Raw genomic sequence first — 72,089 nt, forward strand, 5'->3', positions numbered from 1 at the left:
CGCAGTTGCTGTAATCAAGTGATTCTCTCATTGTGAACAACCAGGAAAGAGTAAATAAAAATAGTAACCAGTAAAAGAGTAAAGAGAGAGGCAAGCCCTAGAAGGCCAAGAAGGTCTTGCCTCTGGGTCCTGCCAGCTCCATTTCCTGGTCGTTTCGAAACGGTTACTGCTGAGTCGTTAGGCATTACCACGAAGCGACATTGTGACAACGCTTGTCGAATGGTTCTCCCCGTAAGGCTTTCCTTTCGGGGGCTAGTCATTTGTTCAAGGTCTTTTTCCTAGTACTTTTCACGTTTCTCTGCCAATCAGATGCACTTTCTCCGCTACATCGACTAAAGCTCATGACGTGCATGAACTATTGTTTCATTAATTTAGCTATTTACTGAAGTAACGATTAGTTCCAATTTCCTGCTGACCTCCTGCCAATGCTACGTATTATCCATGTTCCCCGAGGACTTATAGATAATGCGATTGTTCCCTCTGTTGCCACATCCACGCGGTAGTGTTCATGCTAGGCACCCCCATGGCTTCGTGGATTAGTACAAATAGTTTTTCTTACTCTGATGATACGCTGCCTCTGATATAAAACAAGTTACATAACACCCAGTGAGCTTAAGTCGATGTACCTGAGAGATTGCTTCTTTTCTGTATTTCATTGGCAGATAAATGCCAAAAGGAATGGGAAGAAATTGATAGTGGTTTAACGTAGCTAAGACCCAGTACACGTGCGAAAGCAGGTGTTCATTCTTCAATTAGAGCGGGGCACTATAGCTCCGCCTTCAGGGCACGACGCGATATCTTTAATGGGTTAATGCCCATATATGCAGAATTAGTCATTTTCTACTTAACATTCCACAAGATACTTAACCACAAGATATTCAGCACGCAACCATGCACTTGAGTATACTGGGTGTAAAGGTACAAATAAACTAGATAATTACTGGGTGTTTTTATTATTACACGGAGTTCTCTACCATGGTGGAAACGTCCCACGCTACATCCGAACAGATTTATAATTTGTTTCGATTTTGTTGCCTCTTCGAGCTAGTTCGAAGCATTTTGTTTTTGGAGCACAAAAACGGGTAACAGCTGGCAATTAAAAGCTAAACTAAGTAAACGAATTCCTTCTTTAATAGCAGCAGAACGGCGCGAAAAAAAAAAACGGGACATGAAGACAGGAAGTGACAGGCACAGTCCCGAACTTAAACTGAGTGCATTTCATGCGATGTCGCAATAAATACCGAAGGCATACAACACAAAGAAAAAGGCAAGAACAAATCTTTTGCTTGTTGCTTTTGTTTTTTGCTGTTTTGCGTATGTTGTATGCCTTCGGTATTTATTGCGATATCGCATGAAATAAACTCAGTTGTACGTTCGTTGCTTTCTCTGTCACTTCTTGCCTTCCTGTCGCAATCTTTCGCCTCGTTCTATTGCAGTGATCCTGAACCACTGGCCCACCAATCTTCCCTTTTGCAGTTAATTTATTCTTTCAGTATTTAGATATTTAGAACTATGCTTCAAATGTTTGTGCCAGGGAGAATACAGTTTCTCTGGGAATTAATTTCTTTCTTTTTGGTGCGTTGCTTAGGGCGTCACCTCACCCAGAAAGGTAGTTGTATTTATTCTAGATGTACATTTGTTACTAACAATGCAAGCAGCCAGATTTGGAGGAGAAATAAACACATTCAGTGTGGCCTTCCTTGCTTAGAATTCTGCGACGCTTTAACCTCGTGAGTCAAAAGTAAATCTGGTGATTTGAAGGACCGCATAATACATGCATGGTACATTTCATAGAATTATCAATGAACGCAATTTTTTAACTACTCTTTGTTACAATTATGTGCTGATTAGCTCATGCACTGCTATTTCCTATACGCAATTTTGAACTACCCAAATGCGGTCATGGCGTAGAACACTTCTTTAGTCGGAATCTAAACGTTGAATTTTCCTCAGGCTCGTTCAGTGTAGAAAATGAGTCCGTAATAGAGAACCTTCAAGAATTCCATAAACAAAAACCAAGAACTTCGGATACATTTTAGAAATATTGAATATTCGCTTTCAAGGCAGATGCTTCCCCACGAAATTGTAAGCATGAGAGCATGCATCAGCTACGTATCTCCAGTTCTGCCAGTTCTCACTCAGCATTTCAGATTGTTTTCTTTTTTTATATATAGTCTGTGCCACTTCAGGAGCCTAAAGACAGCGACGCAAGCACGTCCGACACAGATGCATGGCTTCCTCGCCTTTTCCGAGGGATCCACGGGCGCTATGTCAGGGTGCTTATTCCAAAGGAACGCAATTACACGCACGATTCCACCCGACTCCGGCTGCTGCCGTAAATAAACTGAGAGCGTCAGTGAAGGGCGACTGTTGTCCTTTTCACGTTCTCTCGCGTTGGCACTTGTACGGACATGGTGACCGGACTGATAACAAGAGGCGTTCTCGAAAATAGCTCCCAGCCATCCTGTGTGTTTGCTGCTTGAGTGATTCGCACGATATTCTTGCATACTGCGTGCACTATCACGCCACTTCAGGGTAAAAGAAAAAAGGCCGAAGAGGTCAGGAAATTCATGGGGCGTGGTCCATTGGTGAAGATGAGATTTCAGCATACAGAACTTTTATTATTTTTATATATATCATTATCGGTGTGTGTGTGTGTGTGCGTGTGCGTGTGTGTGTGTGTGTGTGCGTGTGTGCGTGCGTGCGTGCGTGCGTGTGTGTGTGTGTGTGTGTGTGTGTGTGTGTGTGTGTGTGTGTGTGTGTGTGTGTGTGTGTGTGTGTGTGTGTGTGTGTGTGTGTGTGTGTGTGTGTGTGTGTGTGTGTGTGTGTGTGTGTGTGTGTGTGTGTGTGTGTGTGTGTGTGTGTGTGTGTGTGTGTGTGTGTGTGTGTGTGTGTGTGTGTGTGTGTGTGTGTGTGTGTGTGTGTGTGTGTGTGTGTGTGTGTGTGTGTGTGTGTGTGTGTGTGTGTGTGTGTGTGTGTGTGTGTGTGTGTGTGTGTGTGTGTGTGTGTGTGTGTGTGTGTGTGTGTGTGTGTGTGTGTGTGTGTGTGTGTGTGAGGAAAGTTTATATTTTCTTTAAATTGTAGTGCCAATCAATGGGGAAATAATACTTCGATTAATCTGTCACTTAAAGAAAATTACTTATCAAGCAGCAGAAAAAACAACCATGCCGGCGGTGGGATCCGAACCTACGTCCTCCGAATATCGCGTCCGGTGCTCTACCACCGGGTAGACCGTTCCCATTTCGCTCGCAGTTCTGCTTGGGTAAGGCAACTGCATGCAGCCAACTTTCGCAGCACAATGCTTTGTATGCGACGAGTGTGTTACTTATGACCTAATACCCTGGCACTCAGTGATTTTTCTTTTTTTAGATTTGGTTTGGTTTAGAGGGGTTTAACGTCCCAAAACTACTCAGGCTATGAGGGACGCTCTAGTGGAGGGCTCCGGAAATTTTGATGACCTGGGGTTCTTTAACGTGCACTGACATCGCACAGTGCACGGGCCTCTATAATTTTGCCTCCATTGAAACTCGACCGCCGCGGCCGGGATCGAACCCGCGTCTTTCGGGTCAGCAGCCGAGGGCCATAAACACTGAGCCACTGCGGCGGCAATACGAATTTAGGCTTTTGCTCAAAGCAGAAATGCATGCCTAGCTGAAATTATGCCACCTTTAAAATTCTCCACTAGTGAGCAAAGCATATCTCATGGACAGATGGGGGGAACGATTGGCAAAAATGTTTTTCGTGTGCTCTGTTTAGTTTCTGACTCCCCAAAGTACTGTGCTGCTTGTACCTTCGCTCAAAGATTTGTTTTGCTTGCAAAGTTTACGACACGCACTCGCAAGAAGATGGTTCCTGAGATTGTGTCCTCTTCTATCGTGCCGTAAGCTAGTTTTCCCTTTTGAATACCAGAATAAGATGAACCCTTCGCGAATATCGTTACTGATACCGTTGGGCAAAAGAATGCCGCCACCCTTATCAGGAAACGTGCGCGCCTCTTCAGTTTGTAGCAGTTAACATGTCGGTCTAAATCGTCAGGAGAGAGTAAAGGTTCTATGAACTCAGTATGTTTTAAGAAGATGATCTTACTTGAGCGCCCAAGACAGTACAAAATTCGTCCGTTGATTTACGGTCCATGACCACGGAGCAACAAGGAGCATAGCAAAAACAAACACAGCATACGATTTTTCTGAGATACCGGTGCACACATGCCTTTCTGCCTTTCTTTCTGAAAACAAAAAACATTAAGAAAAGGCAACTCAATCTTTGGTTGCTAGTTGGCTTTGTTTTTTGTTGTTAGCTATGAAGGCAGTCTCCCAGCTTTGAAAGAGCGAAGCCTCGCTCGCTCCATCGATGTCCTTGACCATAAGGCGTCGGCTTCCACCACTAGTCAATAATGTTCCTTCTCTTGTGGTAGGTCCAAAGTAGGTCCAAAATAACTTTTTCGGTCGGTTTAAATCTAAAGGTTTAGAAAGTAAGAGAGTGAAGCTACTGCTGGAACAAAGCATAGCGCGCTTTTAAGCACCTGGGCTGCGAAGGCCTCTCCGCTCGCTTGTTGCTCTGTTTTTCCCCCCGCTAAACTGTCTTTTTCGTTCCCTGACACGTGTCTTCCCGAGGATAATCTTCGAGAGAGGCACTGCTATTCTTCGGAAAAGGAAAAACAGAGCAGTCTGCGCGCGACTTTTAAAGAGCTCACGGTGACAATGCAAGGAAAATGAAAACGAAGCCAAAGAAAACCGCAGCAGGTTAGTTCACACGTGCGTAAGGCGGGGGTTGGAAAAACGAAAATAAAAGAGCGTTGTAGAAGAGTATGGCTTCATAAGCGTAAGGCCTTTTCTACGCGTCTAGGCGTAAGTAGCGTGAGCAGCGGACAATAGCTTGGACTCTGAGGAGTGTTTTGCCCGTGTGCTTCAGAGAATCCGCTAACTACTAAGCACCGGTGGTGTGTTATTTCGAGAAAGCTAACTAGTATGCTCACTTATATTATGGGAAATATGCCAAAGAGACGCTGCCACGGAAGCTGCCGTTGCCAAGAAAAGCACATTGCAGGTTTGCGACGTGTGCACAGAAGTGCTTTTTTTCTGAATGGGCTGCTTGTTCAGACGCGACGCCTTTGTTGTGACAGCATTAAACAAGTATACCTAATGCTGAGTAAGTTGGATTTGCTCCCTCTGAATAGCGAAGTGCTTCAGTGCTCGGAACTTGACAGTTTCAGGGCGAAATCGTGGTTTCTTCTGCCTTTGGAAAACGGATGTGAGGAGTGGAATGCGGTGGGAATCACGAACACGTTGATGTAAGCAGTTATACATAGGTTAGAGGTTTGGCATTGGCAGGGAAACGTGCATACACATATCTATCAGTATGATGACTGCTCGTGTCGCAGTGCAATCCGCGAAACCTCGTTGAATCTTTGAAAACTGACCAAATATCGATCTTGTTACAAACAGGTAAAGGCTTCTCCAAAAAAAATGGAACAAAAACAGTCTCTCCCAAAGTCTCAAGTGAAATTTAAAAGGCGCTGTATATATAATAGTATATGAACTATTGTCTCCATTCATTCCACGTGTCACATTTACTGTTCGTCTTGTTAGCTTCAAACGCGAGCATTCTTTACGTCTTTGGATACGATCGGCGATTCACGCCAGGATTCTTGAGGACGATCCGTCCGTCCGTCCATCCGTCCATCTGTCTGTCTGTCTGTCCGTCCGTCCGTCCGTGTCCGTCCATCCGTCCGTCCATCCATCCATCCATCCATCCATCCATCCATCCATCCATCCATCCATCCATCCATCCATCCATCCATCCATCTCCATCCATCCGTCCGTCCGTCCGTCCGTCCGTCCGTCCGTCCGTCCGTCCGTCCGTCCCGTCCGTCCGTCCGTCCGTCCGTCCGTCCATCCATCCATCCATCCATCCATCCATCCATCCATCCATCCATCCATCCATCCATCCATCCATCCATCCATCCATCCATCCATCCATACATCCATCCATCCATCCATGTGGCGAACAGTTCTTGTTCGAGACTACGAGGACTGCGATGTTCTCAGACAGCTTCGCTGACGCCGTCTGCTAACATCCCATGCGATAAGGAAGCGTTACGCCCACTGCTGTCACATACAGCGGAGCCCAAGGCTTAGTTCGAGATTCCGAGTTCCTGGTGATGATCTGCATCGACCTAAGAGCGTCATGACACAATGTATTTTCCGTGTACACAGGATGCGGTCAAAGATCCATTTTCCAAGCACTTCGCCCCCAGAGGAGCCGAGCATTGGTTTACATGAAAGCTGGTTATTTATTCAACATTTTATCAACAATGCAGTGTGTAAGTACACATGAATGTCGTACATGTGAATGAATGAATTTTAAAACAGAGCTGTAAATGTTAATTGCTACTTATTGTTGGCGGTATTTTAAGCATGTTTTGATAAGTTTTAGAAAATTACCACAGAAGCCATAATGTTCTTGCTTTTCGAGCAAAATATTGTGATCTAGGCAATCAAACTTTTTAGAAAAGTTAATAAAGATACCAATCGTAAAGCCTCTGTTTTCAAATCATTCTAAAATGATTTCTTTTTGAGTTAAAAGGGCTATTTCTGTTTATTTGTTTTTTATCAAACAAAATTGGGAACTTGTTATTATGTTGGGTTTCTTAACAAAATCTATCATGCGCGCATGGATTAATTTTTCCACGCACTTGGAAAAGATGGGAACAATTGATATTGGTCGGTAATTTGATAAGGTATTCTTATCTCCGCCTTTAAATATTACAGATACTTGTAATCTGCTTTTAAAATTACCAGAAGTAAATATAAGGTTGATTATATGTTCTAGAGGGGAAGCGATTATATTTGAGACGTATTTTATTGGCCGGAGTTCAAGCCCGTCCGCATGAAAGCTTTTACTACCTCTTAGTGCTTGGACGGTCTCATGAATTTATTGAGATGTAGTTGATAGTAGAAATGCACTGCCGGGCTCCTTAGCGTATATGTTGCTTAATATACGTGCCATAGAATCGGGGGAATAATTTCCAGCTACAGTGACGAACAAGTCATTTAATGAATTTTCTAACACTTATCCGGATAGTCGTACACCATCTAACTCGGTTTCTTCAATTGTGTTCTTGTTAATACAGTTAAGTAAACATTTAATACGTTTCCAGACTAGATCTGAATTATTAAATACTTGTTCGTTGAACAAATATTTGCATAGGGCCTTTTTGCTTTACAGAGAATGCTGCTTGTCTTATTTCTGCGTTCATCAAAATTTCTTACGTCTTCTTCGCTTTTAGTGTCGATGAAGCGCTTGCATAATGCATTGTTAGTGCGTATTGCCTCGAGGTACTCTTCTGTCATCCATCGTTATCGTGCTTTGCGAGGCTGCGTTTTGGTTATGAACGGAAAACACTCATCGTATATATCGACAAAAGTCTCGATAAATTTGCTGTAAACCTCCTCCGCACCAACAGCATTTTTTTTTTTACGGCATACCAGTTAGCGACATCTAGCTTATTAGAAAATGTGTCTAATGTTTCCTGAGAAATGTTTCGAACTCTTACAGCGACAGGTTTGTAGTTAGTTTCGATAAATAGGTTAACGAAGAGCAGTGAACAACTATATAAATAGGCAGGTGGTTACTGATTTCTGCTGCAATGACGCCCGATTACACTGGTTCATCTGTATGTAACATTAGTGATAAATATGTCAAGCAGTGACGGTGCGCTACACTGATAATGTGTTTTCCTATGTATGATATTTGTAAAACCATTTGCATCTATTGTCTAACACAGCTGAGTCGACGCAGGTGTGGCCAGTAGAAGGCTCATATTTAAATCGCATCCTAGTGTTAAGGTGTACCTTCAGTCATTAGCCCAGCTAAGGCACCTCTCAAGAAACTCTAGAAAATTTGCGACCTTTCCGTTTAGTGATCGAAACACCGTAAAAAGTATTGGCAAATTGGACTTCACTACAAATACTTCGTAAACTTCTGTTACCTTTGAAAAGCGTTCAACGATTTCGCATATGAGCTTGCTCTGAGCAAGCAAAAGAACACCTCCCCGCTTTTTTGTCTCGGTAATATATTCTTCTTTCTACTGAGTTTCTGTTATCATAACAATGTAGAAAGTGAAACTGAAGTTTGCGATAAGTGCACAAATTATTATCAGTTTCATTACGAGCAGATTTTGCGTTCAGATGCAAAAAAAAAACAAAAAACAAATGACTCTCTTTCGGGTTTATCTGGTCGTTAAGTGTGCGGTGTTATAAAATCTTGGTTATTCCTGACTATTTTGTTTAGATGGTTTCATGCTTGACCACTAGATTATCATATTTTCGCCAGGTCAGCAGTGCGTGTAACCCGAAGCACACGTGACGTCTCGGTCTTGTGCGCGTAGATCTTGATATGCTTTATCCATTCAAAACGCCATCACTTCTCTTTGTTGGAAACCCACTGAAAACCGGTGGGTACCCGACTCGGGGCAGTAGGGATCGAACTCTGAATCTCTGGTTACTGAATAATTCTTACAGTTAGCCCATATTCGTCGTCACTTGCGCTTGCCAATAAGGCCGAGCTTGGCATCAAAGAGGTAGAAAGAGGAGGAGTTGAGGGGAGGAGTGCATCTCGCAGTGAGGTGTAGCAGGCCTTGGGGGTAGTGAAATCATTCCAAGATTAAGCCCCAGAGGAACTTGTGCAGCGTGCTTAAAATGAGGTGCACTATATCATTCTAAGGACGTGGCACGAATGGTGTACGGAAATTCCCTGCATTAGCACCACTTAATCGCGTTGTGAGCGTCGTACACACGCGCGGTAGGAAGGTCGGTCACAGCGTGCTGCCACTGTAAACACGAGCATTCGCGCCGGTTGCTCTTGCACCAGAAACTATACATCACGCCGTCTTGCGCTCCGTCCCGAGTCATAAAAAGTGCGTGTCCCTGCGTCGTCAAAGGTCGTCAGAGCGAGTGCCCCGCACCTAAATGACCAGCCTGACACGGGTAGAGCGTAATTGAGAGTGTAACGCAGCGCCTCCTGTGTGCGGCGTCCTCATTTGCGAGGGCGGGGCGGGCGCCCGGAAAGCAGCGCTCTCCGAAGCTTTGGCGGCTGAGCGAGAAAGAAGAATTGCGGAGGCGGCAGTGGTTGTGAAGGAACGGGCGCTGAGAAACACGTAAACAGATGGAGGAAGCAGCAGTTGCTGTCTCGCTCACGCGTGCCGCATAGGATACACGCCCTGCGACCTGTCTTTTCAACCGAAGTCCTTCCGAGAATCCTTGCGTGCATACGACACGCGAAGCGCAGGAACGCCCCGTAGTGTGTGGCTAAATGGCGTAAATTGTTAACTCATCGTATGTACTCGCTTGGCTGGACGGAAAGTTTTCGGGGCCGAGCACTACATACAGTACGGAGCCGTAGCAGGCATGGTCATACGATTTTGCTCGAGGACGCGCTGTGCGATTCCTTGCGCGCGAAATATATGCACGGTTTGCTTACACACGCTTTGCTTGCACAGTCTGGCTTGTGCCAAACGCGCGGGGTAAGGTGTTGCCTTTGGTGAGTGAGTAAAAAAAAATGGCCGAGGCAAAAATATGTATGGCTGGACATGGGGGTAAAAACACGGGTGTGCAGACATTGAGCGCAAGCTGAAGCTGCAGGAGGGAAAAGGAGGAAAATTACGAGTCGTTAGGGGTTTTTGTTTCCTTGCTTTCATGTCTCTTGTAGTGACGTTGTCGTTGTGACTAATAATAATAATAATTGGTTTTTGGTAGAATGGAAATGGCGCAGTATCTGTCTCATATATCGTTGGACACCTGAACCGCGCCGTAAGGGAAGGGGTAAAGGAGGGAGTGAAAGAAGATAGGAACGAATAGGTCCGTAGTGGAGGGCTCCGGAATAATTTCGACCACCTGGGGATCTTTAACGTGCACTGACATCGCACAGCACACGGGCGCCTTAGCGTTTTTCCTCCATAAAAACGCAGCCGCCGCGGTCAAGTTCGAACCCGGGAACTCCGGATCAGTAGTCGAGCGCCCTAACCACTGAGCCACCGCGGCGGGGTCGTTGTGACTGCAGAATTCTATTATGCGCGGTCACAAGAAGCTCGTTATCTTTTGTGGGACTTTTTTTAGTTCCAAAAGTATTCACTCAGCCCAGCGATAGAATGGAACCGATGCGAAGTATCGTGTGTTCCAATAGGATACAGGGATAGGTTGCGGTAGGAGACAGGGATGGGGCGGGACAGGGTGGTGACCTAGAGCAGACAATATGGCGCCCGTATTTCTGATATTACATCTTTAGTTCTCTCTCGTGCCATGGCAAGGCGCATTTTTCGAATATCTATGGGCATGTCAATTTGCTGGTAATATGTTGCGATCATGACAATTACGTTTATGCGTGCAAATATTCTCGTACAGCAACATTGGTCGGTTTACTTGAGTGCGCGCATTACTAGTTGTGCGCCCAACGGCGCTCCAATGCATGAACGCCCAAAGAATTTGAGGATCTTTGGAACAGCTGTTCAGAACGTTAGTGAACGTTGGCTGTAATATTTATAATCTGCCAACTTCGTTACCTGACCAGTCATGCGATATGTAGGTAGTTTACCAGACAGACCTCTCCCGTTCCATTTAAGTCCCTCCTCCTCCTCCTCCTACTCTGCACACAGCTGAGGCTAGGCCGCCAAAATAGAGGGTGGAAAGCGCTTTCATCACGAGCATTTCCTGTTTTTTCAGCGAAGTCTGTTTGTCATTCATGCCGCAAAACCTTCCGCTGCATCGCAGCCCTCCCTCTAGCGAACGATTTCGTAGCAGCCGTTGTCAGCCGCTTAAAAAAAAATTGAAAATTAGGCATGCGACTCAGACAACCTGCAGGGTTGCAATTTGCTTCACTCATGAGCACAATGCAGCAGTTTTTATGTCCCGCACAAGGTTCCTTTATAGACAACGCCTGACAAATGCTTGCACAGAGACTCCTAAAGAAATGGACACTGACGCTAATGCCAGAAGCAAAACTGAAAGGGAACAATTTGAGCACCAGCCAGATGGAAGAAGCAGCCGTCGCGATAAAGCAAGGCATGCTACTCGCAGCAGTATTACCATTACCGATGATTCGGTATTCCCGTCGGAAAACTGATATAAACTTGATGGATATTATTTCGCGTCTAGCGAGTTTTCTTCTTTATTGCTCTATTCGTCCACACTTTAGTGGCACCAATAGGCGGTTGGTGTCCCATTTTACTTTCCCTTTCTAGTTACAGCTCACTTTCTCAGTATACGTCGAGGGGGGGATTTTGCACTGTAAAAGTTTATGTGTGCGGTTTTAACGTCCCGAAGCGACACGTGGGCTGTGGGGTGACGCCGTATAGGAGGACTCCAGATTAATTTAAACCACCCGGAGTTCGTTAACGTGTGCTAACACCGCACAGCACAGGGGCGTCTTTTGAAAATTGAAAATTAGTTTTCGAGGAAAGGAAATGGCGCAGTAATTGTATTACATCTACGCGGACACCCGAAGCGTGCCGTAAGGGAAGGGAGGAAGGTGGGAGTGAAAGAAGAAAGGAAGAAAGAGGTGCCGTAGGAGAAGGCTCCGGAATAATTTTGACCACCCGTGGATCTTTAACGTGCACTGACATCGCATAGCACACGGGTGCCTTTACGCTTCGTGTACATCGAAACGTGGCCGCCGTGGCCGCGTTCGAACCCGTGAACTCCGTCTCAGTAGCCGAGCGCCCTAAGCGCTGAGCCACCGCGGCGTTTTTGCATTTCGCCTCCATCGAAACGCAGCCGCCGCAGCTGGGATACCATTTCGCAAACTTGAGGTCATCAGCAGAACGCCAAAGCAACTGAGCAACAGTGGCGGGTACACAGTGTAAAAAACTGGAGTCTAAAACAAAAAAAAAGAGACACCGAGAAAGACAGTACATTTCGGAAGGGGTCACCAGCGCGACTAAAGTTCCTTGGACAATTTTCCGGCTGGGTTGCGTTCCAGGACAGTGACTTCCGGAAGGCGTCGCCAGACTCGTTGAATTGTTTAGCGCACAATGCGTGCGAAGAACGGCGGTGACCTGTGTGCGCGGATATCGAGGTACGCGGTAATTTCGCAAACAGCACGGCACTGCGCGTGCACACGTATGCAAATGCTGTAGGGCGTGCACGTGACAAAACTAGGACCTGCGCTGCTGCAGAGATCCACTCTATAACGAGTCTTTTACTTGTGTAGCTTTTGTAAACACTGACCATTGATCTTTGGAGATTAGCGAGTAGAACCAAATACCCTTGCCGACCGGTGTTTGCGACATAATACCGTTATGTGGCAGCAGTATTTGTCGCTCTGCGTAAAAAAATTCTCAGCACTGAAACGAAATTGCTAAAGTAACAAAACATTAGAACTTACCATTACTGTGCGAAAATAATTTATTAAAGGTGGGAAAATTCTTGTCATGTGATTAACATGACCTGGATGCCCATCAAGGGCCTAATGTAAAAACGACGGCTGCGGAGCCGAAATCATGGTTTATCATTTCGCAAAGATGTCAGGAGGCGGTATACGTACAGGCAGTGCATCGCACTAACACTTTTTTTTTTGGGTGCGGAAAAACTGCTTATCATGCCAAACTATCTTTAAACTTTCTTTAGCCGAGGGCCGCCATATTCATATTTAAAATAAGGAGCAATAAAATTTATGACTGTTCAAGTGTGGGCAGGGAGTGATAGAAAAGAATCTCCAGTGGGAAAATCAAAGCCATATTTTGTAGTAACTCTTTTCCCATCCTTTCCATTGCACCGTTATGATTGCCAGCCACCGCTTGTGACGTCAGAGGTTATAACCAAACATATTGGGACCAGCGAACAGACGGGATCTCCTGAAGAAGGAGCACATGGAACAGCGCTGGTAACACGTAACAGCCCTGGTAGTTCTGAGTATGCCTTTTGTTCACTGGTCCCAATATGTTCGATTCAGACCAACTCACCCGCATGTTTACCCCGTTAAAGCTTATAACGAGGTATCAATCTCATTCCCCGGCTCCGGTGCCAAAGGCGGGGCTCTGGCAAATGATAAAAAGGAAACAGAATGCAATGGGAAGAGAGCCAATATAACATACGACCCAAGATGTGTGTCACCCAATGTACAGTGTATCGCCATATACGAGTTTCCCGCTTTCTTTCTAGAATTTCAATATTTTTTTTGCTGTTCCGCCCCTGTCTTGCGCTCTGGGGTGGGTGTTTTACAAGGCAAACGAACTTTTTTAGCAGGCTGGGGAAAATGACGTCTTCCAAAATATTCTCAGTTCCCTTGGTACGGGGAAGACCCGCAGCGTGAACGCCGCTAGGTTATCGCGACCCACCAAGAGATGGCGCTAGCTGCATTCTAGCGTCCTACCAGGCGACCACAGCAGCGGCGAGAGGGCGAAGGAAGAGGAGCCAGCGGGGGACATCCGTCAAGGTGCGCGTTCTGTTGCCGTGGTGCACAGCAGGAAGACGCGCGGCTTCGGTGGTGGCAGCGGCCAGGGTACGAGGGTCCTTGGACGTCCGGACAACGCGCATAAACAAAGCGGACAAGGTCAGGCGAACCTCGAGAAACGGGCCAGCGGTACGGCACACCGCCGTGCCCTTGGGCCTGCTCCCCTCCCACCACCTCCTCACCAGCGGCGACGGAAGATACGCCACCGGGCGCGGCGAACACTTTCCCTCGCGAGAAGGGATAAAGGCGCTTGACACGGCTTAATTAGGCCGATAAGACGAGGGAACGGCTGAGCCACTCGTCAAATCTACTGACAACTGCACTCACTCGGAGCACCAACATTTCGAAACGAAAATGAGGGGGACAACGAAGGATTCACTTTATTTTCGGCATAAATTAAGTATCTCTGCCGATGGCCATATTCCTGTCGATAATGGCCTCGTCATCTGCGCGATCAGGATAGCCAGGCGATTACGGCCTGATGATGATAATCGTTTAGGCCACGAGCAATGCTTAACGTCAAGGGGTTCTGGGGTGTCCTCAGACCCTCCACAAGTATTGGTTGGCAAGGGATCTGAGACGCCTTCGTGCTAGAATGTAGAGACTGCATGGATCCGAAGCAGGCAATCATTTTAGAGAGCAGCTCTTATGCCCCAGTTCCTGCGTTCCGCGTCATAATGGGCGTTGTCAGAGTTGTCGGAAGATGGCTAGCACGGCACCTGCCAGGTGGCGTGTGACACACACACACACACACACACACACACACACACACACACACACACACACACACACACACACACACACACACACACACACACACACACACACACACACACACACACACACACACACACACACACACACACACACACACACACACACACACACACACACACACACACACACACACACACACACACACACACACACACACACACACACACACACACACACACACACACACACACACACACACACACACACACACACACACACACACACACACACACACACACACACACACACCGAATGTGGAGAGCTGCGCTCAAACTTCGCATTGCCGACTATCGTAATTGTCTGCCAGTGTTTATCTTCTTTTTAAGTGGTGGTACGAGCATTGCTCCTGTATCGTTTCAAAAATTTCACTTTTATTTTTATTAACAGCTATTGACGTGTTTTATGAAGCCTGACACGGAGAAAATTAAAATCTCGGCAGCACTTCACAAAAGCAGGAAGAAAAAGGGAAACCCGTGCGCTCGCACCGCAAATCGTTTCAGGGCTGCCCACTCGTCTTCAAGGCAACACAACAACAACAGCACACTGGCAGAGCGTGGGGATGGTTTTTTTTTCAGGTCTGTGTCATAAATCAAGCAAACAGCAACCTTTAAAAATGTATTCACCCCTTTGTATAAAACGATATATGTAAAACAGGCCACCAGCCGCTTCCTCTCTCGATTTTCATCTTTATTTCCCCCTCCACCCTTCCTCGAATCACTGAGACCCCCTTCAATGAAGCTAGACTTTAATGTTTTGCCTTGAGGCGTTGTATATCAGGGTTGGTTGGTGTTTCCTTCGGTGCGATACAATCCAGGGCGGGGGTGAGTGGGAGGAAGACAACTGCGAAGAGACTACTGAGACTGTGCTCCAGGCTAACGAACGCGGACGAGTATTCGTAGAGCCTGAGGGACGCTGCAGTAAAGGAAATAGATTCATTTGGAGCACATTTGGGTTTTTTAACTTGCACCGAAACTTGGTTGCGCGTACGTTTTTGCATACCGCCTTTATTCAAATGCAGCTGCCACGGCCGGCATACAGCAGCAGGGCACGTTGAAATGCACAGCCGAATGCCCTAAAGCCACCGAGCCAGCTCAGCCGGTTATACTTAGTCGAGAACTGCCCTTCGTGGTGAGTGATTACACCACAATGACCGCAGCACACTGAATGGCATCAGAGGCACACTGAAGTCCTTCATGCTTTCTGCTTCTAACCGCTTGTTATCGGGGAAGAATCAAAACGTGTGTGTGCTGCTGGGGCGTCCACCTCGCATACTATCCCAGCGTCTTCCTGTAACATACCGAGCAGCTGCCAGAGTGACTGCTATAAGGAAAGCGTTGCATAACCTTACATTGTTAAACGGGCCGTTCCCGAGACGTCCTCAAGACAGAGAAATGTGCTGTAGGTACTCGTTGACGTAATCTGAGCAGTTAACATAGGCTGCTCGTTAATATTCCGCCTCTGAAACACCGACGGCTGCCAAAAGTATACGAGGAGAAACGTAGCTGAGAGCGGCAGTTAGGTAAGGTGAGATGAGGAAGGTACGTCAGATTGGGAGGATGTGCTTGGGGCTGGACAGCCTTAATTAGAGATCACTAGGAATGGCATTTTCCCCTTCACTTCAAATGACGGGGTTCGTGTTGATTGTGATGCTGCGTAATGCGCATTGTTCGGGGTCTTCTTCTGAGAACAAGGACCCTGTAGCATTGGGGAAGCAATACCAAGGACACCTTTTACATTCATTTCGTGCTCGAGAAATGATATTGCCGCTTCTAGGGGACAAGCCAACGCTGTTGTAACAAGAAAAAGTACCTTGAGGCGCCTTTAGGTTTCCAAGAACATGCTCAAAACCCAACAGCTTGTCGCTGTAATCAACGTATTTAAAGCGTGTACAAATACTGGCGCACACGCAAAATTATGAAACGGGTCGGAGATGAAAGGAGGCTTCTCTTGAATAATAAAAGAAAAACATCTCCGTGAAACAGGTGTTTGCGGCGGAGGGAATTTTCATTTGAAGAAGCTAATCAAAGACTAAAGCGAAAGCATACTTAAAAGTCCTGTTCCCTGTTGACTTCTACGCAAAGCGGCAGTCGACGAAGTTGCTTCCTAACAAAAAGTATAGGTCTACACATATGCGCAATGCACACAAGTCCAAACATGCTCCAAGATTTTACAGGTATGCGCACAGATCTAATCGTACAGTTGAATAATAATTGGTTTTGGGGGGAAAGGAAATGGCGCAGTATCTGTCTCATATATCGTTGGACACCTGAACCGCGCCGTAAGGGAAGGGATAAAGGAGGGAGTGAAAGAAGAAAGGAAGAGAGAGGTGCCGTAGTGGAGGGCTCCGGAATAATTTCGACCATGTGGGGGATCTTTAACGTGCACTGACATCGCACAGCACAAGGGCGCCTTAGCGTTTTTCCTCCACAATAACGCAGCCGCCGCGGTCGGGTTCGAACCCGGGAACTCCGGATCAGTAGTCGAGCGCCCTAACCACTGAGCCACCGCGGCGGGGCACGTACAGTTGCGCAGGTTGCGTTTTAATGTATGACGGTCTCGCCGCTTCCGCCGAAGCTGCGAAGGAGCAAGATAAAGGCGTTCGCATTGACAGTGGGACAAAGCGGAAACGTTGGCAGCTAGATCCATAGTTCTTGCAGAACTGCGCACAAACTAAAGCAAATGAACTGAGCTTTCCACGCCCTATTTATTGAGTTCCTTGGGTACATGCTATATAATAATAATAATAATAATAATAATAATAATAATAATAATAATAATAATAATAATAATAATAATAATAATAATAATAATAATAATAATTGGTTTGGGGGGAAAGAAAATGGCGCAGTATCTGTCTCATATATCGTTGGACACCTGAACCGCGCCGTAAGGGAAGGGATAAGGAGGGAGTGAAAGAAGAAAGGAAGAGAGAGGTGCCGTAGTGGAGGGCTCCGGAATAATTTCGACCATGTGGGGGATCTTTAACGTGCACTGACATCGCACAGCACAAGGGCACCTTAGCGTTTTTCCTCCACAATAACGCAGCCGCCGCGGTCGGGTTCGAACCCGGGAACTCCGGATCAGTATTCGAGCGCCATAACCACTGAGCCACCGCGGCGGGGTGTACATGCTATATGCCGAGCGTATTTTTCTGCGAGCAGCAGAAGTGCAAATGAGGAGGTGTGACACGAACAACCGTAGGATTGCAGCTCTCAGACTCCTTTCTAGTTAACACAGAAAATAACACTTTCACCTTGCAAGCGTAATACGGTGCCTGCAACGGTTCGCGGCAACGTAGTTTCAGCTTACGGCATACTACTCGCGCTCCTGAGCGCTTCGAGACACGTGCAGCCTTTTTCCCATTGTTTCATCAAGTTTTCTCCATTCGAACATGGCGTCCTCGGGTGCAACGACGCAGTTTGTGACGACATCAGCGGCGCTGGGAAAGACCTCCGCAGTCAACAGCACCTAATTCCTTCCTGGACCCGCGCCCCCTACGCTGCCTCTCTAGGCCAACACACCCGACCCCCGCAGAACAAAAGAGACGGCTGGAACGTCACCCGCCTTTCTTTCTCATTCACCCTTCCATGCCATATCCGCCGTTTGTAAAGCATTTCTTCGTTATGACGTCTCTAACGTCTGTTTGCACCTGTTTACAGCGAAAGCCTGTTTACAGCGAACGCCTGTTTACATCCAGGCGTCCTTTGACGGGCTCCATCCCGACAAGCGTCGAAACAGTAAGCACCCTCCCCCTCGACTCCGTCGCTTTTTCTCAGTCGCGCAAGTCGCGTCGAGGGCGTTTCGCAACTGTTGCCCCTTGTTCGGTTCCTCTCCCTTCTAGTTTTGATCACGGCTCGTTTCCCACACCTCTTTCTTTGTTTTTATTTTAACGTCACCTGACTTGACTGCAATCTTGGCACCGCGCACCCAGCACCTCGGGGACCCAAGGTCAGCGATGACGTCACCACGGGAGACCCCCCCTCCACGGAGAACCGGCTCGCAGAGTTCGTCGGTATACCCAGGCCGTCCGTGATGGGGTGCGACCGTTATTACAGTCGCATTTCTTTTCTTTTCTTAATCGCGCTGGTGTGTATGCACGTGCGTGTGTTCGAAAGAAAGGCCGGAGCTGATTACAGCGTAAATAACGCGTAATCGTTCCCGTGAATAGAAGGCAAGGTGAAGGTGTGCTGACTGTCTGCGTTTTCTGCGGCGGCGTCGGCCATTCGGACGACACGCAGAATATAGAGCGGCAAGGACATATAGAACTCCAAGGAAGTCTAATTGTATCATAATCCTTATCCACTTGATTTGACTCTGAAAACGTCGCTGTTTAGGGCGCCCTTTTGCGTAACATGAGGTGTGCCATGGCCTTGGAGAACTCGGCTATTTCCTGAGCGTATCCGCGATTCCCCAGCGCTTTCTGTTTGGGTCTTTTCCCCCTCTCCTTCTTTAAAGCTGTCTCGGCGAACTCTCCGGGCGTCGACGTCACGAGCGGCAAATGTCTCCGAGAGCTCCCTGCGTGTTATATCCTTTTTCTTAAAAGAGGAAAAAGCCTTGATTTGTTTACTCGTTACTGCTGGGTAAATTGCAAAAGAAGATGAGCAAATGGGACTCATTTGCTGCATTCATTTTTCGCCACTTCCATGTTCCATGGAGTTGTAGCACCATTTAGACTTTGTTTCAATGTTTTCTTCGTTTATGCAACCATTAGGAGCGAGGACAAGTACTCAGCCGTAAAATGACGCACTAGCACTATTTAATCTTCATTTGCCCGCTTTAAAATTGCTTCGTATACAGCTTTAAGCGTGGTGCGTGTTCTCTAGCCCATAATGACAACAAACATTTCCCTCGCCACGCATTATGCCATTTGGTTTTAATGCTTGCTAGACAGGAATCTTTCTTCCATGTAGGTGCTAGTGTAACCTCAGAGTCCCGCCGGTAGAGGTCTTCCTGCGTTTTGCAGCTAGAGCTCTATGGGTGTCGTTTTCTGCGCGGTCTTGTCGCCGTCGAGACCACCCGCACGCCCCCTCTACTCTACATCTGTGTATCATACAGCCTGTCCAGTCGCACCACTACACCGTGAGGGCAGCTTGGGTCGCAATACCCACGTATGCGCCATGAAATGCCAACGAACTGCTCAAACCTGCACCCCTCACCCTCACACCCACAACACGTTGACTGCTTACTGCAGCGGGCTACACAAATGCTGTCAGCGCCACATTACTACACCTGTAGCCGCCGCGGTGGCTGAGTGGTTACGGCGCTCGGCTGCCGGCCCGAAAGACGCGGGTTCGATCCCGGCCGCGGAGGTCGAATTTCGATGGAGGCGAAATTCTAGAGGCCCGTGTACTGTGCGATGTCAGTGCACGTTAAAGAACCCCAGGTGGCCGAAATCTCCGGAGCCCTTCACTACGGCGTCCCTCATAGCCTGAGTCGCTTTGGGACGTTAAACCCCCATAAACCAAACCATTACTACACCTGCTTATGTGAATGAGCAACCATTCGTGACCGTGCGCGACGAATGCCGATTCTTCACCCCTGTACCCACATTTACTGAACACTCCAAATGGCATCAGCATTTCACAGCGCCTCAGCAAGCGGCCAATTTCGCTTACCGGAGCGGTAAACGTCCGGCATCTTTACTTTTATCCTTTGCGTTTGGAATGCTTATATGACTTCTTCCCTCCAAGGCTCGTCGGCTCAGAGTTCGCGACTAAGGTTGCTCGTCGTCCAGTGATTGCATCGGTTTTGCTTTTGCGGCTTTGCTGAGTATGCGCTGTAGACTCGGCGAGCGTAATTGAGTGCCTGAATTGCACTTTCAAAACGAGCGCGGCTAATGACAGGTATAAGTATCTTCAATACTAGAATGCAACGCAGAGGAAGTTTGCGCGCAATGCCTGGAGTTGTGGTGCACATCTAATTTTTCACGCGCTGTTTTGGACATATTATGCGTTCACAATTTCTTTTCAAAAACCCCCGAATACACAGACGATTTCAACTTTTGTGCAGCGCGGTTCTGGTCAAAGAAAGTTTCACTGTCCACAGGTACAGCGTAGGTAGCGGAACACCCCCGATGCCCGCCTCTGTGGCCTAAGTATGTTGGTACTGGTTGAAGCAGAGGCACGAGGGCTTGTGACGCTGCTACTTCTTTACTAAATGTGTGCGCAACGCAAAATAAACGGCCCGTCATCTCTGCCCTATAGCTTAAATTTGGTTTCTCCAGACGGCACGACGTTAACAGGGAAATGAGCATTCTGAACAAGCGACTGTTTCAGAGTATCATTACCGGATACCGTTACCGCATAGCATTATCACAGAGTGTTACCGTATACCATATCGCATACTGTTACTGGATACCGTTACCGCATACAATTTATTGCCATGTACTGTTATCGCATAGTATTACCTCATACTGTTACCGCATACCATTACCATTCTGTTAGAGCATACTGTTACCACGTATTATGACCACATATTGCTACCACGTACTGTTATCATACGCTGTTACCATATGCTATTACCGCTTACTATTACTTAATACCATCACTGCATACCATTACCATATACTGTTACTGCATACTATTATCATACGCATACGGTTACCGCATATACCGTTATACCGTCGGGCTCTGGATGCGTATGTGTTCAGCGCTCATGTACGTACATTCAGTTTCCAGCGCCGTAACGGTAGCGGTAGCGTTAAACATAGACCATTCCGCTTACTGCGAATGCAGGCGGAATAAAGGTTAGCGCCCGACAGGAGCGGTAGCGGTGTCCGCAATAAGCGGAAGCTAGAACGCATTCCGGCCGTTACTATACGATGGCTAGACAATACCCGTAGAGCGATATTCATAGACAGAAAACGTAATGAAAAGACACTAGTGCTGTGGTAAACGCAGAATGTAGTTGGGAACAGTGCCCGGTGTGCCATCGAAGTATTGTGCTTCGCCTAGAGCCGCATGACAATTGTTGGTACGATGCAATATGGTTTGAAGCTTGCACCTGCTATCGAAAATGATATAAGCGGTAGATTTTTTATACTGGTTGAAATTTCGCTTAAGTCGAATTTCTCTCACAATGGTAAATTCCTTTATAGAAAGCGTGCAGTTGCGCTCAGTATTAGCTGCAACGCGTGACCTGCGTTCGAAGCTTATTACAGTTTCACTGCCCGCCGGCGGTGCGTACATATACTGAACCAACGATAAACGGAATGGCAAGGGTTACCCTTCGTTGCTGCCTACCACTGCAGATTGTATTTCCGTGGACAGAATTTTTTTCTTCTGCATCAACCGTCTCACTCCAGGCTGTGCAGTGTTATTGTGCAGTCAGCCAGACATTTAGCGGTTAAAGCGCGTTTTTTTTTTTATCACGCAGCAGAAGTTCAAGTTTTCAATTGAAGATTTTAATAGTCGATATCTTGGTTCATCTCGGAATAGTCAGAGTTTCCTGAGCTTTCTACGCAACTCCTGCAGGAGACCACTTAATGTTTGAGGCATGTCCCTGTTAAGCGTGTACGCGACTGCGCACTATTATTTTTTTGCCCACTCATTCATGTTCTTTGTAAGAGCTTTAACGTTGCGCGCCTCATTTAAAATGATTGTCACATAGAATTTACAATATCTTAGCGGGTCTGTTCACAAATGCAGAAAAAAACCTGTCTACTCCTTCGCGGCAGGTAAATTTTAGGTTAACTCTGTGGTTAGCGCACTCTGGAGTAGCGAGTGCCAGCTTCCGTGTCAGACTGCGTGGTCATTAAAGCTTCACAAGGGCCAGAAGTGGCGGTTTCCAAAAGATCTTTCTACGCAGATGCCGCGAATGCGGTAGCATGACGCTGGGTTTGGCGTCGCTCGACTGATTTTAACGATAGCCAGCGGATGACTAAAACGAGCCGCACTTTTTTATTGTTGTTAGAAACGGAAGGTTATTTTTGTTTTTTGTGTAATGCGCTTCCTCCAATTTTGCATACTGAATCTCGATCTAAGCCTGGTAATGAATCTGTTAAAAGACAGACCTGAGATCAGTGCCTAGGAACGAGTCAACAACAGACCTACGGCTCACTAGTGTAACCACGCCACGACTCAGATATTGTTTAGTCAAGCTTATACGATGTGTTATTGATGAGGTTGCGTCGCCAAAACACATGTCGCGCAGGCTGAATACCGAAGAAAGTCCCGCACCTACCGATGACCCTGGGTCGTTGAGGTCTTCCAGCAGAATTGTTGGACCACGGAGGGTGGCGCATGGGTTCTGCCTTCCCGGAATGCATCCGAGAATAGGTTTTCGAGACTGCTTGCCACGCCACCAGCACACAGTAAAAAAAGCCGCCTCAAGCTCGACGCTACTGACGGTTGAGAACATTCGTTCTCCAAGTCTTCCTTAACGAGCTTCAATAAACATAAATATTCCCACTGTCTTTCGCTCTCTCTCTCTTCCTTCGATCCATTTGCAAAGAAGGACACAAATTTGCTTGGGAAGTAGACGTAGGCAGAAAAAAAAGAAGATACAAGGAAGCCCTTAGCAGCGTCTGTCAAGAACTGCAATAGGTAATTCGGTGCCTCTGTTTGTTTTTCTTTAGCTTTCAGCTGTTCCCTCATTATACGAATCAATGTGCGTGCGACCGAAGAAGCCTATTGCCATGGGCCACACGGTGGTCAGCTGTCTAACACACCTTTCCTAAATGCGCGTTTCGCATCAAGGCTGCAAAGCTTGGGTGGTGCAAAGCAAGACCCGATTGCGTTCCCTGCATCGCGCAAAAGTCGGCGTTGCCTTCCACGGACGTGGCTGCCAAGCTTACGCTGAGATCTAAACAAGCCACGGTGACACCACAAGGACACGCGCCGCCGCAGCTAATGGCTTCCAAATGAGTTACCACTTTCTCTCAGTGGTCTTAATTCGCCGTGGTTGGTATACTCTTGACTACTCGATGTCGGCGAATCTCGCAAAAGGAAAGAAAAAAAATGGAGGGTTGGAGGGGGGGGAGTCGAGGGGAGGATACTACAGTGAAAAGGGCTGAAGCTCAAGTGTCTCAGCAGGCAAATCTCGTGGCGCGGCAGTCGAGCCTTAATAATCATTGCTTCAGTACAAACGAGGGTGTCTTTTAACTCATACACAGCAGTTCTGGGCAAAAACACTTTGGAAATGGAAAACATTTATGAACGCAACTTTTCATATAATGTAAGATTTCTCTAGAACAATCAACATATCTGCATATCACCCGACGGCAGTCTTGAATTTTTTTTCTATTAACGTATTTGCTGTCGTCAAAAGCGTTCCCAATTGATTTTCTGTGGGAGTCTTAACTGTTCTATGCGACGGATGGAAACACTTTACAGGAAAGATTTTCCTACATATCAGAAGAATGGACCGTTACCGTAAATATTACCGTAAAAGTCTCTTACAGTTTTCCAAATTTTTACATTTTTCTCCGAAACTGCTGGACTTCTTTATACTGTATACGATGCACAGATGGACGTCTCGCATAATGGAGGCTCTTGCATACCCCTACAGGAATTCATCATCGACCACCGGTTAAGCAATACCCTCGATTATATTTTCGTTTATAAATCTATAGTATGCAGCAGTGTTTACACCTTTCTCTGTGCATGCAACACATGGAGGGGGTCCGTTTGTTCGTATAGCTGAAATAATTATTTTTCTGCTGCTGTATTGCGGTGAAATAGTGTGCTTATCTCTTTCATTTCAACTTATTGCTCCATCGTATTGTTACTTTCACATGGAAGATGAAACCCGTCTCACAACTGAGATTTCGCGGGAAAACAAAATAATCGGTCATTTGCGGAGCACGGTGAAAGAAATAATGGCTTCATGAAAACTGCCGCATCTGCTGATGAAAACTGCTGGAGTAAATAAACGACGATAATAAGCATTGTTAGTGATCAAGGAATAATTGTTTGCGTCGTTTGACTCTGCGTGGCACTCGGATTAATAGGTCTAGATCTAAACCCTCTCGAGCACATACTCGGAGACTAATTAGACTAATTAATATCCCGCTGAGAAGATCATTCACGGACTTGCCTCGCGTTTTCTCTTTTTCTTGTTTCGCGCTGAAAACCGAGTAATGACTTGGAAAAACGGGCCTTTCGTAATGAGGAGATAGGTAGCAGACGATCAGACGATATAACTCGCTTTGCTAGTAATAGATAATGTGCCCGAGACAGAGAGAGGCAGGCGCAGCGACGCAAGCAAAACCAGGACAACGTTCCCCTGTCTCCGCGGCGGGGTCAAAGGTCGCCCCGATGCCAAGGTCATTGGAACGCAGTGGCGCGATGTGGCGTGGTCGCGTGTCGAGAGCCATCGGACCACCGTTTGGCCCGACGGTCAAGGACCCCGAGTCGTGCATCCGGTCCTACTCTTCCAGCGATGACGGCTGTTGCCTTCGCCGCTCTCTCGCCCGCGTAGCTGAGAGCCGTGGGAGAATAGAACAACTACGGACAAAAAATAAAAAGCCTCCCTGTGAAAGGCCCGGTAACTGTCCCTCACCTGAATATCTCCGCCGGAGGCCGTTAAGCCTCTTGCGAGGGGAATGTAGATGCGGGTAGGAAAGGCGCGCGCGGGGCCTCCCGGCCTGTGATGAAGGGCGCCGCAGGCGTGAGCAGAAAGGGGGGGGGGGGGGGCGCAGTGTAATTCGTGCATCCAGTACGGGGATGCTCTTCCGTGGTCACGTGGTGGGGCATCGCATGTTAGGCGACGCATTGCTTCCGGGCGGTAATAGCTGCACGTGGACCTTAATCATTATCGGGCTAACGGCAGCTCTCCGTGCAGCCGATCGCGCAAAGTAGGCCAGGAACTCTTATGTAGGGACGCTGGCGTGAACGAAAATAGAACAGACAAGCTGCGTCATCATTTATTACGCACAACTGCAAGGAGGGACAACTTCCTGACGTTCCTATCGTCTTCACTCGATTTCATTGCTCACACACACACGCACGCACGCACGCGCACACATTGGCACTTTTAGCGTTCCGCAGTTTTTTTATTTTGCTGCGTTACTTCTCGTGCACGCATCACCGCGCTTCTAATTCAGGTCGCTTGAAGGCACGATGAGATAATTGAGCCTGCTTGCAGCCACCATTAATCGCTGCAACCAGTTCTCGCTCTTTCCCCCTTTGACTACACTTCTTCCCGATCTCCTTTCTTATTTTCCTTTTTTTTTTTTTTAGTGAGAAGGAAGCTACTTTAGTCACGCCTATTGCAAAGAATGGCGGGTCGTAAGCTACTGCTTCTTGGTCTTTACAGGTCTTAGAAAACCTCGCATAAGTGACATAGGACAAAGGTAAGCCTTAGTTTATGTATTGTATACCTCTTTGTGGGCCCTCGACTGCCTACTGTCTCTTGTGAAGTATGCGAATGTGGTGGCCTCATTGCACAAGGTGCGATGATGCGCTATTCGGTGCCCATCCTTATTGCGAAATGAGCGCAAAAACAAAATCGCAAGCAAGAAGACTCAGCGGACAACGACCAGCATTCGCTCCCCGTGGAAAGCTGTGACCTTCGCCTTCCTATAGTGTTTGTGTTTACGCTCATCTCACAATAGGACAATGTGTCCATCCAAACGAGAACGCGTATGAGTGTTTGACGGCCTGTTACCCTGACACAACCTTCTTCTTCAAGCGGCCTCCAAAACAACCTTTGTTGACCTGGTAGTTTCTTTGTCCGTGAAGTTTTTCTCTCATTTTTTTTTTTCATTTCTAAAAGCACTGCGGAAACGTTGCAAGGCGCAGGAGGATGACGTTCACAAGTGAGCAACACACACGCAATAGCAGGCCAGTCATATGATCACGTGTTGCGTGTTCTTCATTTGTTCGCTTTATTTTAATACGCTCATGAAATCTTATGTTCCACCGTACGTGATTGAAAAGCGGCCGATAGATGCATTTTATTTTCTGTTTTTAGCTTTATCCGTGTCTCAATCTGATTGCTTAACCGTATAAAACTTCGCTTAATGAAGCTTGTCGTAGGCAAATGTTCACAACCGATCCAACCAGTACACTTCTCGTGGAAATATCCCCCCCCCCCCCCCCCCCCCCCCTGGGGATTCCAGGTTGAATGTGAAACCATTTTGCTAGCCTCGCCGTCCAAAAGCCGTGAGTCCAGCTTGAGAGAAGGCTTCCCCCTTTGGTGTCGACGCAGGAGATCCCATGCGAGGAGATGATGCTCTCGGTACATTTGTGCCAGCTTCCGATAAACACAAACAAAAAGCCTTCCCGAAGGTCGTCTCGGTTGACGCCGCCGGTGATTTTTTCCTTGTTCGGTTTTTCTTTTTTGTTCATTCTTTCCTCACGCCGAAGAACCTGGGAGACAGCGTGACCATGTCGGAGAAGAAAACAAAAAAGAAAAAGAAAGCGTCAATTGCCCTGTGTGCGCGTACGCGAGCTTGCCAAAAGCACCGCTCCGTACGCATGAGACTTGGCGCTGCTGTCAGGAAAGAATGACAGTGGGAAGGGGGAGAGCAAACGATGGGAACCAGCCAATACATTCTCCGCCTTTCTAAATATAGCCGCATCGGATGGCGTGCGTTGTCCCCCACACTCGTTTCCCAGGCAAGAACGCGATAACGAAATCAAAGAGATAGGTATATAACATGGGCTCCAGCTACTAATTTTGCTCGGTAATGCCAGGCTTTGATTTCTTCCATGTATGGTCAGTCACCCTGGAGGGAATGCGCCGATTAACGAGGGCATAACAAGAGCAGCAACCACTACTCGTTAACTGTTACGATGCCTTCTGAACGCACTAGTGCGAAAATTTCACTGGACTGGGCGTCCTGATCAAGCTCTGTTTTGGCCTATACCTGATCGTAAACTTTAATACGTCACACATGGCGGAAAGCAATAATATCTTCGCATCAAATACAGAGCTTCTCAGCTTTTCTCAAGCTCTTTTATTGATTTTTACTTGTCAGCTTTTCTACACGAGCGCCTATAATTACGCAAGCGACGATTTCATAAGATTTTGGATTAAGTAAATAAATACAACTACTCGCAGACTTCAGAGATGACACTAGTGTGCCCCCGCTTTCTTAGGTGACTGCCTCCAAGCGTGAGTACGAGTATGCAACGTGGACTACAGGAATAAGCGAACAAGGATATCGGCCTCAGCAAATAGCTCGTGTCTATATGCGGGCTATCGCAGGGCTGCCACAGTAAGCCTTGAAAAAAAAATTATAGAACAAAAGCATACTTTCTATGCCTAACATGCGGAACTGCAAATACGTGGATACAGCAAACAATAACCTACCCAGGTAAGTGACTCAAAATTATCAATGCATCAACTTTCATATCTGCCACTGCTATATCTGCGTCTAATGTAATGTGCTTAGACTGCATTTCTCCGCGAATTCATTGCATGCATCTGTGGTGAATGCAGGAATCTGTAGCGCATGCACGTAGCCAGAAATTTTTTTCGGGAGGGGGCCCGAGGCACCCGAGGCGAAGCACGGGAAGGGGGGGGGGGGGGGTGAGTGCGATTTCGGGAGGGGAAGTGAGTATCTCCCCCCCCCCCCCCTCCCTGGCACGTCCCTGCTGTAGCGGTTACATGCTTTAGAGGTCCTTATGGGACCTAAATGACCAATAAAATGTATAATACCAATAAAACAGTACTACAATCAGTCATATTAATTCATATAAATATGCTTTGTTCCCTTGTGCGATCGTCTTTTGGAATAGTTTGCCTGCTGTAGCAGTAAACTGCTGCACTGTTGACGCTTTCGTGGAGTGTATTCAAAACATAAACGTTGTAAGTTATTTGTTACGGGCCTTTGATGTTGATCCGTTTTATAGTTTTTTTTCATTTTTAGACCTTCGCATTTCTCCACACGTCCCCGCATAATCCTTCGTTGCTGTTTCCCAAGTGACCTTGATATTTGCTTGATTTTTGTTCACATCATTGTAACCAGTCCTGCGTGGGCCCGAAAAGGGTCTGCAGTATTTGTAAATAAAATGAATAAAATCTGTACATGGCGATTACAATCAGCCTTCAGCCTGTTTTTCTTCTTTGGGTGCGCGCTAACTTCCCGTCTGTTTACGTAACAGCGAGAAGTGACAAAACCGTGGACGAAGACCAGGAAGATTCTGACCAACGTACGTTAAGCAAGGCCTTTGCGAATGATGGTCTTTCTTCTTTTATTATTCTTTTTAGTCTCGAAAGCTGCGTTCCTTCTAGACGAAGATTTTTTTTCTTTTCCTCCGCGGGCATTTCTCATTCTCAAACCGCACAATGCAGCGACATCGCGGCGCAACAAATTGCGTCAAGACTGGGGGAAACCGCGACTCGGCAGCCTTTCGGCGGGGAAGCCTCTCTGGAAAACCACTCCGTCCCGGTGAAAAGAAATGAATAGCGAAAGGAGGTCGAAATAATAAAAGTTGCGTTTCGCGGAAACAGGTTAACTGCACAAGCGAGAACGACGACAACACGCCATCGCAGAGGCGCATAGACGGGAAAAAAAGAAGAAAAACGCCTTTTAAACGCAAGTGACGGTTGAAAGAACAGCGTTTCCTGGGAAGTTCCGTTGTGAGAGGTGCATTGTTATTGCAGTATGCTTGGTCGGTAGTTTTCAGGAACGCAGAAGAAGTCAGGCGAACAACTTCTTGTAATGGCTCGTTGGAGCAAGCAACCCTTTTGACCACAATTATGGCCAAGAAAAATTACGTAAAATAACAAAAACGATACTTTAATTGTTGGCACATAGAAAAGAGGCGCGAAAAACAAACGTAAAATGTTCATAAAGAGTATCAGAGTGGAAAAATGATCCCTCTGTGAAGCGCATTAAAACCGATAAAGTAACTAAAGCTTGGCTGTCGGCATGCCATAGTTGCCTGTTTTCTGTAAAAGATGGCGGGAGCGTCGACAACGGCGCACTGCTTTCTGAAGCACGTGCAGAGGAAGCAGAGGCAAGACGGGCTGTTTCTTTCCTTCTTTTTCTGGTTCTTCTCTTCGGCTCCTCTAGAAAGTTCTCGAAAGCACAATTTTCCTCCACCGCGTACACAAAGCCGGCTGAGAGCAGCACACAATAAAGCAAGAAGGTCTTAAGCTTTTTTTGGAGTTAACAACACGGAGAGCAGCCTATCTTTGTCGACCAGCTCTACAGCCAAAGTTGAATAATGCGTGCATTTCTTTTTGTTTTTTTTTGCTACGTATTGAACGAGCATGATTTGGCTCGTTAGTACGTCCGCGTGACTGCTTGCAATATGAGCCCAACAGAACACGAACAACAATAAAACTTGAGGAAAAAGTTTTAGCTAGTAAGAGCTGTCTTCATTTATTTTTTTTTTACAACGAAGAACTGTATGCTCCAGAAATTCTAGCATATTAATGTACACTTTGACTGAATCGATAATGGCGCGCTCTTAAGGCAACTATTTTACATGGTTGGTATTATTTTTAATTCGCTTTCTACTGCTGCCGCCACATAACAAACTGAAAAGCGAAATTTTCGTGTTTTTTTAGGTTGAGTGCTGTTTCTCTGGCGTTTTTTTCTGTCAGATGTCAAGCTAACATTACGTAGTCGTAAGCGCAAACGCATCGACCGCATGAGTAACTGTCTTCTCGAGGCGAAAATTGAATTGAAAAACATGTATATGTTTTTTTTTAATTTGGCACTTGCTTTGCACGCACCCGTTCAAGATCGTGTGATGCAGTGAGGATGCACATTTCGTGCGTACACGTATTTCTACGTTTAGGTTTGCTGAAACTTGCATAACGAACGCGTCGGACGAATATTGGATTCGGAGGCTTAGTTTTTTACGAAAATATTCTCATATGCGCTCGTAGCTGTTCGGGCAGTAAACCGCGGTCTTGTGAAAAGTAACATTGCTGTCCTCAGGCCGTCATTTTCGGTGGCTATAGGGCAAATTAAGTTCTGTGGAGCAAGGATATGGAATTTCCTGCATTACGCCAAAGTTTTAGAATCTTGAGAGCTTATAAAGCCCGAATACGAGCTGTTTATAAAATTCAGAAAAAGGAGACCTCTCACTGCGCTATCTGTGAAGAAAGCACTTAAACGCAGTCACTCGCAAGTCTACATGCGACAGTGGTAAATCCCCAACGTAAGAGCAAGTATTGCTTTAATGGGTGTACCTTTTTTTTTAGCTTTCAAACAGGCATTAAAGGATACAAGAATATATAAAACACTAATCGCGTAGTGGCTGCCTAAACCCAATTGCGTTATGCAGAAGATAGAGAACCAAGGTTGCCAGAAAGGCCCGGCCTATTAAGCGTCGAATAAGTTATAGCCTCAAATTTCGATCGCCAATCGACACAGACATCATTAGTGCACTCTAAAGTTAACAATCGAGATATAAGAAAGCATCTCGAATTGGCATCGCTGAAGAGAAGTTTAAGTTGCAGGACTTCTCCGCCATGAGCTGAAGAAATAAAGTCCCCCCCCCCCCCCTCTTCTCTCGCTCTCCGGGAAATGCGTTGTGCAGGGGCACAGCAGTACACGTGCAACAACTTATGGCGTCCTCGGTTTTTTGTAAGACGAGCGGCAGGTACAGCGTTTACTTTACGGGCACGTAAGTAGCCGGAAGGCGAACTACAACAAGGGCTGAAGCCTCGCTTTCCAACCTGTTTCATTTGGTGCAGACTTTCCTCTCACTTGCCCCCTCTCTATACGCTCCTTCTTTTCTTTCTTCAGCAACGTGTTTAACATTTCTTCTTTTAGTCCTTTCCTTTTCTTCTCCGTCTCTAATTTTTCTTGAGGCCAACATCCTCGGCCAGTTTTTATTGTTACTCTAACGGCGTCCTGGCGACCATTTCAAACATTACTTTCTGCTATGCTTCCCTTTTTCAAGTCATTGCGGACATGCCAATTTAAAGTTCTTGCTATTTTTGAACACTGGAGGCGCAAGATATGCACCCACTCTTATTGTAATAGGTCTAACTCATCGTCATCATCATCACCAGCCCAACACGTCAACTGCAAGACAAAGGCTTCTACCACTGACTTTAAATCGTATTCATTCACCAATGCATGTATGAAATAATCTCACTAAATGCATGAAAACAACCAGCTCCACGGAACTGCAGAAGTCAGGTGAAAAATATAGTTTAAAAGAGTTAGCTACCGGGCTAGTTAGTTGGTTGTAAGACATAATAAAGGGATTCTAGCGGCGAGACGTACAAACACACAAGAAAGAAGACAAAAGAAGAAAAGCGCCCATGTTTTCTTCTCTATTCTTTCTGGGGTATAGTGTACGTCTCGGCGCTGGAATCCTTTTAATATGTCAGGTAAAAAGTTCTGAATAATACGAACTTAGCCGTATTTCTTCTGGTTAAGATTCATCGGCGTGTGAGAGTGTAATAAACATTTAACTTTCAGGGAGGACTGTAATAGCATTAACTGCAAAGTGACTGACAATTAAAGATTCAAATCTCTTAAGAGGCAGTCTGTGCACTGGTCTGAGCCAAGCATAAACAAGAGTAACTCGAAATAGCAGCGGGCACCGCGTTTAACGGGGCCATGACATGGTCGTTCTTTATGTTGCAGTTTTGTGCTACAGTAACTAATACTAGAGCTTATGATTCAGTTTTCGAAATTTAGCTTCCCTGGCCGAGCTGTATATTCCAAAAAATGCGATCGAAATTGAGAACGGGAAACTCCTCCCACCGGCAGCGACTACCATATTGAATGATATCGTGACGTCACCAGGGCATACACGGAGCAACGTCGTCTGCTCTCGTTGTTGCAATGTGCGCAACGAGGTCTCATTCCCCCCTGTACTTTCGCGGGCGATCGAAGTAGCAGTCGTCCCCCATATATGAATGACTGGTACCGCAACAGCGTTAATAATAGTAACGCAGTTATTCTTCGGTATAGGTATAGGGTCCGGTTACACTAGGCCGATGGGACGGCGATCGGTGGTCGTTTGGCTGGCCGGTATGCAAATGCCATCGCTGACGCACTGGTCTGTCAAGCTAGACCGACGACGACGCCAGCACGACCAACGACCCCGTATCGTAGTATAGTGTAAAGAGTGAACTTAGTGGGAACTCCGACCTCTCCGCCTTTCTTTCATTAAAATTCTTCTTAGTGGGAACTGGCAGAGTGTTGTGGGGGACCAGTTGGTATGAGATTCTATAAACTTAAGAATTTTAAAACTTATTGTACCTTATGCTACCCACGGCGACATACGCGATGTGACTGCCCCAGCGAAGATGTGCTTTCATTCGGTACCTGCGCATAGCACCTATCGGCTAGGCAATTGAGCGACACGGACAGAAAACGCCGCACGACGGTGCCGCTCGTCGCCGTCGCCTGGGCTTGCGCGGCCGAGCGAAAGCTTCACGCCCGGTGAATAGACGGCCGGAAAAACAGCGCTTGTGTACCTTATCCGTATCGAAAAACGCGAAACAAGCGGCTACATATCATATCTTCACACTTTCTTACTAATCAGCGGGGAACTCCTGCCAGATGCTTGAATTTCTGCCGGCGGTGCACCGGCGGCCCCTTTCGTGACGAGGCCTAGCGAGTACGCAGGATCCGTGTGTGCGATTTCGGCGATTGCGGAGAGCGAATTCGCAGATTTTACCGCCTGCAAATAGCTGTCGAGCGTAGTTTTGGCTACAGTGCCCTCAAAGCGACGACTGCCTACGTCGCAGGGCGCGAGTACAATAAGGGGGAAGTGCCGATATGTGACCTGGTCTGCATAGCATGTGCAGAAGGCAGCCGGCAGCAGCCGTCGTCGGCGTCGACTGTGGACAACAAATCTGGTTGTTTTCATTACGTCAAATAACTGCCGAACGTATTTTTAGCTAAAGCGCTTTAAAATCAAATAGCGATGACATAAGAGGAAGCAGATACAATTAGCGGGAAGCGCTAGTCCTACGCGAAGCGTTTTCCAAGCAGGCGATATAGCATCCGCGGCGCTTATTGCAGTGTTATCATAGTGTGTAAATGAGTAAAACTACAATTTGTGAGCATTACTACGTAATATTTAAGATAAGGAGAGCCCACCTTGCGTTTTATGCCAAGCAAACGAGCAGTACTGTTTGCGCAGAGCTATGTAAACAACCTCAGCGCGGGGCTGCAGTTGTCGTGATCGTCGCATTCCTAGGCCACAATGCGTACGCACAGTAAACGCTAAACGATGTACTATTATTTTCAAGCACTCATTTAGACGGCGGCGACTATTTTCGGTGCGGACAATGAAAGCATTCGAGTCGAGTAGGTTTTGCAAACGGCTTGGTTCCTGCAAAAGGGTTCTACGAGCCGAAGGGAATGTATGTTCGACTTACAAATGCACACATGCAGCGGGGAAGTCGTCTCATTCTGCACTTTTCTCTGCTCCTTTCGTGCCCCAAGGTTACTCTAGTGCCACCTTGTGATAATTTAAGTTTAATTACCGAGCCGATGAATAACGGACAAGAAATTGGTAGCTAGCTACAAAACGCCGCGGCTTTCACGGTGCACATCGGCGAAGGCATGCACGGCTTGTGCCACTTTTCACATGCGGTAGCACTTGATTGCTCAAAAGAAACCACACTCATAACATAAAAATAACATGATTATTAAATAATAAAGCAGGCGTCCACCGATTTCTGTTTCCTCAACTATCGGAAAAGGGGTGCCACGAACAAGTCCGCTTTTTTAAGGATCACTGAGGTCGCGTACTAAGCTGACGGCTTCCGAAAAGAAAACACGGAAAATGCATTTTATTTCGATAAGCTAAAGAAAAGAAAACTTTTCGAGCGACCGCCGTCTACGGTGTGCATGCAAGCACCTCAACATCGCGCAGACGACGCGGGGAGGGTATGCCCCTCTGACGTCAGCGATCACAGGTTGCCAACCAGCAAGCAGTTCGCAACAGAAACGGAAAAAAATTCGTTTTAAAAATATTTACCGCACAGAACAAACTGAAACTTGGGGGAATTTTAATTTAATAAGTGGAAAATTAAATGCGATAAGCAGGGTATGCGTGAAAGTAGGCTGTCATGGCCCCTTTAAGCTTTCATGACAATATCCGGCTTTTCACATATCTCTATCGTTTTTCCAAAATCAAGTTCACTTTTTAGAGCGGGTTGAGAATGGCGCCCGCTATCACAACACGAACTGCCGCAGTCAAACATTTTTGCGACGTAAAACGAGATATACGTGCAGGCGAGAAAACACCTAATTTTTATTCAAACGATCCAAATAAAGTTGAAAATAAACTGCAGACCGACGCAAACCATCCCCGTGAAGTCTAATTATTGTCACTGGTATATTATTGCAATGATTGCTTCTTTAATTGTGCTTTTAATTACTACCTTGCACTGCCGCTCTGTGCGCACTTAAAGTGTCTCCAGTATATTATAAATGATCTAAACACTGTAATAAGCCCCTTTACAAAATACGTGACTCTTTGTGCTGTCGTTTATGCCCGGTGTGCATCGTCTAAGTGCGCCGGATGCCTGAAAAAAATAGATAACGAATGCGACACTGAAGTGGTGAGCTCGCTGAAAACCAAAAAAAATAAAAAATAAAAACCCTACGCCTCCGATATCAATCCCTCATAGATTATAGCAGTGCCCGCATCGTCTTCAAATCCCCCCCCCCCTATTTTCAATAACGGGGCTGATGGGAATCAACTGTTAAATTAAGCGTTTCACAGCTTATCCTGTCTTCGTGTTATTTCTGCGAGATTGGTTGCCTGAGTGAGGCGTTGACCTTTACGACTTCTCTTAACGGCCCTTTTTATCGCGTCAATCGAGTAAATGCACTACGAAGGAAAATTAATCGGTTAACTACGCTTTGGCAAAGGGTGGGGAGATGTTGACTGATCTCTTGGAAACGCAGAAGCCTTGTATGTTTTAGAAGAGCAGTGACTCATCGCTAGCAGCGGCTCTAGTCATGCTAAGATTTCGGCAGATGCGCAGCGCTAACGATGAGTACGATTGACCGTTCTCTTTGAGCAATTGCATCTCTGTGCTCGAATTTAATGACTAAGTTTGCCTTCGAGCCGAACGTATAGACGTTGTTTACTTATAAAGTTCGTCCTGGAAAACAGTGTTTCCAGTACAAGTAAATATTTTATGACTACAACAGACTATGTTTCTAGTGCACCGGGTGGCATTTTAGATGATACCTCGTACTGATACAGCCAAAGTTCTATAATAATAATAATAATAATAATAATAATAATAATAATAATAATAATAATAATAATAATAATAATAATAATAATAATAATAATAATAATAATAATAATAATAATAATAATAACAATAATAATAATAATAATAATAATAATAATAATAATAATAATAATAATAATAATAATAATAATCAATCAATCAATCAATCAATCAATCTTTATTTTTCGGTGCCCAGGAACAACCCTAAGGTCTTGGTGCTGGTACACCATTCACACGCACAAAATGTAAATTTGTCTTCCACAAAGGAAGAGACTCACGGGAGTTAATGCAGCAGTCAAGGCGATAGAAAAAAAGACATATAAACTAGGCGTGACAGCAAGCATGAAGCAAAAAAGTGAAAACAAGAAAACAGCGAGAACAGCGGTAAATGAAAACAGCTAGAACAGGCAACAGACATATAAACAACTAATGAAACAATAAACAAAGAGAATGAACACAAGAACGACCGATAACAGCCAAGTACAGCATATAGCAAAATACAAACAAGAATAAAGCCAATACTAATATGAACGAATAAGAAACCTCTGAAATACAAGCTAGAAATACAATCATACACAATAAGAAATGTAATTAGTGAACGCGTTACAGACAATCAGGCGTGAGTACACAGTATTAAAGAAATAACATTAATGAAAACAAGTAGACGTGATGAACAATTAAGGAGAAAAAAACAATATAATACCAGTGCAAATGCACAAGTGTAGTAAAGTCAAAATGCATGAAAGGGGAAGTTATGTATGAGAAAAAGAGTGCTCAAAGTGGAACGTCACGGACATCCAATATAAAAGAAGGGAGAGAATTTTCGAATATATCAAGGTGAGGACAAAGAGAATTGAACAACTTTTGCATTCTGTCCAGAGGGGAGAGGTAGTGCAGGAGCGCAGAAACTTGGAATGGTCTGAATTCCCTTATGCTCTTTCGCGGTACACGCAAAAGGATACGCGCTAGGAGCTGAGGGCATAGAATGTGACCATGAAGAAGTTTATACAAGAAAATTATATCTGCCCTCACGCGACGGCAGCTAAGAGAAGGAAGCTGCAGTGAGTTACTCCGCCTGGGACGAGAGCTGGAAGTTTTGCAAGAAAACCGATGTTGAAATATGCGTAAAAACTTTAGCTGAACTCTGTCGATTTTTTCACAGTTCGACTGGCAAGTGCCGTTCCAAACAACAGACGCATATTCCAAAAGCGGCAAGCATATGGAGAGGTAGAGCTTTAAGAAAGGAAGTGGGGCTCGAAACTCTCTCGAAAGCCTGCAGATGAAGCCAAGTGTACGCATAGCCCGCAGAGCAATGCGTTTTGTATGAGAGGAGAAGCTGAGGCTGCGGTCGAAAAGTATGCCGAGGTCATTAATTTCATCAACCCTCGGCAGCAGCCTACCATTCACAGAATAAGAGTAGAGAAGACTGTGCGTTTTACGCGTAAATGAGACAACCTTGGTTTTAGATGAATTGAGAGTGAGCCCATTCTTCAAGCACCAATCAGAGAAGGCGGATATGTCCGATTGCAATGACAAGCAATCATGAAGAGTATGTATTGCCTTGAACATTTTTATATCGTCCGCATAAAGGAGAAACGAGGAGTTTTTGACAACGGAGGAAACGTCATTGATAAAAACAGAGAACAGAAGCGGGCCTAATACCGAGCCCTGAGGAACTCCGCTGGTTGGAGTGTAAACAAATGAGGTCTGTCCATTTACACTGACAAAGCAGGTCCGATCAAGAAGATAGTTGCGTAGGAGGGCTACAATTGAAACGTCGATCTCAAACAGCAGAAGCTTTTGAAGAAGTAATGAGTGAGTAACAACGTCGAAAGCTTTGCTCAAATCACAGTACACAGCGTCTACCTGACTCCTCTGAAGGACTTCAGCTGATGTATACGTCATAAAAGTCACAAGGTTAGTTGTAGTAGAACGACCTTTTATGAAACCATGCTGATTATGTATGATTAAATGTTTGAGGTGGAAGGAAAGTACTTTGTGCAAAGCTAGTTCAAAAAGCTTAGAGGTTGCACAAAGAAGAGAAATGGGGCGGTAGTTCGAAACATCAGATTTGTTTCCTGATTTGAACACAGGGAAAACACGCGTCGTTTTCCACACGCGGGGGAAGGCAGAATTTTTCAAACAGTTATTAAATATCGTGGTTAAAACAGGGACGAAGGTACTACTGAAGGCTTTTATTATGGCGGCTGGAATGCCATCAGGTCCAGGGGACAAAGATGGTTTCAAACACTTAAGACTCTCACTCACTAACTTCTCGTCAAGAAGAACGGAATTAGGTGCGCCAGCTGGAAGGCATACAGAATCGCAACGTGGAGATTTGTACACGGAGGAAAAGTGTTGAGCAAAGCCGTCAGCGACATTCCGAATTTCATTTCCATGAGAGTCAACTAAGTGAATATGACTATCAGATTTATTCGAACGCTTGCGAACGTATCGCCAGAATTCAATAGGACGATTAGAGGCACTATTCTCTAAATATTCAAGATAGGACTCGTGATCCCGCTTGTACAGGCGTTTGCAAAGGGAACGCAAGCGGCGAAATTCATCTGCCCATGTATCCAGCCCAGGGCGTTTCGCTTTATGGTGGGCCCGCTCCTTAAGTTTCAGCGCTGTTCTAAGTTCCTTGGAAAACCAGAACGGAAACTTGCTACGAGTAGGAGTGCGCACAGGTATGTACTGGCGCATACCATTGAGAACTATTTCAGTGAAGCGACTGACTTGTTCGTCAACATCGCTGATTTCGTTTAAAACGGACCAGTCGACAGAAGAGAAAAAACCGAAGAGACCAACATAGTCGCCAAGTGCGTAAGCGAAACGGGGGGAATTCCCCGCACGATTTGAATTAGCAGAAGGTGGGACAGAAACCGAAGCCGTTATTAGAATTGGAGGATGAAATTTGTCACAGCGAGTAAGTGAGATGTCAGATGTCGAGACAATAATGGTTTGGGGGAAAGGAAATGGCGCAGTATCTGTCTCATATCAATCGACACCTGAACCGCGCCGTAAGTGAGTGGATAAAGGAGGGAGTGAAAGAAGAAAGGAATAAAGGTGCCGTAGTGGAGGGCTCCGGAATAATTTCGACCACCTGGGGATCTTTAACGTGCAGTGACATCGCACAGCACACGGGTGCCTTAGTGTTCTGCCTCCATCGAAACGCAGCCGCCGCGGTCGGGTTCGAACCCGGGAACTCCGGATCAGTAGCCCAGTACCCTAACCACTGAGCCACCGCGGCGGGTGCCAAACGTTCTAAATGTGGCTTTAGTGACAGTAAGCATATGAAATTTGACGGATGTTTAATTGACATCACTTCGCAGTGCTGTTCCGTTGTAGGCGGCTTGCTGGTAAACCGTAGCGAGACCGTAGAGCTAGAGACATGATGTTACGTTGTCTCACGCCTAGCGATTCTATAAGCCTCGGAGCAATTGCGAAAGACGTTCGATGTCCGGTATGGCTGAGCAATGCCAATGACAGTTACGCCCCTGACACCGGACAAGAATGACAGTAGCTTTTTGAGGTTTGAAGCAATGCGGTTGCGGAGGCGAGACCTTTGGATCTTTGAAAACACAACAACTTTCGTAAGAGATTTTATTTTGAGAAACTGCAAGCGCTTATAGTACATATCGGTGTTCTAGACACTTCTGCAGCGTGTGTGATGATATTATTTGTGCTACACGGTGCGCTCTTTCATTGTTTTCAACTCATTGTTTTGTTCTGAGTAGTGGTGCTCGTTTAGCAAAAATTACCCTTTCGTCTATTCATTTGCATGAATGGTTCCGCGTCCATGCAGATAACAATATTCAAGTTTCACAATAGCTAGGCGGCCGAGTTGGTCCCCGTTTTTCGTGCTGTTTTTTTTGAACATTCAAGTTTCGACATCGTTACTGTGTGACGCTATCGATGGTATGCACAGAAGTTGTGTGTTTAGTCTCTTCTCCCATTTCATACTTCCACCGGCAGCATGTGAATGCCTTTCCCCACTTTCTGTAAAATTTTATATATCTAACAATATTACTCCATTACTTCCTTCTTCAATCGACAGATTATAATAATAATAATAATAATAATAATAATAATAATAATAATAATAATAATAATAATTGGTTTTTGGGGAAAGGAAATTGCGCAGTATCTGTCTCATATCATGCCAAAAAAAAAAAACATTCGCTTTCGTCGGTTTCAAAAAACTGCACTTATTTCGTTTATAGGGCATATCCTAACAATCCTCTATGTGATCTACTCCTGTCTGCTGAAAGCTCAGTCGATAAGAATTTTAAAGGCATCGGGTGAACTAACAACGCAACAGAGAGTACTGGGTGAAACAAACTGCACGTCGGCGCCAGAAAACTAAAAAAGAGAATCAGACGCAAAAGGAACCGACGATTAGATTGTTAAAAAAAAAGTTTGCCGTATTGCGCAGCACGCGGTTATGTGTACACGCAGAGGAGACGCAGTTTTCAAGTCTCCACGACTGAACGCGCCGCGTTGGACCGTCCCGGCGTCTCCCTCTGACGTCAGAGTGACGCCGTCGACGCTTTCGCTCAGACGAAGTTGGGGGCCCTTGCCGTGGTCGTCGTAGCCACGGCGCTTCACGGTCGCCGGGTTTCTGCTGCGTCACCGGGCGATTGTTTTCAGCGAAGTAAATAAGGGAGGTTTATAGAGAGAAAAAGAAAGGGGGAAAACTGTAAGAAAGAAGCGAGAAATTGCAACGAGCCGCGAACAGCGAGAGTGAAACGAATAATCTTCTCTCGCGCTGGCAGATATGTCCACGCTGAGACTCCCACACCAACTACGCGCGCGTCATTTCGTTCCCTTTGTTTCGAGCTAGTCTGCGTGGAGCGCGGAGGTTTTCATTTCGGCAAAGGACTATTTTGTGCGTCCGCGCTGGAAAAGGGAGTTTCCAAGAATGGCTATCTTTCTTCTTCGACAGAGCTCAGTGCCGTCATTTGCCAGAAACAATGGTGAACGCGGCAGCTAGCACAGGGAGTACACTTCGCACGCAGTAATGTTGCAGCTGTCTTGTCTGATACTGCGGGTTTTCCTTGGTCAATCACTTGTTTTAGAAAAAAAAATGGCACGCGAAGGTCGAGGGACTCTGTCCTGGTCTTGTTGTAGGCAACTTCGGTTCGCTTTCTGCTTTGTTTGTGAGAACGTTTCTGGACACACAAAACGAGCACCGTATTTTTGCCCGTTTTGTGTGTCCAGAAACGTTCTCACAAACAAAGCAGAAAGCCAACCGAAGTTGGCCAACAACAAGACCAGGACAGAGTCCCTCGACCTTCGCGTGCCATTTTTTTTCTAAAACACGTGATTGACCGCGGAAAACCCGCAGTATCAGACAAGACAGCTGCAACATTACTGCGTGCGAAGTGTAGTCCCTTTGTTTGTGAGAACGTTTCTGGACACACAAAACGAGCACCGTATTTTGCCCGACCCGCCGCGGTGGCTCAGTGGTTAGGGCGCTCGACTACTGATCCGCAGTTCCCGGGTTCGAACCCGACCGCGGCGGCTGCGTTTTTATGGAGGAAAAACGCTCAGGCGCCCGTGTGCTGTGCGATGTCAGTGCACGTTAAAGATCCCCAGGTGGTCGAAATTATTCCGGAGCCCTCCACTACGGCACCTCTTCTTCCTTTCTTTTTTCACTCCCTCCCTTATCCCTTCCCTTATGGCGCGGTTCAGGCGTCCAACGATATATATGAGACAGATACTGCGCCATTTCCTTTCCCCCCAAAACCAATTATTAGTATTATTATTTTGCCCGTGGCTTATTTTTTTTTTGTTTTGCACTTAGTCCGAGCAAGTTTTGCATCAGAAGGCTTACCATACCGCTAAAATCAATGCGCTCGTGGTTCTGAATAGCGCAACTTCTCACGCCTCCACAAGAGGTTGACGTTCTTGTAAGCTACACTTGAGACTATAGCCTTGCGTAATACTGCCGGCAATTACGCAGCCGTAGCGACATTGTGACATAAATCAAGATCGACCATTTATGGCATAATTCTGTTACATATAGCAGTCATCTGCACTCAGGAAGATCTTCAGCTGCCACCTTCGCCGTGTGGAGACAACGTCAACGTCTTGAAGAACGTTTACAAGAAACCGGGAAGCCTCCCTGCCTCGAAGGGCAGAGGCGCCACATGGTACTTTCCGTGTAGCCTGGAAAAATACAGTAGTCAGTCTGGTGCACAATGTGGTAGACGCAGAGAGAGAAAGTTCCCATTTCACAATTTAATGAAGTCATGCAGATGTAGGACGTCAGGGAGGTTCCATACAAGAAGAGGAACGTTGGCCTCAACCATAGTGCAGAATTGCATCTCCAACGCCATCTGGATGACGCTTTTGCTGGCTGCGGCAAGCTGGAAAACGGAAAAGAAAGAAGAAAAGAAAGAGAGCAAGAAAGAAAGAAAGAAAGAAAGAAAGAAAGAAAGAAAGAAAGAAAGAAAGAAAGAAAGAAAGAAAAGACGTTCAGCCGTGCGGCAACCAATGGCAAAGTGAAAATCCTATGGCTAGTGCCTGCTGAGCCTCTCTTCGGTGCCGACGGCTCTATACCTCGTAATGAACACTCTGGGCACAGTTCTGGTACGGCACGCTGCCATGGGAGAAAAGGGAAAGCTGTTTCGGAAAAAAAAAACATTAATAGCCACACTGACAACCATCCACTTAAATATAACAAAAAGACTTTCAGCTTGAGAAAGCCTGAGGAGTCTCGAGGTTTAAACATACGCTACGTGCATCCAAACTGCCTTCTTAGACTCGAGTTAATAGCAAAAAGCACAGATGAAGCTAAATCAAACACTGAGACAGCCTAAGCTTTCAGGATGCACTCACGCATCATATAAGCAAACATGACAACCCTTTAATCCTACGCACACCTTTCGCACAGTATTTCTTCCCTCAATTACCTGCTTGATTTCCTAACGTGCCTCATCAATATCGCGGGCTCAAGTGCCCCTTCTTTTCCTTGTACATGGGAGATCGTATATCATTTCAATTTCTTTCCTTGACCTTAGCGGTATTTTTTTTTGTCTCTTCCCGCCCATAACGATACCCCGGTGTCTTGCTACCGACAGCTGTCCATTTACTATGTTTTTTCTCTTTCATCTTCCTCGTCTGATGTCGCGCCATGGGCGGACCTTATACGGCAAGGTCGATCAATTCACTTCCTCCATCATCAGACTAAGCGACAGCAGCCACCACCACCAGCGACGTCTGCTATGTAGTGGCGGCGCCGAGATACACGCTTGACCAGCGTGCCGCGCTTGGTTTGTAAACGACAACCGCCCGCCTATCCGTATGCACAACGGAGAGCGTCTCCTACTTAGACGCTGCTTGCGCAAGATGGCGGGCGTCGAATCGCCTGCCAATGAACTGTGCAGACACTCCGGGCAGCCGCTTGCGAAAGCCGCGGCATACAAGCATTACGGGGACATGAGGCTATCATAGAGGCGAAGCATAAAAATGACTGCCGCAAATAACTCGAGGGACCCAGATCACCGTCGAGCAGATTTGTACAGCCGCGGTTCGCTGCCGTTGGAATGATGCGTACGTCTGCATGTTCACTCAAGAGAACGACGCAAGAGAACGATCAATTGCCGGTCGTTGCAGATTCTCTGAATGCGTCAGCATGACGTCCTTTTACGCCGCTCAGACCACGCTAAGCTAAACAGTTACTTTGTATGCTAACGATTGTATTCCTGGTCTACTCAATAGACCAAGACTTGATTAAGGGACCAGTAGGTTCGAGGCTCGTGCAATGCTGGCCGCCTATAGTTTAACTGCGATAAAATTTAGTCCTCAAGGGAAGAACTGTACTTCTGTTTCGGAGGGTAAATGGTGTTTAACGTCCCGAAACTACACGTGGGTTTTGAATGACGCCGTAGCGTAGGGCTCAAAATCAACATCGACCACTTGGGGTTCTACAACGCACACTCAAATCGAACTTCGCTAGGGAGATTTTGCATTTGGCCTCCACTGACATGCGGCTGCCGCTGCCGAATGTATTCTTTTTTTTTAACAGTATATTCATCCCTAAGCATTTCTTCTGGACTAGAGTAGTAAGCAGCCGAACTGGTTAGCACTGTTATTACCACAGCGAGGGCCATTAAAAGGTGGCTTAGGCAGGTCCACCCAGCTCTTAAAAGCTATGACACTGCGAACGCCTGCAATAGTTTGTCCACCTTGAAGCCGCACATGGTGCGACTTGGCAATGCGTTTTGCGAAGCTCTGTAACTTCGGCACATTTGAGTAAACGCGGCTTAGGCGCATCTCCCTTTGCCCCCCCCCCCCCCCCCTTACCTCCCCACCCTTCTATTTTATGCGCGCTTTTGTGTTCACCTATGTTCCCTCGAGGTAGCTATGCAAGAGGGAATGCCCACTCTTTTCTTACCTTACTACACGGTCACGTTCCGAATGCAGTGGAAACTCTCCTTCCCACTACGGCCACCATATATTGTTCAAGTAGTGCTATAGTCGGATACAACTCAAGAATGAAGTGGGAGATGCCTTTCAAAGGACCCTCTTCCAGCCAATGGCGTCGACCGATTTTATGACGCCACGGTTAATTCGATTAGGCCGTGGTTATTCTTCTTTGATGTGCGACACTCTGGGATTTCACGCTAGCCGGTCTAAAGGGATTGGTCAAGGGAGTGAATCGGTCGACGCCATTGGCTGGAGAGAATCCTTTGAGAGACATGTGCTGCTTCGTTCTTGAGTTGTGTCCGACCAGCGTGCTATATCGGACACAACTCAATAATGAAGCGGCGTTTCCCCGTCAAAGGACCCTCTTCCAGCCAATGGCGTCGGCTGATTGTCTGAGCCTGCTAGGAGGAGGAGGAGGGGGAGGAAGAAGAGGAATTGCCGCAATCAAAGTGGAAGGGGACTATCCCCTTTTATCCGCTACACCCTGCATTGTCACGCCAGCCGGCTCATGACAATCGGCCGACGCCGTTGGCTGGAAGGCGGTCCTTTGACGGGGAAATGCCGCTTCGTTCTTGTGTTGTGTCCGACTATAATTAGCACGTCTCATCTGTATATTGACGAACCACAGCGCTTACATTGCTATGTCGAAAAAAGCACTCTTTTAAATCAAAAAACCTTTTTTAAAAAATTGTGGAAAGTCTTAGGGGAAACACCCCTACCTTGTACGATGTAATTGGTGTACAGAACAGTGATGTACAGTAATTGATAAAAGTGCGACCTATATCGTGTATTTCGTTCGAGAGTTCTTATCGGATGAGTAAGCTTATGTTACTGCACTATATTGTCACCACTGCTGCTTTGTATTGGTCCCCAGACACTTTTCAAGGTTTCATAAAATAACTTTTCCGTCTTGGGACCCTCAACCTCGCGTTCAAAGCGCAAACACGACATGACCTGAGCAGTGAATGGGTGAAAGGACCCTTCTCAGGCATTGAGCATCAGTACTGCCCTGTTATCCAAGACCTAGTTGTTTCTGAAAGAGTGTTTGAAATAAAGTCCAGAAGGACTTTGTCTCTGCTCGCGCAGTACAGAGAAAGGTAAGGAAAAGCTGCAGTGTTACGCACCTCGACGAACCAGTTTCATTGGGAGAGGTCAAAGCAATTCAGAAGGTAACATGCGAGCCCATGGCAGTGTGGACCATTCGCGTGGCTGTGCGTTTTCTAAACAATAAACGGGTGTAATAAAACAGAAAGAATAGCGTTGTTGATTACAGGTGGTGTTGAATGTCAAATCTTTGATTCCTATAGTGTAGTTTCTACAGAATATGAAATATTGTCACTGTACACTGATAAGCATGTATTTTCCGTGTGTTATCGACCACCGAATGGGGATACGTCTGCCTCTCTGCGGTTCTACGATCAATTTCTTGCATTTGTAGTTCAAAATCACAACCCCAAAACTTAAATCGCTGCTGGAGATTTCAACATTGACATGAGTACAAGTAGTCACTCATCAAATGCTTTCAATTAGGCTGTATCATCCAACGGTTTTATCAACTTAACTAATACGCCAACGAGGGTTACGCCCGAAGGCCAGTCAACTCTGGATTTATTTATTACTAATTCCTTGCAGTCAAACATTAAGTCTGGAGCTTTGTCGTGTTCTATCAGTGATCATTTGCCCGAATTTCTATATGCAGAAACAAGTTGGCCAAGAAGGAAAAAGTTCCCATCAGGTTTTTCCAATTAACTACTGATAAGGCTTTGAAATCGTTTCACGATGCACTGTTGTCAGCAGAATGAGATATGATCGTTAACCTTACGGATGCCAGTGAGGCTTACAATATGTTCATTGATATAATGACCCTACTATACCACAGAAGCTTCTCCTCTATAACACATAGGAAAAGCAAAAAAAAAACAGAAAGTCATAGATTACAACTGATTTACGCAATGAAATGAAAATAAGGGGAAGCTATACCAACATTTCCTTCGCACGAGATCAGCCGATGACCTTGTCGCATTTAGGAATCAGTGCAATAATCTAATAAAGAAGCTGCGACATGCACGCACATCATATCACTCATCTTTCCTGGATATTGAATGGCGTCAACGCTGTGTATGCTGTGGTCAAGGTTGAACACACTCTTAAATTGTGGTCATTCGCATAGACCTTTATCCAAATTGCAAATTAACGGTAAAGAGTTATCAGGAACTGAACTAGCTGACGCGTTTAACCATTTTTTCACAAGTATCGCTGGTACTTGTCCTACGTCCTCTCATGCTAATAAGTATGTATGTAGTCATAATGACCACACAATATGTCTTCAGCCAGTCATTAAGGGTGAAGTTGTGTCAATTTTAAAAGCCTTGAACAACAGCAGTGGCTGTGACATTGATGGTTTTCAGGTACGCCCGATTAAATATGCAGTTGACATTATTGCCCCAATACTCGTCCATATTTTTAACATGTTTTTGGAATCGGCAATTTTTTCAGCGAAAACTGCCAATATGACCGTTCTCTATAAAGAAGTATATCGTAATTATCTGGGAAATTACGGGCCCGTATTCGTTTTGCCAATCTTTTCAAATGTGTTTGAAATAATGTTGCATTTAAGGATGTCAAAGTTTCTTGAAACTTCCAACATATTAACACCGCAATAATTTGGTTTCCGTAAAAACAAATATGTTGAATTAGCATTAATAGAGCAGAAATAATATATATTAACGGAGTTTTAAAACAAAGCTATAGTTCTGGCATTTTCATAGATTTCTCAAAGGCATTTAGTTGACTATAACATTTTGCTGGAGAACTCAAATTATTATCGCATGTGAGGACAAGCATTATCTCGTATCAAATCCTACCTATCCAATAGAACACAAGAAGTAAAAAAGGTACCTTTACTTCTAAGCCTAAACATCTCTTTTGCGGAGTGCCCCAGAGAATTACTTTAGGGCCTCTACTTTTTATATTTATGTGAAGACATCGTCAATATTAACTCTCAGGCAAGGTTTACTATCTATGCAGATGGCACCAGTATTTTTTTCGTCGGTAGTGATATTAATCTCGTTGTAGAACAGCTTAACATTACAATGAAATCCTTAGAGGAATGGTTGAAAGTAAACTCAATGAAGATAAATGTAGGTAAAACAAAGGCAGTTAAATTAAGGCAAAAAACAAGTATATATCTGCGCATCAAGATATAGCAATAAGATCATGAAGTATTGAAATAGTTCAGAAATTCGAATGTTTGGGTGTTATCTTTTCTGCGACCCTGACTTGGGATAATCACGTTAAACGTGTTCTAACCAAAATAAGTCTAATAACTTGTGTAATAAGCCGTTTTAGATACATCCTTTCCACACGCGCTAGACTCTTGTATATAAGCGAGACTCTTGTATATAATTCATTATGTCATTCACATTTAAACTATTTCCAGTTAGTATAGGGCAACACAACCTCCGCTAATCTAGTACATATTCACCTGGTACAGAAGAAATATCTGAGACACGCATAAAACTCCTCCTACAGAGCATCGACAATAACTTTGTTTAAGAACTCTGGCGTAATTCCAGCTAACAATCTCTACAGATATCCCTCGGGTAGCGTCTACAAACTGGAAGTCTATAGAAATATTAGCAATCTACGTAATCTCGCCCACCTGCAGAGCAAAGCTCCAAATTATATCACAAGACACTCTGAGGACTCGTTAGTGCGGACGCCGCGCTCAAACTACGGGAAACAGTACCTTAAGTACATAATATCTACATTTTAAATTATTATAGCAGCTCGATCCGCTTTGATCTTTTTAAATCGTCATACAAGATACCGTCATACAGGGAACTCCGGATGATGTATACGATTTCAATGTAATATTATCTTGCTGTGTTTATATCTGTTTTTACATCTGTTTCACATCTCTTACGGCCTTGTTTTAGCTGTTTTAAGATTATTTGTTCTCTTTTGCGTGCCTAACAACACATAAGGCCGTGAAAGCATGCAGTTGAAAGCGGTTCCAGAATGACTACGGCTGTCTTGGTTCCTCATCGTTCGTGGACATCTTTGCATTGGTCTTCAAATCTTTGGCCTACATCAAAAAGGTATGGAGGGCACCTACTACTTACGTTATTTGGTTGCGAAAGAATTGTTTTATTTTATTTCCTTTTGTTTTCTTTCCTTTTATTTATGTCTTCATTTTTCTCTTCCTTTCTAATGACGCACCTACTCATAAGCATACAGCTTTAAGACAACGCCCGTACTAGGTTCATCTTTGTTTACCAAGAAGCAACGCGGTTTTGTATAACCTATCGGTTGCTTCTCGCCTCGCAATCTGAAAGTCCTGGGTTCAATTTCTCCACCTCCATAAAGAATATTTTATTTTTCTTTGATTTAACGGTGACGTCGTATGGAATCTTTAGGACCACTGCTGTCGGTCAGCGGTCCACGATGACGCCGAGTTTCATTGCCGATGATCCATATAATACTTTCGCATTAACATCACCTCCGCAGCCGGGAATACGACCCATGAACCCACGCTGATTAATAGAACACCGTAAAACTGCAGCCGCAAGGACCATCGTTGATGTGAAATGATGGAACAACTCTTCGGCGCGTAGGACAGGCGAACGGCTCAGTTTTCTCTCTGATTTCAGCATGCTATCTTCACGCAGTGACGACTTATTACTGAATAATCGTCTTTTTATACGATGAACGATGGGCTGAGTATGCGGCAAACGAGATATAGAAGCAAGTCGTACGACAGCACGGGCCGCTTGTTGCCGTAGCTCGCAAGTATATATTCCGCGGTTTGCCATCGTCACTGGGGTTCCCGCGTGCTCCGGGAGTGGTGAAGCAACGCAGTCACAACATAAACAGCCGAGTACCTGTTACGAACACCTGATGCGAGCGAAAGCCCAAGTCCAGCAGTACGAGTGAACGTAACGCTGAAGAACTCGAAAGTGAGTCTCTGGTTGCAGGCCTAGAAGTCGGGCGTCGGTCGCGGCCCTCGCAGAACGCCATGGAACATTCGACGCAAGCGGCTATTCTCGAAGCCGTTCCGTACGTCCGTTTCTTCTTCCGAACTCTGCCCCGCTGTTCCGATCGGCGATAATGGCACGATAACGCAGAAGCGTTGATTTCTACGAGGCGCTTTAGCGGCGACCAGTGACAGTGCAGAGTTGTAACACCCGGATGCTTCCCCCTGCATAGTGGTAAATGCAATAAAATAAAGCCCCCCGATAAGAAGGCACAGAGCAAACCATTCCGGCCTTTCCCTTTTGGTTCGTCCATGCGCTTCCCGTTCTGCGGAGAAATTGCACGGATTCTGGACTATGAGCGACGGGCAACCGCACGCGAGCAAAGAAGCGGCGCGTCTTCCGCAGTGCCAAGCTGTTCGCGCCATAGCTGGAATCTCAAGAGCCCTGCCGTTTCGCGTCGCTACGCCCGGTCCCGGCACTCTGGGGTGTCTCCTCTTGGCTGGTGTGTTGATGACGTTGCTGCTAGCTCTCAGGACACCGGGGTTCCAAACGACCACTCTGAAGATCGCGTCTTCGTGGGGTTTCCCGGACCCTGCTCCGAAGGCAAGTGCAGCTCTGATCCTCGGCGCGTTTTTCGGCTGCCCGGTTCGAGCTTGGCGCGCCTTGGTGACGACATAGCTGCAGGGGAAATATGGGGCGGTGGGATTGTCTGCGACGGCGGCGTTGAGGGTTTTGCTGACGTCATCAGGTGTTGCGCAGTGCAGTTAAGAATTCAAGTGTTGATGATAGTTCAGTGTGCAGGCACTGTCTACCGAGGACGCACACGAAGCCGGTGATTCTGGACATGGTGGTCGTAGTACAATTGCTCTGCTTCGTGCGCTGTCATAGTTATCGTGGTTATCAACGTGCAACTTTTGGTAGTTGCGGCGAGTTGCAAAACATTTAACGACATCGCCTCGGGAAACGACGCGACGTCAACAGGCGCTAATTATGAAGGGTCAGATGTTTTTATTTTTAATGTTGTCAAGAGCTTAGTAATTTATCATCCACTGAGGTTTGCGTCTCGAAGCAGTGCTGTCAGCTATGAAGCACGTCCTAGAGGAGGGCTCCATATGAGTTGGGTTTATAGCGTTTAACCTCCAAGAGCGATTGAGGCTGTGAAGGACGCTGTAGTGGAGTGCTCAACAGAATGTCGACCACACGGGGTTCTTTGACGTGCACTGACATCGCACGGTACGCGAGCCTTTAGCATTTCGCCTCCATCGAAATTCGACCACCGTGGCCGGGATCGGAGAGCCTTTCGGGTCAGTAGCCGAGCGCCATAATCACTGAGCCATCACGGCGGCGGCTCCATTATTTTCGGCCATCTCAGGGTGTTTAACATGCACTGAAATATAAGCGCACGAGTTCTTTTCTATTCCTGTTGATTGCAATACGGTCGCCGACGCCAGTAATTGAACCAGTGACTTCGTGTTGAACGTAAAAACGCCTTATCCATCGTGGCGGGCACATCGCATGCGTATTGGAGGCTAAAAGTCTGAGCAATGCTTCGTTTGGAGACGTTAGGAACAAAATCTGGCTGTGGTACTCTCTTCACAAATACGACTGTTCAAATTCCATTCCATTCCATCCTAATCACGCGCGGTGTCAGCTAGCCCCTGCTGATAGAAGCGACTCGCAGGTGCTGTGGTGCGTGACGAAGCGTGGAAACAATCGAATTTGAGGATACTTCCGACAGAATCCAATCCTGATTTGATTGATTAATTCATTGGTTGATTGATTGATATTTTACATGCTAAAACCAGAGTCGGCTATGAATGACGCTATGGTGGTTGGCTCCGGACTAATTTTGACCACGAATAAAGGTCAAATGTACGCCGCAATCTCTGTATACGGACGTTCTTGCAATTCGCTTCTCTGTAAATCCAGGCCAAGATTAATCCGCGAACTTTCACTTCGTGCCTAGCAGCAGGACACTAAAGCCATCGAGCCGTGACAACAGGCGGGATTTAATTGTTGTCCTGCTGCCGACGCCAAAGCCTGGCCGCCAGCCACCTACGCCACTCGTCAAGATGTCTGGGTCACAGCGTTTCTGAGGTTATCATTGAGGCGACCACCAACGCCAGTAGGAGCGTATTTAGGCTTTGCTGCGCCATAAAATGCATCTAAGTAGCCCAAGATAAAGCCATCGGCAGGAAAGAGTCGCAGTCATCTATCAGGGATAGGAGAATGCCTCTTCATTATTAGAATGCTTTTGAATCAGCGTATTTCTTGCAAAGAAACAGCTGCGTAAGGCACGTACTTAAAGCGAAACTACGGCGTCTTCGGTGTCGTCGTCCGCGCACCCAAAAGTGGTGGATGGTTTAGTTTTTTTATAAGGCGGGTGTGCTGCATGACAAGCATAGCGAGCCGTTACCATGTGTGGCCGCTACCATGCGCGTGACCATGCGTCACGCTTTCACCATCTTGCGTTAAGAATGTAATCTCTGAGACTAAAGTGAGAGGTCTTCCGCAATATACTGTCTTCGATACATTTAGATGTATATGATACGAAGGATCTTTTGTTTTGGCGTCATCTCCTTTTCGACTACAGTGGACGCACTACCTTCAAGCTTATCAGGTACCTATCGCCTTTCTTAGCATTACGAAGGCGCTCTATCCCACTTTATATTTTTTCCGTCCTTCCGTTTTGCCCCCTAGCCTTCAACATCCCCAGTTTGCTGTTATCGACTTTCTTTAAGGAGCATTGTCAACGTTTTTTTCTTCAGTCCGGCCGATACGCCTTTATCTTATACAAGTAGTTACGGGTGGATGTGGCAGCTTGGCACAACCCATGCGTGATTGTTAGAAACTTGCCATTACGTTTTTAAATTCATTTTGCCCATGTCGTACCGCCCAAGCCGAACACAGTTAAATGACAATGTCATCGGGCAACAAGCCAAGCTGTACAGCCCGAACTCCAACGACACTTCGTTGGCGTACGCGCTCAGCGTCGGCGCTCTTGGCGCCGCGAAACGACGGGCGTCCAAAGCAGTACGCATCTCCATGGCACTAGGCAGATGCTGGCCGAAACACTCTGACTGCCACTCAAAGCTTTCAGCTTCTGAAAGCGTTACAACGTGTAGTTAGGCAGTCAGGTGAATTGGCGTTTACTAGGTGAAGCTTTTTTACAAATATACATGCAACTGCCACAGTTTTGCTTGGTAGGCTTGGGAAAACCTCCGCTGCCACTTCTACCCACAAAGCTGCCTTTATAAGCTTGTTTTTTGTGGCTTTTATGGCTCGCCTGCCAGAGCGACGGCCGTCTTTCCACTGCAGCGATCGAACTTTCGTTCATTATTTTGTTTTGCTACATGGCGGGAACAGCCTCGGCACCACAGAAATATGTAAACAGCAAGTGAAAAGCGCCCGAAAAGCCGCACCGGATGTCGCGCGAACCGCGTCCTCTCATTAGTGTATGTCTGCCTGAAGTACGCAAATGAGAGACGTGACGGTGAGCAGCTTCCGGCGCTAGCGCGAACGCTGGTGCAGATATCTAGCAGTGACAGATCTCGGCGCCTCGCCTAGGCTCGTTGGCGTCTCCTGCAGTGCGCATGCGCAGACCGGTTTCGGCGTGCGCCAAGAGCGCCGACGCTGATCGCGTACGGCAACTAAGTGCCGTTGGAGTTGGGCCTTAAGGCTCCCGTTACCGGCGCATAACGGCGACGCCGACGCTGTTTTTCCTGAATAAAGTGCCGTGCTGATCTATCCCGGTAGAAATTTGTCTTTCTCGCAGCCGCAACTAGACATCAAATGGCGAGAAACACATGGATGCACTTCGTATGGAGTTTCGACATTCAATGCCACCTATACACTGAACGTCGGTGGCCACCACAATTGCCTTTGTCTATACTGAAATCGAATGATTTTTTTTTTACAGCGAGAGCTGTTACAGTATCGACTCTCAAGATCCTAGTCTCGTCGTCGTACGCAGTTTTGAGACGAAGGTGAGAGGGAGCAGAGGGCGAGAGGGGCAGCCCCTGCATCAGTCCCGGCGCTTCACATGATCTCATAGGGCTGCGGGGTAAGATAGGAGTACGGTCCTGAACACTATGAGAAGGAACAACGTTTTAGCATTAAAGCGAGAATTTTCAGGCTATTTCTCCGCTAAACCCGAGAATGAATTCTGGGAGAACTATTCAGAAAAAAGAAACAAATGGCACTGGTACCGCATAATTATGAGGTAATCAATAAATGGATGTTCGAGCGTTGTTCCCTCTCATATTGCTCACGGCTGTAATCACAGAGCAAAAAATAGCGGCTTGCGCAGCGTCCTGCGGCTGCTCGTGCATTTGCTTCGTATGTTCGCCTCTTCTGCAGAGGCACGTAGCTGCGGGCAGGCTTGCTTGCCTGCCCGCTGCTTCGCGTTCCCTCTCTCAGATATGATGTGGACACCGGCGATAACAGACCGTGGCGACGCGCGAAGTTTTACCAAGGTGATGCGACGGGAAAGCCGCGCTGTGCTTGCAGACGAAGCTGGGGCAAGGTGGCTTCATAGTCAAGGCCCATGACTACGTGCCGCACAAGGCGGATCAAGGATGCGACGGAGAGAAAAGAAAACCTAACGAGCCACGAAGACGTCACGCGGACGGTTCTTGAACATTAGTTACATAAGGAAAAACCGATCACAAACACAGGAAGAAGAAAGAACACGACGGCAAAGCGCGCTATCAAATCGTTTTTATTCCGCCAGAAGCGAAAATATAAAGCTGGAAAAACATGTTAGCAGCAAAAACACAAGCATTACAAATAATCTCGATAGAGAAGGTGTAACATTGCAGGTGCTTTCCACAAGTCAAACGGATAGATAACTGCTTTCTTTGTCAAGCAGTCTAACAGATGGCTTGCTGATGCAACGTTGGATTCTCCGCTGGATGATTAGAGCTTCGAAGATTTCCCTAGCTTTCTTCGTTCGGTATGTCTTTGGCACGCGCGCACTATAGTAGAGAGGGGTGCAATTTTTCGAAGGACATTTCCTTACAATGCACGGCTGGGTTGCTGCCTGCGCCTGTTTTTTTTTTTTTTGCAATCTGGCGTGCTCGCTTAGTCGAGTATTCAGACAGCGACCGGTCTGCCGACATACGTTTTCCCACACGATAGTAACACATTGTACACTGCACCGCACTGACACTCATTGTAGCAGTTTTGATGGTTTGCGTCACATGGGCCTTGTATTGGTTCGTCATTGTTGACTCGCCTCCACAAGGCAATGAGCTTGTTCGGTGCAGAAAAAAACCACTCGAATGCCAGCGCGTACCACACGTTTCTTGATTCGATGTGACCGTTAATTCTGTGAGCGTATGGTATGACTGCTGTCTTAGACGGTTGGGGATCAAGTCGCTCGGCCGCCTTCAGATTCCGCACTTTTCAGGAGGTGCTCCACCACAGCCAAGGGCATGAAGCTAGGAAAACCTGGACACAGTGGCACATCGTACACTACATGGCGCTGACAGTCAGTGTAACGATTTTGATCGTTTGTTAGTTACAGTTACAGGTTAGTTGCAGTTGCCCTGCGCGCGATCGTCTGTGCTTTCGCAACGATCTCGGGGCGTTGACGTCGACTTGCTGCTCTGTGGTGCAAGGGGCATTTCTGACTGCTATAGTCTCGCGACGTTCCAGCTGCGCATTAGCTCCTGCTGAATTTCGCGTTGCGTCGCCGTAACCATGGGAACCTTTTTCTCATTCTTAGAGCATTCTTTGAGCACTTTCCAGCTGTGGTGTGATTCAATGGATCTGCCTGCAGAGCATCAGTGCTGGTAGGATGATGATGAAGGCACAGTCCGTTTATATTGGACAAAACTCAGCGAGAACCTGACGGGCCTGTGGCTGACGCTGCAGTTTAAAATTTCGAATTTGAAAAAAGAAAAGAATAATATTTTTTCCGATTTCTCTGCTGTGCTTCGCAGATCCATACAGAGGATTATGAAGCTGCAGACGACGTGCTGTCCAGGCGGGTCAGGATCCGACAAGTGTGTCTGCGCTATGCCAGGTCCAAGGAACTGCAGAAGCCCACCCCTGGTTGGGGCTCGCATCAGGCGCCCGGAAAGATAACGCTGCACTGCAACCCCGAGCAGTGCCCTCTATTCATCGACGAAAAGCGATCGCTGGCCTTCTGCATCATAGCAAAGGTCAGCATCGGCGGATACAGACTGCAAGAGGCCACGATTAACACGCAGCCTATCACATATAGGCAGACCTCACTGCATGATTCCCGGTTTAGTTTTTTATAGCGGCACCTCTACTGGTAAGAAGTGACACAAGCTGTGGCTCACACCCCTGACTAGAGTACCCACTCTTAAGGCCACTTGGATGCATGTAGACGCTAATAATGCATGAATAGTCTCTGGTCACACCGATAGTGCAACTTACTCCATGAAAGTATATACCTGGACAGAGTCCCGTATAACGGCGCCACTGTTATTGTCCCGTACCACTGCACTTGCGTCATTCAGGTGGCCTCGACCAGTTTGAAAGCATTCTTCAAGGACCTGTTGGGTATTCGCGTGCGGTTCAACGAGAGTGACCGCAGAAGCTGGGACGATCTGCACCGGGCCTTCCACATGCAGACGCACAGGCTTGGCCCGCGAACGCTGTTTGGGCACGACAAGGGCAGGGGCTACACTAAGGCCCTGTTCGTGAGGCACCCGTTCGAGAGGCTCGTTTCCGCCTACGTTGACAAGGCACTCAGGTATGTTTCGTTGCTGTGCACGGGCAATTGAAAGCGGCAGCTGACTTCGACGCTGCTGTGCCGTACCATCATACGTATGCTACAATAAAGGTGTACAGGCTACCGGAATGCACACGTTGAAAGAAGCCACATGATTTTTCTTTTATGAATGGCCAGAATACCACAAAGACAAAGACCACAGAACAGACCACAGGATCAGAGACGCAATATTGAACTGCGGTTACAGATGTATTGCATTATGTATATCTTTATATTGCTTTTCTGCTTGAAGTGGTACCTATATGTTGAGAAATCATGGAAGGCATGCGTCTGCTGTGCGATGTCAGTGCACGTTACAGATCCCCAGGTGGCCGAAGTTATTCTGGAGACCTCCACTATGGCACCTTTTTCTCCCTTTCTTCTTTCACTCCCTCCTTTATCTCTTCCCTTACTGCACGGTTCGGTGTCCGCTGAGATATGTGAGAGTTACTGCGTCATTTCCTTTCCTCAAAACCAATTTTTTCAACCTTGCCCGCTATGGCACCTTGTCACCTTGACTGGAAGATAATGAATACTGCATTATGACAATGGCTCGTCAAGAAACCACAACTGTTCTCTGACGCGCCATTCCTATAAGCACCCGTCCGAGGCGAGCCTCCATGAACACGCTGATCTCCGTCATCGGTCCGCTTAAAGTCAAGGACGCTGGCTGAGGATATGTGTCTAGTAACATCATTACGTCGTGTTGACGTCTCTGTCGCGAGGGTCGACCTCCCTTTACTTTGAATAGATAACGCCACATTGAGCATTAAATTATGAGTTCTGAGTTATGTTTTGTTTGCGACAGTTTGCAGACATGTACATTCATGCACATAAATTGAACCGCTCGCATACACCTCAACTATGAATTTTTCCGGTAATCCTCACCCCACTTGACGTCTATTGTCTAAGTCATACGAACTGTTTACCCCTCGCAATAACAGTGCGTTATCAAGTATCATAAGTGCTGACATTTAGCTGCAACTACCAAAGTTGTGTTCGAGATTTCATAGAGCTGAAACTGCTGCAACTCGAGTTTATAGGGACATCCTGGGACATCAGAAACTCGCAGAAGGAAGACTACTCATCATGAAGAGCATAAAATTTCGCAGGTGTATAAAAGAACACCGACATCCTACTCTGCGTTGGGAACTGGACGGAAAGGCCTATAGGAAGAGAAAATGCAGGAAATTAAAGAAAGACCAAATCATGTTAAATGTGAAATTCCCCGGTCATTGAATTTTACAGCGGAACAGTTATGTTGGGACCAAAAGAGAATAAAGTAGTCCAACGACGGAAATCTCTTGACAACAAGAAAATATTCCTAGGTTGGTGCTGCTGCCGAGGTTACGGTATTGTACCAAAATGCTTGTCAGTGTTAGTGGCGCTTTGATAGGCGCCTCTTTATTAAACTTGAAGGCACAGACCCAAGCGTATAACATTTTGCAACTTACAGGCCACGAAGCGAGATTGCATGGTTCTACAAAGCCTTCTGGGAGAAGATACCCGGAGTCAAGGCCCAGAACAGGAGCCCGACCTTTCCGGAATTCGTTGACCTCCTACTTGGTACACCTGTGCGAAACTGGGACGAGCACTGGTCTCCTTACTATGCGCGTTGTCAGCCCTGCCTGCTGGACTATGACTTCGTGGGAAAAGTGGAGACCGCGGCCAGAGACTTTCCCTTGTTCTTCTCCAAGATCGGCGTCGACGGAGGCCGCTTCAGGCGCCTCCACGTGAGTCGCGAAGCCGGCGCCCGAGCCTCATTGGTGTCCACCAACGGCACCATCCTTACCCCGGTGGACTACTTTCGACAGCTCTCGTTCGACCAGATAATGGGCTTGTATTCGCGCTACTTCTACGACTTCGAGCTCTTCGGCTACGAATTTAGGGATTACCTGGTGTGACAAAAGTTACTGCAGGCAACACAGTTTGCCTCAGAAATGCACCCGGTGCACGCTTGATGCCAAGACATCAAGCGCTTGAGCACGCTTGAGCAGCAACAACTACCTCTAATCAGAGGTCCTGTTGACCCAATAATTTTGGCAAAGGAGAGATTAGGGGAGGACGGATGAAAAAGGGACGGAGTCTTACACTCAACAGAGACTTGAAGAGTCAGGATACTGTACGGAAACTCGCCAACACTGTGCGATGAACGAGCAGTGAGAGTATGGGAGGGCTAACGCAGGGTTAGTCATGGTTTTAATGTTCATACAAGAACGATGCACGGTGTGCTGCAGGATGAAACGCTCAGAAGTACTCTCTCCAGGCCTTGCATGGCGCTACTCAGGATTCTTTTCATCGCATCTAAATGTGGAGAGGCGAGATTAATCATATTGCTTTCCGTTTCCGAAACCTCACAGACTGAGGTAATTCACCTAGCAGGTGTGTGCGCATTGCATGGTGACCTCGAAATGTTATTACTCCAGCTGTGGTGAAATATTTTTCGCTGCAGCGGCAGCGTGGGCATCAATTAGATATGCAGGTACGCCGTATAAGCGACAGTCAAACAGTAAGGCTGCTCAAAAGCGTTCTGTGCATGTTTTAAATGCTTTGGATAATTGATTGACGATAGGTACCTCCGGGTGCGTAGATATCTTATGTAATTGGACTGTCCTGGATTTGCATTGCTGTACGTGACATCAGAGTGAGAAGTCACAGCATAAGTAACATGCTTACGAGAATAAAGAAGTCAAGACTTTCTCAAAAGATTAATATATGTCTTATGTTATTGGACTGTCCTGGATTGGCATCGCTGTACATGAAAGCCAAAGTCACAGCATATTTAACATGCTCACGAGAATAAAGAAGTTAAGACTTTGTAAAAAAAATAATGTATATTCACGCACCAAACCTACATCAGCACTATATATAATGCACCCTACTGTGGCGGTCAGCAGATACATTTCGAACATATGGAGTTCTTTCAAACTATCTGTTAACGGATAATTTTCGCTTTTACATTCGTTGAACTGCTGTCAACGCGGCTAGGATCCAAACCAGCGAACTTGTGCCGTTTAGATGGGTGGGTTGCCGAGGTAGTAGTATCGTACAGACTTGTCTTCCCAACATTGCCTTTCACCTTTAGCTGAAATAGCACCAAATTTTTCAGTTACAACCATGGCGACATTGACCTTGTCAAAAGTGTCCAATACAGCTATTGTTTGCAAGACGGCTTGGAACAGAACCGCGTGTAACTGTATCGTTTTCGTCTGCGCTACTTCACTCCGACGATAACAGCATGTGTTTTCCAACCCCAACCAGAAAAATGTAGGACCTACATTGACGACAGTGAGGCCCCATATCTTTAAGCTGTGGGGAAATTCGAGGTTTTCCATCAATTTTCCTTATCCTTGTGCAGCGGCAGCTCAATTAAAGACTTTTTTCGCGAGGTAAACGGCATTGGCATCGTAGTATGTCGTACCGAAAAATTCCCGCCCTTCTGCACAGTGCTAGTGTTACTTAGTGGGCCTGAATCGTTAAGAACATACGTGCCCTGGCCGGTACGTCAACGATGATGATGTTCGGGACTAAACCATTTCAAACGGGGCAGCGCCATGCGCAGTGCGCGGCCTGGGTCAAAACACAACATAAAAGTGGACGCTCTTCATTGTGCCGTCCTTGGTGTCATCCTGGTTGTCATGTGCACTTACACTCGGAGCGGGTGCACAGAACGAGTCGTAGAAAGCAGGTAGCGTCTGGACTGTACTACATCTTTCGAAAAACCTATGTAATTTGCATTCTTCACTTAAACTAAGGACTCAAACCGCGCTCTTAAATAAGTGAAAAAAGCGCACAAGTGCAACAGCACAGTTTTTCTTAACCCGGCTGCTGTGTACCACATATTACTCTTCCTGTACCTACCCTTAACCCATATATGCCCAAACCCCGAAAAAAATGAAAGCTATTTTTTATTGAAACAGAACAGAAGAGAAACTATGTGAAAATCAGAATTTTTTTTTTTTAGTTTTCCTTGGAAAACTGCGATCCTATTTCCCAAGCCATCCAATGTGGAGGACATGAAGTATGAAATAGTTTGAAAAGCTACACGTGAACTCCGACGTCGCCCTTCTCGCAACGAGTAGTCGTTTTCTTGGGACAATGGGCACATCCTGTTTGCTTGTTTAGGAAGACAACAATGTGCCCAGTGCGATGAAAACAACGTCATGCGAGGAGTTAGCACTGCCGATATTTTTAGCGTGACGGCTTCGTTGCGTATTTTTCTAGGTAGGCCTAGAGATTGACCTCTGAAATTAGGGCTGCTGAGTGTTCCATATGCGTGCTTGTATATTTACAGCGCGTCGCTGACACATGCTTCTGAAAGGTAAGTGAACCAGGAAGAATACCAACACTTGCCCGTTGATCCATTTGATCAACACGTCCCATGGTGGCGTTATATTTTGCAATGAGAAATGCCTCCCTGATAGCATTTTTCTTTTTTTATTTTAGTATTTCTTCACCTGCTGAGTCAAAACATGAGATAGCAGTGACAACACTGTTGTCTTTCCAGCGGAAAACAGTGATTTCATTCACGTCTACTCTGTAAACGAAGGCTCCTCTCTGTTTTCCTTTGAGATCCTTTTGCGTTGGAACAAGACAATTCTCAATTAAATTTTCGCGTTCCGTGCCTGTGCATTTGACGCCAAGTGCTGTCAATCTCCAGGCAAGATTCAAACTCGTGACAAAGTTGTCGAAAGAAACATGAAAAGCGTATTCAATTTTAGCCTTTCGTGCACTCACCACGTCCATCATTACGGATTCTCTTCTTTCATACCAAAATCACACTTGCTAGCAGTGTTGTGCCAAATCTTCCTTGATAGGGTTAAAATTAAGCCCGTAGTCCTGTGGTGTGCGAACACACCACAGTTTATATCCAAATCGGATTTGTTCTTCCTTGAAAACCTGCTTACATCCCTGTTTTATAAAATACTCACACATTCTCTAGCAAACGCTGAGGCATTTCGATAGTGACACGTATCGAATAAATCAATCATTCAAAAGGTCCGCGGCGGCCGAATTTCGATGGAGGCGAAATTCTAGAGGCCCGTGTACTGTGCGATGTCAATGAACGTTAAAAAACCCCAGGTGGTCGAAATTTCCGGAGCCCTTCACTACGGCGTCCCTCATAGCCTGAGTCGCTTCGGGACGTTAAGCACACATAAACCATAAACCAAACCATTCAAAAGGTTGAAAAGCGTCCTCATCTTGCCTAATTTGTCACCTCGAGGCAGCTTGTAGTTATTCACAAAATGCAGATTCGTGAATATTGCTACAAAGCGGTTCCTTATGATATAATTCACAACGATCTCATTGTAACTGTCTTCAGAAACTTCCAAAAGCATTCTTCGCCGTGGTACTGACACGTAACCACGCACAAGAAACGTTTCATTTCTTCTTTGGTGACACCTAGGTTGATTTCTTCAGTCCGCATAACGGATCGTCTCTAGCTCGAGAAGGGCAACAACCTTCTCATCAAGAAGATTTCTCAAGTTCTTCTGGACAAACGAAGATTTCGTCCGGGTGCGAATCGGAACTGTTTGTTTGAAGAAATTTTGTCATCAACTAACGCCGTTGCGAGTTACCGCTGCATTTCAGAACTTTTTTAGAGCTAAAACCTCTACTCCTCCCATGCTTTGCCTGAAGGTCATCTGGCTCTTGTACTGGACCTCTAACGGGAGGCGCGCTGCATTTATACTTGAAATAACAATGAAGATATGTCCAAAACAATTAGGACTCGTAGCCATTGGCTATTTGTGGGTACAAATTATCAAATACAATCATGCAGACACTTCATCACATACCCGATACCGACTTGGAATAACAGGAAGAGAAATATATATTTTAGTACAAGCGTAAAAAACAACCAACATATAAAGAAAGAGTCGCATAAATTCAAGAGATATCACGCATGTTGAACTTCACTGCAAAAAGAAAGGCACACAGCAGGTAGAAGACGCTTAACGTAAAGAATTCATGTGCTGAAATAATTTTTCTGTGGCAGCAGCAAAATTTTGACCATAATTTAATTGGTGTAGAAGAGTATTAAATATTTAAGCACCTATAAAAGAGGGCCTTTGTTCTCCATATACGTTGTGGATGAGGAGTAGATTAAAATTTTCTAGTGTTACATTTGTGGCAGTTGCTGTTTTTTGCAGGCGTACTGAATCGAAGGGTAACATGTGTGCGTCGAATAATGGTTTGCTGAGGTGATCCTGCTCGGAATGCGTTATGGTTCCTAAATTTTAAATTAGGTTTACGTCAATCCCTATGAATCTAGACAGCATGAAAGGGGGATGTGTGTAAAGAAGAAATATAAAAGCCGCAGCGTATTTTTGTCAATGAAGTCACATGCCTGTAGCAGTTAATGGCACCGGGATTCCACCTTCGCCCAAACTGCTAAAAAGTCATTTTGCCAGTGCAGGTGACTATCAGACTACATCGAGACATTGAAAACTAGGTTTATATTATAATCGGAAGTCGCCAGTGCTAACGCTCACAGAGTTAATAACTACTTGCTTATTACGAGAGCGAATTGTATGTTTTTTTTATATATAAACAGACAGCTTGTTAGCTGATAACAATTTAGAAATGCTTGCTAAATTTAAGTTTGCTTTAGACTTTATTTACTCAAAGTCATTTCCTGTAATTACTATGGCGTTGTCATCTGCATATATCAGCATATATCTAAAGTAGAGGGAAAGCTGGAGGTCATAAACATATAGAGAAAAAAGTAGCGGTCCCAAAACAGACCCCCGGGGCACGCATGTAAGTATACGTTGTGGTGATGATTATACATTATTCATTTAAACTATCTGATAACACTCATTAAAGTAAACAGAAAAGAACTCGAAAATTCGCTCTCTAAAGCCATGCTGCTTTGTGCCTTTTTTAAATCAAGAAAGAGTACAGCATTTGTTGTCATTTGAAGAAGAGTATGATCTGAGCTGACGACTGCGCCGCTGATGACGTTTAGTGGTGCGGCGGAAAACAGTGTTGCTGTGGGCAAATTATGCGCTATTTTTTTTTTGTAAAGCTATTATTTCGCCCCGAAAGGATTTCTTCAAAAAGGATCTTAATGGCATTGAGCACAAATATAGGTCAATAACTGGATGGGTTTCAGTGATCTGCGTCATGTGTATATTAGAACAACTCGAGCTATTTTTAGCGACGTTCGACACTTGGCGGTTTGCTTTGAGTGATCTGGTCTATCCGTCTGTCCTCCGTCTTCCTCTCAGTGTTCTCGTCACGCTTGTGAATTAGCACAGATGTTTCTGGAATTTGATTTTTGAGTGCGTTTAAGTTCCGACATGATATATTCTTTTTTGTTTGTTCTAGTTCTTGTAAACCTTGGTGAAATATTTTCAAAAAAAGAAGGCATAGGGCACTCACGGTATTGATTGACGTGCACGGCGGTGACAGTAATCGTCACTGTGGTCATGCGATCGTAAGTTAACTTGAGTGGAAACGGTGGCGCACACGACGCGCCCTTCAACGCACAACGCAGCGCGCCAATAGAAACTACGCCTATGCACACACTACGATTGTTGCACAGCACCACCATTATAGGACGAATAATAAACGGCGTTGATGTATGTGTGTGTATTCGCGACTTTTAATGCGAAATCTTTGCAAGTCTCATAACGAGAAAAGCCGGTTGCGTGCGTTAATGTGTCTGCTCGCATAGGGGATAAAAGATCCCTGCGATTGCACGAAAAATAGGGTGACGTCATCAAGTGGCCCTATTATGCACACGGCAAACCGAGCACCGACATTTCACACAATCATATACATGTCTTTCCTATATATATACAGTCTACTGGCCGACCTCAGTGTGGTGCCAGTTTTCCTGACAACATTCGCACCAAAGCTGTGATGATGATTATCATCATGATTATGGATTTCTATGGCGCGAGGGCATCTATGGCCAAAGGCCGCCATGGCACAAGGTACTTTCGACTTCTCAAGGTGGGGTCAAAGACCCATTCCCAAGCATTTCACCCTAAATAAACCGAGCACCAGAACAGGGGACAGCTTGTACCCATAGTGTCAGCGGTGGGTACCCGCCGTCGCTGGGGATTGAACCCCGCACCTGCCGTATGCGAAGCTGATGCTCAACCACTTTGCCGCCGCTGGGGTATCGTGCTAAAGTTGTGTCGCAACCGTTCGTGTGGCAGCGTTCTGAGTGGCGTCATACGATTTCTCGTTGCATATAGCTTACATGTGCTAGTCATGTTAGAGGCTAGATTGCGGCAGGAATTCGAGTCGACGACATATGGACCTTCTACTGTAAGCCTTCCCAGACTTGATGATGATGAATTTTTATGGCGCAAGGGCATCTGTGGCCAAAGAGCGCCATGGCACAAGGCTTTTCTTTTTCGCACGGTGGGGTCAAAGACCCCAAAGACCCATTTTCCAAGCATTTCGCCATAAAGAAGCCGAGCACCAGGCAGGGGAAAGCTTGTAACCATTGTATCATCGGTGGGTGCCCAGCGGCACTGGGGATCGAACCCCGCACCTCTCGCATGCGAGGCGGATGCTCAAACGACTACGCCACCGCTGCGGTTTTATTTTTTGTCTTTATTGGCTGTTTTGTCAGCTTGCAACAGATCACAAACATATCTACTGCGCTGCACTCTCGAACATCAAGAGCGGACATGTGTTTCACTCACGTGAGAAAATCAAAACTGTTTCAAGGAACACAGCTCTCCCATCAACTCGATAACTTCATCTCCAAAACATAGCCCCTTGTACACTTCACGCAGCTTAAATATGTTTTCTTTGAAGTAATCTCAGACAGACTGCGCATCTTCATCGCAGTGTCGTACAGCCATCCTGCTTCACCAAAAGCTGTGCAGGCCAAGAAGGAAAATTACATCGTATTTATAAAGATCCGCCTCAACGTCCAAGAATCGCGTCCCATGCCGCATCAAGGGTAAGTATTTTTTATTGTACGCTGGAGCACGTTCCAAAAGAAAAGCGCATCCCAGAGATCAATAAAGACGTGTTCCATTGACTCTGGTTTGTGACGCAACAAGAAGTCAGCACCCCATGGTAAAAACAGTCCCTTCTCCTACATCCATGTTTTAACCGGCAACTTACCAGTGTGCAACTTGAAGAAAAACGGCTTCACACCCGCTGGCATTACCATTTTCTTTACTGTTTTTAAAAAAATTTCCTCTTTGGCCTCCACTATACAGACATCGCTATAGTGGCTCGGGGAAGACACAGTCAAGCAAATCTTTTAGTAATTTCTTACGCGTGACATTTAAAGGTATTCCAAACTGAACCGAGCATTTCGAAACCTGAAAGGAAAGATCACTTCTTTCAAAAATCTACTTGCACTGTATCGCATCCCGCCCACAGTGGAAATAACTTAGTTTGGCAAAGCGGAAGAAAGCCTCACTTGAATAAAACTCCGCAGGAAAGGGTTGCGTTGATCTCACAGAAACATAAATCTTGACACCACCTACCTCAGTTACAAGTGTGGCAAGAAAAAACCCCTTTTCTCAAATGCAGAAATAAATTATCACGCTTAGTCCTCTCCCATGACGATTGCCAAACAAAAACTGCGAAGAGACGATGAAACTTTTGAGTGATAAGTCGAGAGCACGACAGGACCTGCAACAAATAGCACACTCTTGATAGGAGGTGTACAATACATATGTTTGCGCGCGCGAATATAGACTTGAATTTTCCCCTTCCAAAAGTCATCGTTATCTCGATACTTGTCAAGAGGAACACCTAATTATTTGAGAGGTACATGTGACCATTTTACACTTGCGTGAAACAAAGACGGCGGTCCAGTTCCCATGCCAAATGCCAGCACATTTGTCCAGATTAACAACGCTATTGGTTACATCACAAAACCTGAGAACAACTGACATCACATGTTCTATGCTGTTGTGGTCGCTACAAAAAATTACCACAACATCGGCATAAGCCAATAGTTTAATTTCACATGCTTCTAGGTCAGAACCACGAATAAAGCTGTTAATTATTACATTCCGGCAAAGTGGCTCAGGTACAGAGCGAAGAGTAACGGTGACAATGGGCAGTCTTACCGCACGGATGCTCTCACGGCAATTCTGTCTGTGAGCTCTCGGTTAACAACCAGATTCGTGGTATAAGCCATTTCGTGGTATAAGCCATTCGTGGTATTATCCACTATAAGCCATTTTAACCACTTTTAAAATTACTTCCCCAACACAGACATGTTCGAGGATTTTAAAAAGAATGCCATGAGATACACGGTCAAAGGCCTCTAAATTAATCTGCAACATTGCGACTCGCCTAAAGTCAGCGTCACAGCCTTCCAGTATACTCCAAGTGACATGAACATCCGGGAAGATGGTCCGCCCTTGAATTCCACATGTCTGGTGGGGGGGGGGACCAAGATGTCCATAACTGCACTGTAAACGTTTGGCTAATGCTTGCAGAAAAATTTTATCATCAACATTAGTAAGTGTTATCAGCCGATAATCAGTAACTTGCTTAAGCTTAGCAGGATTGTCAGTTTTCGGTATAAGTACTCTATGCGTACGGGGAAACGACGGTGGTACGATGCCCATTCTAAATGACTCTTCATAAGCGCGTTGTAAAATGAGAGCAGTTTCGCGTTTGAACGCCTTATAAAATTCCCCTGTTATCCCATCAGGACCTGGTGATTTCCCCAAGTGGAGCTCATCAATAGCGTACTCCAATTCCGCTGTTGATAAGTCGGCAGACAGGCTGTCAGTGTCTTCACTGGAAAGTCGGGGTAATAGATTTAAAGATTCAGCCTGAAAGGCCTGTACATCCGCCTATTTGGAAGCGAACAAATCTCGATAATACTGACTGAAAGCCTCCCTTATGATCTTCAGATCGTCCGTCAGAGTGCCTTTGTTTTCAATTTCTACGATATCTTTCCTTCTAGCGTATCTTCCGCCTACTGGGCATATCTCCCAGCAAGCAATCCGTTCGTGCACGGATTGCAGCTCCCTGAAACCTTGTCACATCGATAGCCTCAAGCTTGGCTTTAACTTCGCTGATAGGATCAGTGTATAGTCCCGGAGCTCTATTTTCCTCTGTAATTAATTCTTTCAACATCTGCTTTAGGTTCTTTTATCCAGCGCTTTCAGCATGTTTGATTTCTACGGACCTTTCGATAGCCCCCATTTTGACATCAACTTTAAATTCGTCCCACTTTTGTGCCCAACTTTTCTCATAACTCAACCAAAGTTTTCCGAACGCGTTCTTTTTTTCTAAAAGAAACGTATTGTCCTTTAACAATTTTGCATTGAGCTTCCACAAGTCCCAGCTGAATTTCACTTGAGGTGTCACATTCTTTCCTATGGTAAATATGACACAACAATGATCGCAAAATGTAACTGGTTCGACGATGTAGTTATAGCAAATCGTCGCCAGCTCAAGGGAAACGTAAGCTCTATCTAGCCTAGCATGACTACACCCTTGTAAATGTGTATAATGACGTCTCATTCATCCCTTTGCAAGCTGGACTACGTATTGAAGTGAGTACTTTTCGATGTTTTCTTTCAAGAAAACAGCACTTTCGCTTTCGGTAACCGCTGAGCCTGATCGGCCATCTGCGCGGAGAACACAATAAAAATCCCCCCAAGGAATGACGTCTATTGCATTCGATGTACGCACACAGTTCCTGGAAGAACAAAAGACGTTCGCGCGGTTTTGTAGGAGCATACACACAGATAACTCTCAAATTTTCCTCCTCTTGGATCACAGTGGTGTGTCGCACGGGGGGGGGGGGGGGGGGGGGGGGGGTTTAGGCCACCGCTGCGGTGGCCTTCCCAGACTTTCTACCTCTTCCCTTGAGGCGCTGTCGAGGCGTCCACCGAGATGTCAGACAGTTACATCACCATATCCTTTCCTCAAAAACAAATTTTCGTAACAAAATTGCGAAGCAACCGTTCGTCGTACAGCGTTCCGTGTGGTGTCGTACCAGCATGTGTGTTTGGGTGCTGCGGCGAGTTGGGCGTGTCGGTACATATTTTTTTCAAAAAAAGTGGCGCAGCGCTCTGTGTGTGTGTGTGCGCCCAAGGAGAGTAATGCTTGTGCATTCCCGCACCTAACCAGTCTGAAGTGTCTCTGCCCAACTTTTTGCTTTCCCCATCCCGTGGCAGCAGTAAATACATTGTGGCCAAAGTATACAGCGAATGGAAGGTGCGACGTCACGGTAATAATAATAATTGGTTTTTTGGGGGAAAGGAAATGGCGCAGTATCTGTCTCATATATCGTTGGACACCTGAACAGCGCCGTAAGGGAAGGGATAAAGGAGGGAGTGAAAGAAGAAAGGAAGAGAGAGGTGCCGTAGTGGAGGGCTCCGGAAAAATTTCGACCACCTGGGGATCTTTAACGTGCACTGACATCGCACAGCACACGGGCGCATTAGCGTTTTTCCTCCATAAAAACGCGGCCGCCGGGGTCGGCTTCGAACCCGGGAATAATAATAATAATAATAATAATTGGTTTTTGGGGAAAGGAAATGGCGCAGTATCTGTCTCATATATCTTTGGACACCTGAACCGCGCCGTAAGGGAAGGGATAAAGGAGGGACCGAAAGAGGAAAGGAAGAAGAGGTGCCGTAGTGGAGGGTTCCGGGATAATTTCGACCACCTGGGGATCTTTAACGTGCACTGACATCGCACAGCACACGGGCGCCTTAGCGTTTTTCCTCCATAAAAACGCAGCCGCCGCAGTCTTCGAACTCCGGATCAGTAGTCGAGCGCCCTAACCACTGAGCCGCGCGGCGGGTCCGTCACGGTAGGGTGGTTTCGTTTTTAGCTCTTTTTGTGCTCGCATATGACTGTCTTCATTGCCGCTGCCTTCGCATAGTAGCAATAACATGTTGTTGCTTGAGCCCAGTCCCTAAACGGTTCGTCACTTACCCATGGTGTACCGAGACGACAGGGAGATGACAGACCGTACTGCTGGCAGTACCACTAGCACTATAGGAGCAGTTCACCACTAGCTTCTGTCACAGTAAAGCAATGAATAAACCAATTCCGCGGTATAGCGAAGAGTTGCTGCTCGGTTTTTATCTAGATATTTTCGAACTATACAGGCTTGAAAATTTAAACGCGTCTTGTATGCGCCCTGGACACACACAAAATAAGAACTTTCATCGGCTCGTTAAGGGCATACAAAGATAGAACCTCAATATAGTACCCAGTGTGGCATCGCAGAAAATTTTACTGCCTAGTGGATGTGTCCTGGGTGTAGCAGCGAGAGTAGTAGTGGCGCTCGACAAGCATCCAGTCAAAAAACACAGAGTAACCAGCAGAAGGTAGACATGTTTATATCTCTGTTCTCTGTTCAGTGCAATTTCTATCTGAAACTGCGGCTGGTCCAGATGAGACCACAAAAATGGCACCGTGAGTGCCTGTTTTTTCATGATGGCGGATGTCAGTGCTAGCGTCTGATAACACGTAGTTTTATTTATTTTCCACAGACTATCTTCTCTACGCCCAAGAATGTACGAAAGTAAAGAGAAATGAGTATAAATTCTGCATATTAAGCGCGTAACTACCACGGCTGCTACCGCCCATTCTATGGCGGAATGAGGAACGGCCTGACTTTTTTAAGAGAAGAAGCGCCCTCAGCTCCGTGACGTCATCACGGTCGCTGGTACTCCTATTGAGCGCCCATCTGGAGCCCTCTTCAACTGGTGATGTTCAGAAACGTCATCGTTGTCGGCAACATGTCGGTCGCTCATCACAAATCATCCCACTAACAAACAGTCATACTCGAACTCAGAACAGATTTGCACACCTTTCAGAAGAAATAATGTACACCGACGCATCACTTGCGTCCTGTCCGTCATTTCCTGCGTTGTAGTAAAGAGCCGAATTCTGTGCACGGCCTTCATCACTTCAGCGTTTGCTGCCTTAGATAATTCTCAATAAACAGCTGTGGTAGAATGCTTGGTGTAAGTGACGTACACGCCAACACGCTACCTTGAAGAAGGATTTTAAGAAAGAGAGAAACTTCGAAGCTGTAAGTGCCAGAAAATCGAAAATGATCATGCCGCGGTGGCTCAGTGGTTAGGGCGCTCGGTCCCTGAGCCGGAGTTCCCGGGTTCGGACCAGGCCGTGGTGGCCAAGCTTCGATGGAGCCGAAACGCAAAGGCGCCCGAGTGCTTAAGGATGGGTTCCGTAACTGGACTCCAGGCCATCAGTGTCTTCGAGGGAATGAGGCCATACACGTGGCCGCCCGAGCTCTGATGTCCCGGGTACCTCATACCGACTCTTGTACCTCGGATGTGGGGCAACATTTATTCCGCTTTTATGAAATTCTGAAATACTATCAGCATGAACATCAACGCTACCCAGCCCTGCAAAAGGGCTTGGGAAAGCAGACGAACGCTTACTCCTCCGACTTTTTACGAATGCTCTTGTATGTCCGGCTATAATGAAACATTTCGACCCTATGGCCACTGGCCGGCGCTCGCACTGCGGGGAGGTGGCTGACACCTACCACATGGTGGGGGCCTGCCAGCAGAGCACAGCCCTTTCCTGAAACACCCACCCTACCCGAGAGGACTGGGAGGCCACCCTGCTCTGCTGCTCGGACCTCCAGGCCCAGCGGGCCTTGCTCCAGAGGGCCTGGACGGCGGCTTCTACCAACGGGGTCTCGGACTAGGGACTCCACCTTTTATGTAAGGAGGATTTCCACTAGGGGAAGCCCCCGAACACGTCTCTGTATATATACAGAATAAACGCTTTTCACCACCATCACCACCCGTGTGCTGTGCGATCTCAGTGCACGTTAAAGTTCACCACGTGGTCGAAATTATCCCGCAACCGTCCACTACGGCACCTCTTTCTCTCTTTCCTTTTTCACTCCCACCTTCCCCCTTTCCCTTAAAACGCGGTTCCGGTGTTCACCGAGATATGTGAGGAAGTTACTGCGCCATTTCCTATCCTCAAAAATCATTTTTTTTTCTTGCATGAGATGAATACAATATCTTTTGCCCGCCTTCCTGCGGGAAATTCGCTCGCGCACCGAGCGCCTCGCGCAGAGAGGATGTGCCGTGCGTGCACAGTGGGTGCCGGTCACTGCGGCATCGCCGGAAACGAAGAAGCTGACGACCTCGCGACCGCTGCACACCTACTACCTGCGAGCGATCTGCCCCTTGCGCTGGAGGACGTGCGTGCGGCCATCCACGACCATCTCCGAAGGCAGCACCCCGACCCACGCATCGCGGGAGGTGAGCGCATTGACAGTGTCACCGGCTGTCGCGCACTTACACGGTCACAACGTGCAATGATCCTCCGCGCGCGCATTGGCTGCTTGTGGCCCGGGGAACGACGGGTGCGTCACGGAATCGCGACGAGTGATGTGTGTGACGGATGCGGTGCAGTGGAAACACTAGAACACCTGCTCCTTCACTGTGCCGCGTTCGCCGATGCTCGTCGCGATATGCTCGCGGCCTATAGGGCGCTGGGCATACTACCAGACTCCCTCAATACGCTATTGTGGCCGCAGGGCAGTGCGCGCACTCGTGAGCGAACTTTGGTGAGCCTCTGTGCATTCCTCGAACACACGGGCTTGACGTCCCGTCTGTTCTCCGTCAGGTAGTTACACGCAGTGACCGAACGCTCCGCGAGTTCTACCTTGAACGATTAATAACTGGAGGCCCCACTCCGGTTGTAGCCAACACTGTTCTGTGCGCGTGTGTTTTTAATTCCTCTAAAATGAACTAATCACGCGCACAACCTGGACGCATTTCTTATTGTGTAAATAGTTTGTACATATTACTCCTCCCCTATCCTCTCTTCATGTCCCCTCAACTCTTTCATTTCATTTCTCCATTCTGCCTGCTATCCTTTATTTCCGCTGCCCCAGCTCAGGTGCTTCAGTATCGATGGCAGATGCCGGGGTTAGCAAAAATCTTTTCCTTCCTTTTTACTATTATTTTAATTAAAAAAACCACTACCACCGCCACCATCTTCCTGACTGCGGTGACATTTACAAGCAGGCGCTTCGGCAGCGCGGGCTTTTAATAACCAGAGTTGTTCATTTGTTAAAAAAGTTCTATAAAAGAAGTTGAAGTTTGGAAAATAACTGCGGCAACTGTGACGCACGAAACGAACTTGCCACGGCACCTGTTGTTCCGCGCGTTGAAGGCATAAACACAGCTGGCTTCATGCTACATAAATGAACGAAAAGCTAGCTGCTACCGAGAAAGGTCGGAAAGAATAAACTCGTGCACTGAAAGGCTATGAAAGACCTCCACTACGGCACCTCTTTCTTCCTTTCTTCTTTCACTCCCTCCTTTATCCCTCTCCTTACGGCGCGGTTCGATTGTCCACCGAGGTACGTGACACAGTTACAGAGTCATTTCCTTTCTGCAAAAACCAATTTTCAATTTTCAACAGCTTTTTCAGGCACCTGCCCGGGAGAGAAAAAGTCATGTCAAGGAGGTTACTGTACAAATATATTGAATGTAAACGCATGGTGCTCTCATAGCAGTACTTGCGAGTGGTAACCACTCCATCGCCTTTATAGTTTGTGCCATACTGAGATATTCAACTGAGATGCGCGTCCGTAAACTACATAAGGCCAT

The 72,089-nt window shown here is 46.3% G+C and overlaps 1 protein-coding gene across 1 annotated transcript; it reads left to right on the forward strand.

Moving 5' to 3' along the window:
• The first annotated feature begins 48,800 nt into the window (after positions 1 to 48,800).
• LOC144124884 (carbohydrate sulfotransferase 11-like) lies at positions 48,801 to 59,398 on the forward strand. Its single transcript, XM_077657821.1, has 4 exons — positions 48,801 to 49,370; positions 54,713 to 54,934; positions 55,259 to 55,494; positions 56,969 to 59,398. The coding sequence occupies exons 1-4, from the start codon at positions 49,122 to 49,124 to the stop codon at positions 57,414 to 57,416; spliced, it is 1,155 nt and encodes a 384-aa protein (XP_077513947.1). The 5' UTR covers positions 48,801 to 49,121; the 3' UTR covers positions 57,417 to 59,398.
• Positions 59,399 to 72,089: the final 12,691 nt, after the last annotated feature.

The sequence above is a fragment of the Amblyomma americanum genome, chromosome 3 (assembly GCF_052857255.1).
Source record: "Amblyomma americanum isolate KBUSLIRL-KWMA chromosome 3, ASM5285725v1, whole genome shotgun sequence".
Classification (NCBI taxonomy): domain Eukaryota; kingdom Metazoa; phylum Arthropoda; class Arachnida; order Ixodida; family Ixodidae; genus Amblyomma; species Amblyomma americanum.

Excerpts from the sequence above, each read along its gene's own strand:
- LOC144124884 (XM_077657821.1), top strand. The coding sequence starts at position 49,122 with ATGAGCGACGGGCAACCGCACGCGAGCAAAGAAGCGGCGCGTCTTCCG. Across the intron at positions 49,371-54,712 it reads TCCCGGACCCTGCTCCGAAG|ATCCATACAGAGGATTATGA; the intron begins GCAAGTGCAGCT and ends TGTGCTTCGCAG. Across the intron at positions 54,935-55,258 it reads CCTTCTGCATCATAGCAAAG|GTGGCCTCGACCAGTTTGAA; the intron begins GTCAGCATCGGC and ends TGCGTCATTCAG.